At 42.5% G+C, this 72,089-nt stretch overlaps 1 protein-coding gene and 3 non-coding genes across 5 annotated transcripts; 2 read left to right on the top strand and 2 right to left on the bottom strand.

The window, feature by feature from the left end:
• The first annotated feature begins 26,947 nt into the window (after positions 1-26,947).
• On the top strand, positions 26,948-67,216 carry LOC124777577. 2 transcript variants are annotated; one of them, XM_047253032.1, is made up of 3 exons: positions 26,948-27,066; positions 52,489-53,362; positions 65,935-67,216. In XM_047253032.1, the coding sequence occupies exons 2-3, from the start codon at positions 52,514-52,516 to the stop codon at positions 66,346-66,348; spliced, it is 1,263 nt and encodes a 420-aa protein (XP_047108988.1). In that variant the 5' UTR covers positions 26,948-27,066; positions 52,489-52,513; the 3' UTR covers positions 66,349-67,216. The 2 variants fall into 2 exon arrangements, with proteins under 2 accessions (XP_047108988.1, XP_047108989.1); XM_047253033.1 differs by having other exon boundaries at positions 26,954-27,016.
• On the top strand, positions 43,170-43,241 carry Trnap-agg. Its single transcript has one exon. It is a non-coding gene; the product is annotated as a tRNA-Pro (tRNA).
• Positions 43,436-43,508, bottom strand: Trnav-aac. The gene has a single exon. It is a non-coding gene; the product is annotated as a tRNA-Val (tRNA).
• Trnav-cac lies at positions 43,667-43,739 on the bottom strand. Its single transcript has one exon. It is a non-coding gene; the product is annotated as a tRNA-Val (tRNA).
• Positions 67,217-72,089: the final 4,873 nt, after the last annotated feature.

Genomic DNA, 72,089 nt, shown 5'->3' with positions numbered 1-72,089 from the left:
AAAAACGTTATACTTCTCGTGTTGGGGCAATGTTTTTAATGTTTACTAGGTAACAGAGACGCGAAAAAGTCTCACGCTAAAACTTGCAGCTGGTGTGCCCCTTTTAGTGTTATCGTAAGATCTATACTGTTCTTCTGCAGGGCTCTATCTTTTAATATGGACTGGGGGTGGTCTTGACGGTCGGCTGGCAATGAGTGTGTCCGTCCCTTATCGTAGGGCCTTCTAGCTTAACACGGTTCTGCTCTCGGCTTCTGTTCTCGTTTCTCCCCTCGGAACTGCGTCTGTTTCACGGTGGGAAGGTATGACATGCATTTAGGCGTTCTTGTGTTAGTCTGTGGTATTCCATTTGCTCACTCGTTGATGGTATTACTTTGGTTAATTTAATGTCAGGATTTATTCGGAGCTATGTGACATACTGCCGGATTTGCTATCATGTCAGGGTTTTCATGGAAGGTGTTGGGGCCGGCCGAAGTGGCCGTGCGGTTAAAGGCGCTGCAGTCTGGAACCGCAAGACCGCTACGGTCGCAGGTTCGAATCCTGCCTCGGGCATGGATGTTTGTGATGTCCTTAGGTTAGTTAGGTTTAACTAGTTCTAAGTTCTAGGGGACTAATGACCTCAGCAGTTGAGTCCCATAGTGCTCAGAGCCATTTGAACCATTTTTTTGAAGGTGTTGGATTTGCCTGACACCTTACAATTCTATTGACCTGTTCCGACAGTTTGGCATGGCTCTCTGTCTGTAACCTCTACCCGGATCAAGCTGTCGTTATCCACTGGTAGGAGGCAGTTGAACAATATACGATCTTTTCGTGGTGCTGTCATTTTGGAAGAGGCCGTGCCTACCCTTCTCGCGTTCTCTTCACCACCCGTTCTTCAGGTATTGCACTTTGGTAAACTGAGCGACGTATCGACATGATCATTCCACGTCTCTCATACCAATGATTTTTGAAGTTCAAAAGATAGCAGTAAGCTTCACATAGTAAGGTAGAATTGAATAAAACAATTTATTTTACAAAATACCTTTACAGACTTTCGGAGTAATCTCCATTCTTGCTTATGGCAGCTTCGCAACGTTCTGGCAACTTTTGTGTTCCGGACAGCTGTCTGATTATTCGGGTCACGTCGCTGGAATCTTCATCAACTGTATCAGAACGTTTTCCACGGAGCTGTTCCTGCAATTTGGGAAACAAATCAAAGTAAGTGGGGCTCATATCAGGACCGTACGGTAGGTGGGAAGTATTTCCCACTCATATTTGTCTAGCATTTCTCTCATGTAGGGCAATATGCGGTCTTGGATTAGTGTTGAAAATGAGTGGTTTTTGAGGGTTTTTTGGGACCAAAACATTTTGCAAGAGCAGTTTATAGTTCGCACCTTTTACAGATATCCTTAGGGTACTCTATTTGCAGCTACGTCTCTATTCAAGACATACGCGAAAATCATCATCTTCTTCACCTTTGATTGCCGGCGGCGGAAATTTTCAGGCGTGGAGGATCGGGACTTTTCTATTGTGACGACTGACGGCAGTTCTGGCTCAAAATGTCATATCCAGGTTTCTTCAAGTGGAACAATTCTTTTCAGAAACTGTTCTCCTTCTTTCGAGAACGCTGGAGCAGTTCTTCTGCGCTTCCTTTGCGATCTGTTTTCTGCTCTTCATTCAGATCATATCCAACCCATCTGGCAGCGACTTTTGTCATCTTTAACTTTCCGCTAATGATTCTGTAAACTAATGTGACAGACATTCTGGCCTCATATCCAATTTCCTCACATGTTTTTTCGTTGATCCTCTCTCAAAATGTCACCATCAATAACCTGGAAGTGTAGTCTGTTGCAGTTGATATCCCTTCACTTCTTGGGTTGTCCTCAGTGCTTATCCAACCTTCAAGGATACGAGCAGACCACAGTGATACTGTGCTACGACCCATTACACTATTCTCACACCCCCCTCCCAAAGCGATGTAAATTTCCATTGCGTTCTTTCTATGCAGGGATTCGATTTTGATGCGGGGGGATGGTCACTACGTGTGATCCATCCTGACTCGGTTTAAGCTTCCATTTTAAAACTGAATTACTGAACACACAGCCACGTGAACCAGCAAATACATATACTATCGCCACGCTTAAAATCTCGCGCACAAGTGACATGAATTTCAACTTGATCACGCACCGTGACGGTTGCGCATACGCAGTGTGCAGGACTTTTGAAGTGACCGTCATATTTCGTAACGTTTACCACAGCTGTAATCGTCAGTGAAGTGACAGTGTCTGTTCCTTCAGATGTGTATGCAAGACTGAAGGACATCGTACTGGTGAACACAGAGACATTGTATAAACACAGACAGTGTAACCATAAATGATGTGTTCTTTCAGACATGCATTATAAAATTTAAGGGCTAAGTTGTGCAAACAGTGAAGCTAATTAATAATTCGTGTGAACACTTACTGAAATGAACTTTGTAGTGGAAAATAGTGTGTTTAGTTATTATCTGACCCAACGACATGGCAAATATGAACAATAAGCATCATGTACTCACACTGTTTTTCATTTGTAGGAATGGCTTTTTCTGAGCTACAGTTAAGGTCGCATAAGGATCAATTTTCAATAAATATAACTCACAGGCATATAAATATTGGAGAATCATTTCGAATAAAATAATTTGGGGCATTAGGTCGCGTCATTGCAAAACGCTAAATCGACTAAATCGCGCCGCGCGGGATTAGCCGAGCGGTCTTGGGCGGTGCAGTCATGGACTGTGCAGCTGGTCCCGGCGGAGGTTCGAGTCCTCCCTCGGGCATGGGTGTGTGTGTTTGTCCTTAGGATAATTTAGGTTAAGTAGTGTGTAAGCTTAGGGACTGATGACCTTAGCAGTTAAGTCCCATAAGATTTCACACACATTTGAACATTTTTGACTAAATTGCCGACGTTTTGACCGACTTGCTGCGCTCCTCTTCATGGTAGTTAACTGCCCTGAAGACGACCGCAGCAACTTGGCAGTTAAATTGCCTTAGTGTTTTACTATGGCGCGTCCAAATATCCAAAATTATTTTATTGAAAATGGCACTGACGGTGGAAGCCTACGAACGTATTGGAGAATCAGTTCGGTAGCACCCTGTCAAGGCGTTCATGGTGTAACAGTTAAAATTTGCAATTGCGTATTCCTAGGAACAAAGAATAAAACATATAGAACAATATATAGGAAATGTTGGGCGTAGTATTTATGTAAAGATGCAAAGACTGTCGCAGTATAAGAAGAGGTGAAGGGAAAATTAAAAAGATATCTTACCTTATTAAATTCAGTTTAATTTTCTTTCTTTGAAAATGTGAGCTTTTGCTGATCGCTGTCTTGCTCTATGGACCTTCGTTATGATGGTAGCAGGTTTGTAAGTAGATCTGAAAATCGACGGATCACAGAAGTATCTTTCATTGACCTTATAGTTACAAATTACACAGCGAAGGTTTGCATTCACCAAACTTCCCAGATTCATGTCAATCTTGCCATGGAGTCGCAGATTTTTGTTGATTTTCGGGGTCAAAAAATTAAGCGGAGAATACAGAAAAATGGAATGCCCCAGGGCAGCGCGATATCTCCATTACTATTCTATATTTGCACCAACCACTCCCCAACAACACAAGACTTTTACCTATGGAGAAGACCTTCCACTAGTTACCCAGCACGTAACCTTTGAAGAGGTAAAACTCGTAAGGCATAACTCACCCTTAATAGAGCTCTAAAGAACTTGTCACATACTACAAGGCTAACGATCTCAAGCAAAATTGATCAGAATCCCAACTTCGCGCTATACATCTCAGGAAAACTAGGCTCCAAGAAAATTACAGCTCTCCTTTCATCCCAGAGTATCTCGGAATAACGGTGTACCACTCCCTGAATTTTAGAACACACTACTCGAACATTAGGCATAAAGTCAGAGCCAGAAATAACATCCTGAGGAAGTTATGAGGTACAAATTGAGATGCAAAACTATAAGTTCCCAGAACCACAGCATCGGCTATGTTTTATTCTGCTGGAGAATATGCATCACCTGTGTGGCATACGTGATCCCATGCCAAGATCATGGATCCTGCCTTGAACGAAGCTTGCGACTTAATCAATGGGTGCCTAAAACCCACCCCTGTGTGGAAAGATACACTGTTTTGCTGACACTGCAACTCCAAGTATTCGTCGAGAAGTCGCTGCTAATCAAGAACGATTGAAGGCAGAGAACGTTGAAGCTCACTCACTGTTTGGCCGACAATAATTTCAACTAGGCTGAAATCACTGAAAAGTTTGATCCAGACACCAATGTCTTTGGAAGTACCGCCAGATAAGGCAAGACTCACTGTGAAAATACCAGCACCAAAACTGGATGGAGCAAGGTGAGCATCTTCCGGCTGGTTACAACGAGGACTGGAGAGCCCTTAATAGAATAAGAACTGCTGTCGGTAGTGCTAAGTCATCATTTAAGTCTTGGGGCTTTTGAGGACAGCAAGTTCGAGTGTGGTCAAGAACAAACGGCAATATGTGCCACTGCCCTCTTTGTCTGTTTTCATGTTCGGAACTAAATTCATTGCTTGCCGGTGATATTGCCCTTGATGTGACTCAGTTTTGGAAAAATTTTATGTGTATGCAGATTGGGTCAATTCCTTTGTCTTGTTAATTTAGCTTTTTGTAATCTACGTATATGTCACGGTGATTGTTATGTAATCAAGTATATATTTAATTGTATGTGTGCACGTTCTGATACGAGTAAATAAAAAAGCAAGTAGATTGATAACAGAGCTTATGAAGCTTACACAAAGTATAGTAACAGCAACGTACGTGCTGTGCTGTTACTTGGTGTCACTACTTCGTTGTCTTCGTAGCTTTCATGATATCTGTATCTTATTGATTATTTATTGACATACGGGAACAAGTGTTGACATGAGATGATATCAGACCAAGGAACGGTTTGCTATGAGAATCCAACAGCGCTTGTATTTGGATAACAATATGATTTTTTAGGAAAAAATTGCGATCTTTTTAAAAAATTATTCAAAACGAGTTTAGGAACTATGAGTCAGTGCAAGATCTGTTACTGGTAGAAACTTGATCATAAATAAAACTGACTGTGTTTACTGAATGCGGCATGATGCTTTATCTAGACCGGATATGGTAAGAGCTAGCAGTTGTAGATAAGGAGGTAAATGGCGTTACGTCATTCCCTAATGCGCTTCTGATGAATGAGCGTCCTTGACGAATATATTTGCAACGTTATTTCACTCAGTATATCCTGAGGACGTCTTGCTAACTGTTTTAGTGTCATCCTGTACACCAAGCAACGAGTCCCTACTCATCAGGGACTACAGATGTTTTAGGATGGATCCGCTGGATCCATAATGGGAACTGTGAAGCTGAGTTTCACTGGACATTTGATTCATTTTTTAACGTGGAAAACAGGAATGTACCAGAATGCTCAGGGTCAATAATATTTCAACAAAAGAAAGAAGTGTAGACATACAAGTGAAATTCAGTATTATGGGAAAATCATAATAGAATATAATTATATAAATGAGGTGCACTGAGGGTACAGCTTCCGTGTTAAATATTAACTAATATCAGAAAATTATTCAATGTGGAGGAAGGCTACTGAACAAATGTCTTTCTAGTACTTGCTTACCACAGCACAGAGCACAAATAAATTATCGTTGGAGAATGTGCTCCAGTAGGGTCGTGAAACTAAATAAGCTGTTCTGTGAAACTATTGTGCGATGCTGCGAACAGTGCTGGAATGGGTGACATCACAATACGTGACTTGCAGTTCCAACACACAAAGTTAACAGAATGAAAATGATACATAAAATTACTAATTGAATTTTTAAAAGAATGAATCACCCAAACGTTTCACTAAGATCCCCTGTGAATTCACGTACGTAATCTGACTGAAAAAAACTACAATCCCTGAATAATCCACAGGCAAATGTAACAATGCACTGTGAGGGCAGCTGTCTACATATGAAATGGGATCGGAAACAAACTGATCTGGTAATGAATTTTGAAAAGCATAGCTAAATGAATGATCTAACTGTACTGTAAACTGATACTAAAAAACTTCGTGTGGTTTACCTGTGACAACGAAAACTCGGTACTGCTCGAACTGTACATAACATAAGCAACTGCAGCAGGTAAACTGATAGGAAAGAAAAGCCTTGTGCAGCACAGTGCAAGTACAGGAAACCGTTCCAAGCACCTTGTGCTCCAATCAATGTGTTCCACAAAGAGCAATGCGGCGACACGAACAATTTGAAACATGACATTCTTTCGTGTGGAGACGCTGCTGGAATTTGATCTTGCTAAATGTTTGAACTTTAAAAACTATACTGCAAAAACTTAAACTCATTATCTGACTATTACAGTCATTTTTACAAAAAAAAATTATCATTTATAACTAATTTTGCTCTGCCAAGATTACTTCACGGAAATGGTAAAGAAGTGGTAAAATCTATAACCTCTCGGTGCATGCCAGGTGAACAGGTAACTTTACTTACTCTAGTCTGAACCAATAAAGAAGAAAATTAGAAAAACTTTCCGTCTTTCAAGCACATCACGATTACGTGCAAGTAAGCATCGCAGCAACACCTTACCTCAAAACTCTTCACCTCTCCAATTAATCTTCATCAAATCATTATTCACAATTCATCCTTTTCTATATCTTTATCTCTGTGATCTGTAAGCCATTTCCATCAGCACTGTAGCCTAGCCAACATCCGACGTTTTCACTGTCTGCTCCATAAATCTCAACTGCAACGACAATGCTACCAGCAACCAGAGATCACAGTGCTTGTGCTCAAAACATCTGTGGTGTAACATACCGACTATTAAAAACCAATGTTTGAAAAATGTTTAGCGTAGAATTATGAAATATGAACACGTTATGAAAATATAAAGCTCACATCACTTTCCTTGAATACAAAAAAAAAAGAAAAACTAGAAACCTTAAAAGTGACGAGAATGAAATGCAAAATGCCACCTTTTTCTATATACCTATCGAGCATGCAGACGAGAAAGTATTACTTCAAGTGTTTCAGGAAACTGATCTTGTCAGCAGTTCAGATCTGTTCCAAGAAAGTACGTAGATGTAAGCTCGTAAATAGTCACTGCAGATGAGTAAACGACGTACAGCCTTAACTTCGAATCCATGTCATTTCTTTTTCGGGGGGGGGGGGGGGGAGGGGCGGGGCAACAGTTTGTTGTCTACGAAGCCCGCCATTCCATTATTTGAAATGCTTTTCGATTATGGCAGCTAATATCCCACAGAAAATACGTCAGAATTTTGGCTACAAATTGATGAGATTATGGTGGGGAATGAACTTCTTGGAGTGGAAAAATATTTACTATCTCTATTCGACTCAATTAGTGATAATTATTCACACAGTTTCATACGGAAAATATGGTAAATGTCTGACAGTCTGTCGGGGCGACTTGGGTATGCAAGACAGTCATTTGTCACCTACAGTAGTCAACGACAGTACAAGAGTAAGGTCAGATACCTGCACAACATTGTTTTATGTAAAATCACATTATTCATGCTCCATGCCTCGTCGTAGGCCGGGACACGGTGTAGCGTTCACAATGGCACTGCGTGATAACGAATAAAATCCAGCATGCGTGTGGAAACTGGACTTTGGCGTGAAACAACACCTATCCAGGATAACGAACTTGTCAACACGTCACGGCAAAATCATTTTTTTAAACGCTGTGTGGTTGCAACATATCATTGCATATCCCTCAGCAGTGGTTAGAGTTCGGCGCCGGCTTCGGGAGCCCGGGTTACATAGCAAGCGTCCGGCCATCAAGAAGAGAGTCCGTGATAATTCTGCTCAGCCATTTAGCGTTTGCTGAGGACGATGTCAATTGAGATTGGCAGAACCTGATACTTTCCGACGAATTGGTATTGTCCTCAGAGAATGATGGCCCACTAACAGCATACAGACCACAAGGCACCCCTTTCAAATCCAAATATATCCATCAGTCATCCTGCAGTGGCCTTGTGTCTGTGGCAGTTTGGGCCGGGATGTGTTCCAGTGGACTTCACAGGATGAATGGTCGACTTGATGCTGTCGGCATACCCATTTTATAATGTTATGTGCCCGTCAGTTCGACAACTACATCCTCAGAGACCAATCTCCTGTGAACGTGTCAGCGATAGTGAATGAGTGGTTATCAAGACAGAATGAGATTCCTCTTCTCGACTGTCTTCGTTCCGCACCATACCTATCGCTAAAGGGGTCTAAGGCTTCCATTCAGTCCCTTGTCGACCAGTTTGGTGTGGCAGTTGAAGATAGCAAAACGAAAGCCGAAGTTATAAATTTCACGTTCAAGAAATCGTTCACACAGTACAATCGCACAAACGTACCGTCATTTGGCAATCGGACAGACTCCCGTATCGACAACATAGTAATAAACATACCTGGTCCAGAGGAACAACTGAAAGATTTGAGAGCATCAGTTTCGGATGGAATCCCAGTTAGATTTCACAAATACACTCCTGGAAATTGAAATAAGAACTCCGTGAATTCATTGTCCCAGGAAGGGGAAACTTTATTGACACATTCCTGGGGTCAGATACATCACATGATCACACTGACAGAACCACAGGCACATAGACACAGGCAACAAAGCATGCACAATGTCGGCACTAGTACAGTGTATATCCACCTTTCGCAGCAATGCAGGCTGCTATTCTCCCATGGAGACGATCGTAGAGATGCTGGATGTAGTCCTGAGGAACGGCGTGCCATGCCATTTCCACCTGGCGCCTCAGTTGGACCAGCGTTCGTGCTGGACGTGCAGACCGCGTGAGACGACGCTTCATCCAGTCCCAAACATGCTCAATGGGGGACAGATCCGGAGATCTTGCTGGCCAGGGTAGTTGACTTACACCTTCTAGAGCACGTTGGGTGGCACGGGATACATGCGGACGTGCATTGTCCTGTTGGAACAGCAAGTTCCTTTGCCGGTCTAGGAATGGTAGAACGATGGGTTCGATGACGGTTTGGATGTACCGTGCACTATTAAGTGTCCCCTCGACGATCACCAGTGGTGTACGGCCAGTGTAGGAGATCGCTCCCCACACCATGATGCCGGGTGTTGGCCCTGTGTGCCTCGGTCGTATGCAGTCCTGATTGTGGCGCTCACCTGCACGGCGCCAAACACGCATACGACCATCATTGGCACCAAGGCAGAAGCGACTCTCATCGCTGAAGACGACACGTCTCCATTCGTCCCTCCATTCACGCCTGTCGCGACACCACTGGAGGCGGGCTGCACGATGTTGGGGCGTGAGCGGAAGACGGCCTAACGGTGTGCGGGACCGTAGCCCAGCTTCATGGAGACGGTTGCGAATGGTCCTCGCCGATACCCCAGGAGCAACAGTGTCCCTAATTTGCTGGGAAGTGGCGGTGCGGTCCCCTACGGCACTGCGTAGGATCCTATGGTCTTGGCGTGCATCCGTGCGTCGCTGCGGTCCGGTCCCAGGTCGACGGGCACGTGCACCTTCCGCCGACCACTGGCGACAACATCGATATACTGTGGAGACCTCACGCCCCACGTGTTGAGCAATTCGGCGGTACGTCCACCCGGCCTCCCGCATGCCCACTATACGCCCTCGCTCAAAGTCCGTCAACTGCAGATACAGTTCACGTCCACGCTGTCGCGACATGCTACCAGTGTTAAAGACTGCGATGGAGCTCCGTATGCCACGGCAAACTGGCTGACACTGACGGCGGCGGTGCACAAATGCTGCGCAGCTAGCGCCATTCGACGGCCAACACCGCGGTTCCTGGTGTGTCCGCTGTGCCGTGCGTGTGATCATTGCTTGTACAGCCCTCTTGCAGTGTCCGGAGCAAGTATGGTGGGTCTGACACTCCGGTGTCAATGTGTTCTTTTTTCCATTTCCAGGAGTGTAGTACTAGCTTCTATTTATCGTGAATCTCTCGCCCAGCACAAAGTGCCAAGCGACTGGAAAAAGGCGCAGGGGACTCCAGCATACAGGGTGGTCCATTGATAGCGACTGGGCCAAATATCTCACGAAATAAGCTTCAAACGAAAAAACTACAAAGAACGAAACTCGTCTAGCTTGAAGGGGGAAACCAGATGGCGCTATGGTTGGCTCGCTAGATGGCGTTGCCATTATTACATATTCGTGTAGTACGCAAAGAAATATGAATGTTGTAGTTGGACCACTTTTTTCGCTTTGTGATATTCAAAATGTTCGAATGTGTGTGAGATCTAATGGGACTAAGCTGCTAAGGTCATCATTCCCTAAGCTTACACACTACTTAACCTAAATTATGCTAAGGACAAACACACACACCCATGCCCGAGGGAGGACTCGAACCTCCGCAGGGACCAGATGGCGCTGTAATAGTCAAAAACGTATAAGTACGTGGTATCACGTAACATTCCGCCAGTGCGGACGGTATTTGCTTCGTGATACATTACCCGTCATAAATTGCGGAAAAGGTCGATATCGTGTTGATGTATGGCTATTGTGATCAAAATGTCCAACGGGCGGGAGCTATGTATGCTGCTCGGTATCCTGGACGACATCATTCAAGTGTCCGGACCGTTCGCCAGATAGTTACGTTATTTAAGGAAACAGGAAGTGTTCAGCCACATGTGAAACGTTAACCACGACCTGCAACAAATGATGATGCACAAGTAGGTGTTTTAGATGCTGTCACGGCTAATCCGCACATCAGTAGCAGACAAATTGCGCGAGAATCGGGAATCTCGAAAACGTCGGTGTTGGGAAGGCTACATCAACATCGATTGCACCCGTACCATATTTCTATGCACCAGGAATTTCATGGCGTCGACTTTGAACGTCGTGTACAGTTCTGACACTAGGCACAAGAGAAATTACGGGACAATAACAGACTTTTTGTACGCGTTCTATTTAGCGACAAAGCGCCATTCACCAACAGCGGTAACGTAAACCGGCATAATATGTACTATTGGGCAACGGAAAATCCACGATGTTTGCGACAAGGGAACATCAACGATCTTGGCGGGTTAATTATGGGAGGAAGGATACTTGCCCCCCATTTTATTGGTGGGAATCTAAATGGTGCAATGTATGCTGATTTCCTACATGAAGTTCTACCGATGTTACTATAAGAAGTTTCACTGCATGATAGAATGGCGATGTACTTCCAACATGATGGATATCCGGCACATAGCTCGCGTGCGGTTGAAGCGATACTGAATAGCATATTTCATGACAGGTGGATTGATCGTTGAAGCTCCGTACCATGGCCCGCACGTTCACCGGATCTGACGTCCCCGATTTATTTCTGTGGGGAAAGTTGTATTTGCCATCGTGATCCACCGATAACGCCTGACAACATGCGTCAGCGCATTGTCAATGCATGTGCAAACATTACAGAAGGCGAACTACTCGCTGTTGAGAGGAATGTTGTTAGACATATTGCCAAATGCATTGAGGTTGACAGACATCATTTTGAGCATATATTGCATTAATGTGTAATTTACTGGTAATCACGCTGTAACAGCATGCGTTCTCAGAAATGACAAGTTCACAAAGGTACGTGTATCACATTGGAACAACCGAAATAAAATGTTCAAACGTACCTACGTTTTGTATTTTAATTTAAGAAACCTACCTGTTACCAACTGTTCGTCTAAAATTGTGAGCCATATGTTTGTGACTATTACAGCGCCATCTATCACAAAGCGAAAAAAGTGGTCCAACTAAAACATTCGTATTTCTTTACGTACTACACTAAGTAATAGAAATGGGGATTCCTATTAAAAAAAAACACGGTTTGTATCCGTTTGACCTATGGCAGCGTCATCTAGCGGGCCAACTATAGCGCCATCTGGTTTCCCCCTTCAAGCTAGACAAATTTCGTTCTTTGTCATTTTTTCGTTTGACGCTTATTTCGTGAGATTTTTGGCCCGGTCACGATCAATGGACCACCTGTATAAGAAGGGTAAAAGAACTGTCCCGCAAAATTACAGACCACTATCCTCGAACATATTCTCAGTTCCAATATATTGAATTTTCTTGAGACTGAGAAGCTTATGTCCGCGAATCAGCGTGGTCTCTAAGACCGAAAATCGGCTTGCCCTTTTCTCGCATGATATACTGCGAACTATGGATGAAGGGCAACAAGCAGATTCGATATTTCTAGATTTCTGGAAAGTATTTGACACAGTACCGCACTGCAGGCTGTTAACGAAGATACGGGCATATGGAATAAGTTCACATAAATGAGTGGCTCAAAGACTTCTTAAATAATAGAACTCTGTATGTTGTTCTCGACGACGAATGTTCATCAGTGACAAGGGTATCGTCAGGATTCTCCCACGGAAATGTGATAAGACCGCTGTTGTTCTATATATACATAAACGATTTGGCGTACACTGCGGGCAGCAATCTCCGATTATTTGCTGATGATGCTGTGGTGTACGGTTAGGTGTCGAAGTTGAGTGTCTGTAGGAAGACGACTTAGACAAAATTTCCACTTGGTATGATGAATGGCAGCTAGCCCCAAATGTGGAAAAATGTAAGTCAATGCGGATGAGTAGGAAGATCAAACCTGTAATGTTCGGCAGAGTACTACTAGCGTCCTTCCTGCCACAGTCAGGTTGTTTGGATATCACGTTGCAAAGTGATATGGGATGGAACGAATATGAGAGGACTGTGGTATGGAAGGCGATTGGTCGACTTCGGTTTATTAAGAGAATTTGAGGAAAGAGTGGTTCACCCGTAAAGGAGACTGCATATGGGACACTGGTGCTGGTGTTTGGGATCCGTACAGATCGGACTGAAGAAAGACATCGAAGCAATTCAGAGGCGAGCTGCTAGGTATGTTACCGGTAGGTTCAAAAATGGTTCAAATGGCTCTGAGCACTATGGGACTTAACTTCTGTGGTCATCAGTCCCCTAGAACTTAGAACTACTTAAACCTAACTAACCTAAGGACATCACACACATCCATGCCCGAGGCAGGATTCGAACCTGCGACCGTAGCAGTCGCGCGGTTCCGGACTGAGCGCCTTAACCGCGAGACCACCGCGGCCGGCCCGGTAGGTTCGCACAACACGCGTAAATGTTACGAAGATGCTTCAGGAACTCAATTGGGAATCCCTGCAGGGAAGGTGACGTTCTTTTTCGAGAAACACTATTGAGAAAATTTAGAGAACCGGCATTTGAAGCTGACTGCCCTACGATTCAACTGCCGCCAACACACATTGCGCATAAGGATCACCAAGACAAGATACTAGAAATTAGGGCTCATAACGGGTGCATATATTCAGTCGTTTTTCCCTCTCTCTACATGCGAGTGGAACAGGAAAGAGAGTGATGATGGTCATCAGCGCCCATACAATTTCCAAATATTACCATTTACAGTCTCGCCACTTCCCGAAAGATGATGAATGATGATAAACATTTTATGGAATCATAGTCGTGAGTTGGGTTACATATAAACACATGGAAGACTTATAACGTCCTTACAGACGTATTTGCAAGTCTGAAAAGAACCAAAATAACAGCCATATGATGCTTGAAAATCGTAGAAAGAAATAGGTTACGGCTAGATTGAACCATAACACAGTCTTCCCTGGTCCGAAATTTAGCAATGAAAACACCCGAATTATTCTGCAGGATGCAAAGTGCACTGAAAAACAAATAAAATGATAATCAAAGAGTACTGTAGGATCCCTTCAGCACCCCAAACGTCCCGGACAAGACTGTGCCGTGAATTTTCTAACCAAGCTAGGTGGTTCGCCAATAGTCTTCGAAATAAACATAACTTAAGAAACAACTATCGCAACAGGCAAACAGCAGCTCAGAAGAAACAACTAATTTATAATATTTAAATAAATTTTTGGATGACTTTAGTCAGTAGTTGTGACCTCATGTGGTCCGCAAAGCAAACAGTTGTTTTACCATTAAATAATTAAAGATAAATGTATCACATTGGAAGTTGACATCATACCATCCAACTCATTACATTAACAAACATGAGATATCGTCTTAAACGTCGCTTTAAACAGTTATTAAAAGTGATTATTATAAGTTGAACAGCTCAATGCAAGAGCCAAATTAAAAGCATTTCAAATAAGATTATAAAGAGAAAACGTGAAATGTATGTAACAAAACAGACATCTGTGGGTCATCAAAGTAAACATTTTAAAATAAATCGTTATTCATGTCTAACACTAAATCAAAGTGGCTGTCGCTTCCGAAATCAAAGTGGCTGTCACTTGCGTCATCAAAGTAAGCATTTGAAATTAAATTGTTATTCATATCTAACACTAAAGCAGAGTGGCTGTCACTTGCGTGATCCACTGTTTTGCTCAAAGCAATAGCCAAATTACAAGCATTCTAAATAAAGTTTTAGAGAAAAACATGAAATGTGTGTGACAAAACTGACCTCAGTTGGCCATCAAAGCAAACATTTTAAATTAAATTGGTTAACGATATTCAACACTAAATTATAATTAACACAGACACACACATAAAAGTTACACAAAATATACACAGTTTTTTTTAAAAAAAACCCAATACTACTTGTAGACGTAGTGCAGGGTCCTCACGCTAGATGGTATTAGTAGAGACCTTCATGAAACAGCTGTGCAGACGGCGTCAGTGTAGAGCTGAACGTGCAAGTGTGGTATTGTGTTTCTCTGACTGTTGGCGGGTTACCTCTGCGAAGACGTTATGGCAACTTTAAAAGAACAGAGAGTGTGTGTGAAATTTAGTTTCCTGCTTAAAAAAAACTGCAATAGAGACACACCAAATGCTTCAGGAAGCTTTCCAGGAGGTTGCTATGAGCCACACACAGGTATTCGAGTGGTTTGATCGCTTTAAACGTGGTGAGATGTGTGTTGAAGGCCAAGCTCGTTCTGGACGCCCTTCAACATCGCGAAATGAGGAGAACATTGAAAAGGTCCGCCAAAAGATCAACGAGGATCGTCGCCAAACGATCGGCCAAATTTCAGCAGAGACAGGAATCAGTTGGAGCTCGTGCCAGGTGATTTTGAGTGAGGATTTGCACATGAGACGTGTTGCTGCTAAATTTGTTCCGCGCCTTCTCACACAGGAGCAAAAAACCATCTGCATGAATGTGTGTCAGGACTTGAAAACAGAGACTGCGTGCGATCCAAACTTCTTGAACAAAGTCATTACAGGGGATGAGAGTTGGTGTTACGGGTATGACCCAGAAACCAAGCAAGCGTCAAGCCAGTGGAGGACTCCCAACTCTCCCAGACCAAAAAAAGCAAGGCAAATGAGGTCAAATGTGAAGACGTTGATCATTGTCTTTTTTGATGCTCGTGGATTTGCTTATCGGGAATTCGTACCCCCTGGCCAGACTGTTAACCAGCACTTTTGCTTGGATGTTTTAAGGCGTCTGCGAGAGGATGTGAGGAGGAAATGCCCGGAACTTTGGCGACCAGGTGACTAGTTTCTGTATCACGACAACGTTCCAGCACACACGGCCTTACGAGTGACCCACTATTTGGCATCTCAGAGGTGGTCTGTCGTTCCCCACGCTCCCTATTCGCCGGACCTAGCCCCGTGCGACTTTTTCCTATTTCCACGAATGAAAAAAACGCTAAAAGGGGAGAGTTATGACGATGTGGAGGCGGTAAAAGCAGCTTCGCAAAGGGCAATGGACAATATCAAACTTGAAGAGTTCCAAACATGCTTACAACAGTGGGAAAAGAGACTTGACAAGTGCATAGCATGTAATGGAGAGTATTGTGAAGGTGACTGAAGTAATTTTGTAAAAAGAGTCATCAATAAATTTTTTATGACAACAATCCGGTTTCTTTTGGGTCCCCCCTCGTACTACAAGCTTAAACTCGTGAGTGCACGGCTAGACAAGAATATATTACGTCTGTGGTTTGTAAGTATGACGTCGCAACTTTCGTTGACACTTTGTTTACCATCATAGCTAGTTTCACGCCCTAACACACTAAAGACATACGCGCCTCGACAGATTATCTCAAGACAATCACACATCTATATTATGCGGCGGAAAACACGAAGAACTCTTGCACTTCACTGACAGCGCAGTAACACAAACCCCAAATCCACTAGAGCGCACGCCGTGGTGCCGTAGATTGAAGGACCTCATTGGTGGAACACCTCCTGCCGGCATAGCTGTCAGTACGCATCACTACCCAAGGGTTGTTGGGTTGGGTTGTTTGGGGGAAGAGACCAAACAGCGAGGTCATCGGCCTCATCGGATTAGGGAAGGACGGGGAAGGAAGTCTGCTGTGCCCGGCATTTACCTGGAGCGATTTAGGGAAATCACGAGAAACCTAAACCAGGATGGCTGGACACGGGATTGAACCGTCGTTCTCCCGAATGCTAGTCCAGCGTGCTACACTATCCAAGCGCCACGGCTACTCGCCAGTTTACAATCTCGCAGAAGTACTTCGTCGTGGTCAGTATCAATACTTCAACTAGGACATCTTATCACACCGTGTTTATTTGACGTTTCTGCCCGACGGATGCAAAAAAATGGCTCTTTTGTCAGCACCGCCCTTGGCAAGCAGGGAACGTCGACAACGGATGCGTTTCTTCTGAACATCAGGTTCGTCACTTCAGTCTTCATACCGTCATCATCATCGTTTGTGCACGGCTCGGTTGGTAGAGCCATGCAATGTTCGTCAGGATATTCCCGCACGAGGAAGGCACTAATAAGCTCTTCTTCGTGCCTTCGCTCAGCAAGCAGGGAACGTCCACTTCAGGTGCCGTTTGGTAGCGGTCAGCTGCACACCTCTGTACTTGTCGCATGGAAACCTCCCTCCCTCTCCCCCCCCCCCCCCCCCTCCTCACCGTGCCGTGAAACTCAGCGAAACCATCTTCCTGAGATGGTTGCGTCTCAATAGACCAGGAGCTATGCTGTCGTCGGACTGTATTAATGTTTTTGGGTTGTACCTCGGGCACTGCCCAAGTCCCGCTCGTGTGTGCGCGAGCGACGCTCCTCTGCATCAGCGCCACATGCCTGCGCCTGGCCTGGGTCAGCGACCAGGGCGATTCTCTGCCGCGCCACGCCATCTGCGCTGGCTGCCAGTCTGGGGTTGGGCGAAAACCAGCATCCGCTCCCCTCTGGCGTGGAAACAGCCACGACCGCTCGCCACACCACTACCTTACAGCTGATGGCAAGGCTCCACAAGACCTGCCGTTGCAGCAAGTCCCGTACTCTCCGATGCGCAGGCTCACTAGGCGGCCCGGCGATGTTCTGCCCTTTAATAGCTGCACTTACAGAGACTTTCACATATATGATGCATATATTACAAAAAAGACTACTACTAATTAATACGTGAAGAATTGGCCAAAAATGGTTTTACAAGGTCATTCTTAACAATATAAAAAAAGAAGAAAACTTACATGAGTAATTATGAAGCCTTAGGATTAATTTTAACCGTAAAAGGAAATGAATTTAACTCTTAGGAAATAAAAAAAAAATTACCTAAGCTCCCTTCACAAGAGGGACACTATACCCAAAATTCAAACAAGGATACTTCTTATATAACATGGATACAGCTTTACATACGTAGAGAAATGGGTCAGGACAGGTCTTGTACAAGATTTGGTAAGGAAATGGAGTACATTTGGAGATGTTACTAACTACAAACACAAAACTTTATCTATTACTAACTGCAGTCCCACACACCATCTACAGAATTTGTACTAGTCACCACAAAAATATACAACGACTATGATACCACATATAAAAATATAATTTTTCGATACTTAATACCCATATCACTATTCTTTGACTGCTTTCCATGGTTTGCAGTACACGTTTGCTGAGCTGTGGAAAATTTCTGTGTCATCTTTTCTATGAACGTTTCATAATAAAAGTTACGGTTAATGAACACAGAAGGTACATACAAGTCATACCTGGAATCATAACATGATAATGTTTAGGCATCAGATTGATCTGAAACAAATTAGTGGCCATAAAATTAGAAATCAAAATCACATTATCCTATAAGTAAACACATAAAAGATTGTAAAAAAAATCAAATCATTTGCCCATGACCATAATTTATCATACGATACTCACAACCATTGCACCATTAATCACCATGTGTCGCCAGGCATCCTCACATACATTCACTTTATTTCGCAGTTACAGGTTGTTACCTTGATTATTTACCAAATACAAAATTGCATGTGGTTATAATGTGTTTCGATATTCATCTTCCAAGGCTTCCATATTCTGTCTCCTTAAATGTACCTAGTACTAGGTGGTGGCAAATTACAACTTCTAATCACTTTATAATGTGGCATCACTGAAAATCAAACACTATTAGTCTCACTTCATACACAAATCCATCAACCTACAAGTGGTCAAATCGTCTCACAAACATCGCAGTACAGTTGCAAATCTCACAAAATCATCCTCACTAAGAGGGAATATATATGCCACAACTTAAATTTATCATAAACAACCACCTTACAACCATTTACTCGCCACACCACCACACTCTATGCCTTTTCACTCCTGAGAAAAAATGTGTTACTTTACCGATAGAGAAAGGGTCTCATCTGATCCTCATAACCATTCATACACTGATGTTATAAAATTAAGCAACACGATCCTTTTCTGCTGAAAATGAGGTACAACACTAAACATATTGAGGAGCTCTTCATAATTCATAGGTAATAATACACTTTAATTTCACTTACATAAGAAATGAATCAAAAACATAGGGGAAAAACGTCGTTACGATCTCAGAGGTTCATGATCATCTGCTACTTACACAAGATACGGTTTTACATTGTAGATGTGTGCAGGCCCTTCGACTTGCGAGAGCGGACTGTTTCTACTTTAAGTGCGTTCGGATGTGGAATCCGCTTGATTCTGTATGGTCCATTGAATAAGAAAAAGAACTTCTTTGATAACCCAGCACGTTTATTTGAGAGCTTGTGTGAGTGTACAAGTACTTTCTGACCTATGTGAAAAGCTGCGTTCCACACCTTCCTTTTGCAGCACTCTATATTTTTCAGCTCCACAATTTCAGATCTCCGTAACCTCGGTTCCGTTAGCCACGGAACCACCTCTTTTATCTTACTCGGGGATCCTTGTTTTTCAGGACTAGAATCGGTCGAAGCATCGTCGAGATATTTGGTAATTCATTCAATATATTCTGGAAACTGGATAGTTTCGAGTCCCACATCCGGTGGTCACGGTGGCAGTATAACTGACACAATTTTCCAATTTCCTTCATCCACCTTTCACAGGAATTTGCTGAAGGGCAGAAAAGGGATGTAAAGATCGACCTAACCCGCTTTCTCCGAAGCTTACACTCCCAGTGACGTGATCTAAATTGTGGCCCGTTGTCCGAGATCACATGCTTCACAGCCCCATCCTCCCGTAAGAAGTGGTTAGCGAACACGGCGGTACGGCCTTTCCAGTGGCCCGACACATTGGGGTGAGGCAGACGAATTTTGATGTGAGCTCTACTGCCACGAAAATGTATGTAGACCCGTTCCTGGAGCGCACTAGTGGCCCGAATAGGTCTATTGCCATGAGATCCCTGACTTTACTGGGAAGGATTGGGTGCATTGGTGCGGCAAACGATACAGTGGGCAGCTTGGCTTGCTGACAGGACCTGCAAACCCCAATTACTTTAAGGATATCCCAAAGCATATTATTAAAATAGCAGGTTTCCCTCAGCTTCTCCAACCATTTCCGCGCAGCAAAGTGACCATAGCTCAAATTCATGTACCACATGAGCTTATTCACCAGTTCCTCGGGAATCTTTAACAGCCACTTAGAGTCTTCCAGGGCTCGCCTCTTAAATAGGACACCAATCTGTACAATATAATACTGCCTGATGGCTGCACGAGATTTATCGTGCCATTTCTCCTTGATGTCACGTAAAACTTTGTCATTGTCTTCCTCCCCCCCCCCCCCAATTCCTAGTGATGCAGTGACATAATTTTCAAATACCATGTTCTGTAGATATAAATCACTAAAATTGTTTTCATCTACTGCACTATCCTCAGCATGGGTGAACCCGACAGGCATCTGACACAGAGGATCTGCAATAATGTTCTTGTACCCCAGAATATATTCTACCATGAAATGGTATTCCTGGAGAAACACTGTCCACTGTCCTAGCCTACCATGATTAACATTGGCACTCATTAAGAATTGTAACTCCCTGTGGTCACTGCACACCCTAGTCGTGAGTCTGAACAAATAGTGCTGCAATTTCTTGAATGTCCAGACAATCGCCAGGGTTTCAAGCTCTGTGACAGAGTAGTTCTGTTAACTCCATGAGAGCACACAGCTGGCGAATGAAATAGTTTTCCAGGTAGACGAGTCCTTTCCACCTTCCGTCTGGAACAACACCGCTCCCATCCCAGTCACTGAGCTATCTGTCATCAGACAGAACTCCCGATTCAGATCTGGGTGCGTGAGCAATAGAGCGCTAACCAGTGCATTTTTAAGCCCTTCAAATTCGCTGTATGCTTGCTCGTCCCAGAATCAAACAGTGTTCTTACCCATCAGTGCACACAAATGAGGGGTTGACAAAACAGTGAGATTTAAAAATCTTTTGTAGAAATTGCAGAGTCCCAAATAACCCCAGAGCTGGCACTTTGAAGCAAGCATCACAATGGCTGCAAGTTTGTCGAGGTCTGGATGAATCCCATCTGCTAACACAATATGACCCAGAAACTTCATACTTTCATGTCCAGAGTCACAATCACCCCAACTTTCTTGAATACCTTGAGCCCAGTTGTATTCCTCTCATGACTTCTCTGCAATGGGAATGTCATCCACGTACACTGTTATGCGTGCTTTCAGGTCATCAGGTAGTATGCTATTCAGGCCTCTTATGAAGGTGGCTGAAGAAACATTCAACCCAAAAATGAGGCATTTATACCTGTAGCAACTTCCATTACAGAGGAATGCAGTGTATTGCCTGCATGACAAATCCAGCATTATTTTCCAGTAGCTACCAGAGATCAATAGATGATACAACTTTCACACCGTGAAAGCGTTACAAAAGTTCCTCCACTCTTTCTGGCCTATCCATCTCCAACATAATAATCATATGTATTTGTCACGAGTCCAACACCAAATGCACAGACTTGTCCCGCTTTGGTACTATGAGTAATGGAGAGTTATAGGAGCTCCTTGCTCACTCTATTACACCCTGTTCCAGCATCCTACTTATTTCGGCTTCCACGTTACACTTGTACACCAGTGGAATAGGGTAGGGTTTAACAAGAAATGGTAGATGTTCACACACTGTAAAGTGGTACAGAAATCCACTGATCACCCCAGTGTGTCAGAAAATACTCGGGCGGGGCTTCTCAGAACATGACACAGTACCACTCGATTAGCATCCGTGGCTCTTGCACTGGAAATACACCTGTCCACCATGCCCATGAAAACAGGATTCCTCTCATGCTCACTAGATTGAGAGTCCAGGTCACTAATCATATTTGCAAAAACCTCCTGCCCAGGTCACAACTCTGTTCTAACATGTAATTTCAGACAGCTCACTTCAGACTCCTTGTGCAAAACACATTCCTCAAAAATTATACTGATGGGGTTGCTCCTGGTGATGACAGTCATAGCACCTCCAGCCACATCAATTATGGTATGGTGTGCATTCATAGAGTCAGTTCCCAATATAATGTTCATTAGTGGCATCGCAAAAAAATTGAAGTCATACTCTTGACCTTGACAAAGGAAGTTTACTCGAGCCTGTATTTTAATTTTGATGCTTTTTCTGTATATTGCGCCCCTGACCGTGGTTCCTCTCGTCTGGAAAGTCGGCCAACTACCCGTCTCTTCACACATTCGAAACGCTACCTGTCTGATAAGCGAAAAGGGGCTGGCCTGTGTCGAGGACACACCTAAGGCTGACTTCTCGAATGGAAACAGACATGACTGCGCTTACCGCTGGCACACAAATACTGTGGCCCTCCCCCAACAAATCTTCCCTAATGCCGTCTTCCTCTATCGAACATGCTCCAATATTGACAGTAGCACTGGTCCTCAGTTAGTTGGCGCCTTCTGCGTCAGTCAACTGTCATTGTTGCATTTGATTAGGGGCATTAGGCAGACTGGGTCGGGGGCTTGCCCTGTTCTCAGGTGAACCATGTTTGTGGTATAATTGGTTGTAGTTGATTCCATCTGAAAAGAGGCTCGGCCTCACGGTGGTTTCATGTAAAAGTGAGACTGTGTTGTAAAACGAATTAATTCAAGGAAGTATATGTATAGCCTCTATCCCAATGTATGCTTTGCCTATCAAACACCACTCCTTCTCTGAATTGTGTTTGTCATTTTTGATGTTAGAATTATCAGCCAGTTGCAGTTCCAGAAGGAGTAATAAAACTTGCCGTTATTTTGTAAACTTAAATACACCACTGTTCTCATGCATACTCACTCTAGTATTCACTGTTTTTATTTTATTGTGGTATTACATGGGTAAACCAGCAATTTAAGGTTCAGTCTTATTAAATTCGTGAATTTGATTATTAATTTGAGTTCTGAAAGTGACCACAGGCATTGGCAACAAAAGTTCAATGAGTAAATTCACTAATTGGTATACAAAATTAAGGGTGGAGCTGATGATTTGAGGTTAATATAAGAGTATACTTTTATTTATGTAAAAAATAACATTTAGCATCACTCAGACATATATTTATGCGTAAAGGAAGCGTCTGCTTCCAAATGATGTGCTATCCGACGTCTTTAGACACCATAGCAAGGTATTATTAATGACGCTTTCATTGAGGTCGTTTCAATATAGATAACAATATATCCATGTGATACAACGAATTTCAGTTGGTATTAAATATAAACTGATGGGAAGAAATCGTATCATGAACTATTTGCGCGACGTAAAGATGGCATCTCTTCAAATTTAACGTGAGTTGCATATTAGTGGCACTAGTAGCTGTTAGTAAAAATTGCCTTTAAGCCGACAAAGATGCCATTATCAACACCTCACTGAGTTAGAACGAGGTTGTGTAACACGGCTACGTGAAGCTAGATATTCCTTCTACAATATTGCTGAAAGGCTTGACAGGAATGTAGCCACTGTACATGACTGCTGGCAGCCATCGTCACGAGACAGTATGGGCTCTGGCCGGCAACATGGCACTTCCGAGAGGGAAGATCATCGTCTACATCTACATCTACAAGCATACTCCGCAATCCACCATACGGTGCGTGGCGGAGGGTACCTCGTACCACAACTAGCATCTTTTCTCCCTGTTCCACTCCCAAGCAGAACGAGGGAAAAATGACTGCCTATATGCCTCTGTACGAGCCCTAACCTCTCTTATCTTATCTTTGTGGTCTTTCCGCGAAATGTAAGTTGGCGGCAGTAAAATTGTACTGCAGTCAGCCTCAAATGCTGGTTCTCTAAATTTCCTCAGTAGCGATTCACGAAAAGAACGCCTCCTTTCCTCTAGAGACTCCTACCCGAGTTCCTGAAGCATTTCCGTAACACTTCCGTGATGATCAAACCTAGCAGTAACAAATCTAGCAGCCCTCCTATGAATTGCTTTTATGTCCTCCCTCAACCCGACCTGATGGGGATCCAAAACGCTCGAGCAGTACTCAAGAACAGGTCGTACTAGTGTTTTATAACAGGCCTCCTTTACAGATGAACCACATCTTCCCAAACTTCTACCAATGAACCGAAGACGACTATCCGCCTTCCCCGCAACTGCCATTACATGCTTGTCCCAAATATTTAATCGACGTGACTGTGTCAAGCACTACACTACTAATGAAGTATTAAAACATTACAGGATTCTTTTTCCTATTCATCTGCATTAATTTACAATTATCTATGTTTAGAGCTAGCTGCCATTCTTTACAACCATCACAAATTCTGTCCAAGTCATCTTGTATCCTCCTACAGTCACTCAACGACGACACCTTCCCGTACACCACATCATCATCAGCAAACAGCCGCACTTTTTGCTATCCACCTTACCCAAAAGATCATTTATGTAGATAGAAAACAACAGCGGACCTACCACACTTCCCTGGGGCACTCCACATGATACCCTCACCTCCGATGAACACTTACCATCGAGAACAACGTACTGGGTTCTATTACATAAGAAGTCGTGTTCGGAGCGTGGCTTTGGCGCATCGCACTGTTTCTGCAACAGCAATTTGAGCAGCAGTTGGCACCACAGTGACACAACGAACTGTTACAAATCGCTTACTTCAAGGAGAGGTCCGAGCCAGAGGCTCCGTAGCGTGCATTCCATGTGCCGCAAACCATCGTTATTTGAGACTTCAGTGGTGTCACGCGAGAGCTCATTGGAGGGGAGGGTGAAGGTTTGTTGTTTTCTTCTGAAAACCAGTTCTGCCTCGGTGCCAATGCTGGCTATATGTTGGTTAAAAGGGGACCAGTTGAGGGCCTGCAGCCATCTTCTCTGCGTGCTAAACACGCTGGATGTAAGCCTGGAGCCGGCCGAGGTGGCCGAGCGGTTCTAGGCGCTTCAGTCTGGAACCGCACGACCGCTACGGTCGCAGGTTCGAATCCTGTCTCGGGCGTGGGTGTGTGTGATGTCCTTAGGTTAGTTAGTTTTAAGTAGTTCTAAGTTCTAGGGGAATGATGACCTCAGAAGCTAAGTCCCATAGTGCTCAGAGCCATTTGAACCATTTGTAAGCCTGGAGTTACGGTCTGAGGTGCGATTTCGTATTACAGCAGGATCACTCTCGTGATTACCCCACACACTCTTACTGCAAATGTGTAAGTCAGTCTGGTGACTCGCCTTTTTCCATCCATTCATGAACAGAATTCCAGGGAGTGTTTTCCAGCAGGATAACGTTCGCCGATATACCGCTGTTGTAACCCAACACACTCTACAGAGTGTCAATAAGTTGCCTTGGTCTGCTCCAACACCAGACCTCTCTCCATTCGGCCACGTATGGGACATCATCGGACGACATCTCCAGCGTTATCCTCAAACAGCATTAACCGGACTTGCGTTGACCGACCAATAGCAAAATTCATGGAACTCAATTCCATTAACTGACATTCGGTACCTGTGTAACACAACGCATGCACGTTTTCATGCTTGCAGTCAACATTCTGACGGTTACACCGGCTTTTAACGTACTAGCATTTCAAATTTGGAATGCCTTATTTCGGTCATACGCTAACCTGTTATCATGGAGTGTAAGTACCTACTGCGTTACCTAGAAAAATGTATTCCTGAAATTTCATTGCTCTACATTATCTTTCGGTGTTGCGAAGTTTTTGCATCAGTGTAGATAAAACTGTAGTGCCTATAGCAAAGAGAAAGAACCCAATGTTATCTGATTACAAGATTAGTGGTGATCATCAAGAGCACGTCAGATCATGGAAGATTTCAGGGGGTAATTCTAAGAAATCATTGGAAATGCTTCTCTTAAAATGTAGTACATCTGTAAAGGAAATCGCCGGCCGAGGTGGCCGAGCGGTTCTAGGCGCTTCAGTCTGGTACCGCGCGACCGCTACAGTCGCAGGTTCGAATCCTGCCTCGGGCGTGGGTGTGTGTGATCTCCTTAGGTTAGTTAGGTTTAAGTAGTTCTAAGTTCTAGGTGACTGATGACCTCAGAAGTTAAGTCTCATAGTGCTCAGAGCCATTTGAACCATTTGTAAAGGAAATCAATACAATACGCTAGTGCAACCAGTTCTAGCGTGTTTTTTCTACGTTTAGACCTTATCGAGTAGGCACAGCAACAGACGTCCAACGAATTCAGAGAAACGCTGCTAGGATCGTAACATGTTTTGCAGCCTATACGAAAGTCTAGCAGAAAATCTCTGGGAACGTAAATGGGGATTCCGTGGAAGAAAAACGATGTTGTCCACGCGAAATGCTGTTGTGTGTATTTAAAGAACCCATATTCGAAGTAGACTGAGAGACCAACATCGCTTACACGTGCCGAGATCGTGGCAACAAGATGAGAGACATTAGAGCACTTTACAGGGACATGCGGACACTCGTTTCTCACTTGATCAGGACCAGAACGGAGTAGGAAAGAAAATCAGTACCACTGGTATCTTCCGTGATGCATTGTACAGCGGCTTACAGAAAATATGGATACAGAACAAAATGAGATGCTCACCTCTCTGTTTGCGGGGTTCGGTTTTTACTGAGTTGTTTTTTCAGTTCCGATGGACTGTGAGCGAATGGGAGCGATTGTCTCTGCCTGTGATTGCTCCGCTTCGGACGTCTTCCGTCGTATGGAGTTCGGTCGATAGTTGTAGAGCTAGACTTTGGAGCACTTCAGAGACATTTGCAATCCTCAATGGCTCTCTATGAAACGGACCAAGTAAACGACATTCTGAGCCAGTGCCCGACCTCTAGTCGAATCGGCGTATTCCGACCACAACTCCTGGGTATCTAATACCTAGGAAAAGACTGATACTTATGTCCTAAACATAACTTGCTCACCACGATGTTCAGCCTATCTGTTTTAATCCTCTGACTGCCGGGCTAGTGTGGATTACGGAGGTAATGCTTTCGTCACGCTGTGTTTCTTCATGCTGAAGTAGAGCGTGTTTCACTGGTATTTCGCGCAAGCGGCGGGTAAATAAAAAGCTGTAAAGCATTTCCCTGATCGCCAGTCTCTGCTATTCTCACTCTTATCTGTAGACTGACGAACCGCGCGATATCATTGTTACTTGCTGTGTGTTTCGTTGTACCAGCGGACTTCATACCAATCTGCTGCTGACGTCTCTGCTACACAGGGCATGTTTGCTGTTGTGTAACCCGTGACGGTGAGTGAGCTGTAATTATGGAGCCAGTCGTGGGCTGGGACCCAACCGCATGGGAAAGAGATATCTTTGTACCACCGTTCTCGGAAACGCGCATATTGAATTGTCACCTTCCCTCGCAGTATATAAACAGGGGACATGCTCAACAGCCTGGGGCGCGTGCGCAGTCGATGTCTAGTGCGCGCACAGGGAGCAGCGTGGGAGCCTCACGTTCAGCTGCAGTGTTCCGAAGTACGTACGGACGCCTTGCTAATCTCCGAGGAGAGGAAACAGCAGTAGCCGTAAGCTCTATTCTTACTGCTTTCCGAGTGAAGCTATTTTCAGTAGCTATGGCTGAAACAGAAATCGAGAGATATGTAATATCGTTTTATTGTTAATATCCATCTCTTGCTGAAACATTTCACTGCTAATGTCACTGTGTTCTGTTGCTGTTGCAACATATAATCGGAGTTATAGCACGCGTTCTTAATCAACGCACACAAATTAAAATGCGAGCAAACAAACTGTACTTTTTTTGCCATTTTACCTTTAGACAATGTTCGTAAATGAACACCCCAAACCATACGAGTTATACAGTATGTGTAGTGGGTCTTATCACATCGGAAGATGGAAGCTATTTGCCGTAACCGGTTATGTAATTATTTTATAAGTATTTAAGCGATCGTGACGTAATAGATTAATATGCAAACACAATGATAGCATATTTCCTACTGACAATTTGTCATTATTTAACAAACTTTCATTTACGCCAGGCACTGAGTCGAATTGATTTGTATATTATTCCCTCGCCAGTAATCTTGTTTTGAATTTTTAAATATTAATATCATCAACTACTCCATTACTTACAGTTAGCCTGGCTCTTTCAAACAACCAATTTGTATCTGTGTAATTTTGAACAATATTCGTATAAATTTTATCTGTCTATTCATCCGGACTGTTGACGATCACTACATATTATAAATTAAAGTTCCCCAATTTTGCCACATTTATGTTCAGACGAAGCCCAGTAACTATTGTAGTACTTTATATGATTTTCTATAGTAGACAGATTGATTCACGAGCAAGGATTGTGTATATAATTTATTACCGTTAACCTACGCAAATCATCTGATAGTACATACTTAGAGCTGTAGGGAAGCTTTGGAGGGTCGTCAGTGTGTTTTTAAGTTCAATTTTGCCAATCATACAATCAAATGGGAGAGCACTTCATCAGTTTGTGTTTTTAGGCAAAATATCGCGCTTCATCGCTGGAAAATTCAACTCCCATATTTTGTTGTTGACTAGCGTTCTTCAGTCTGGTCAAAAAGAGGTGACTGCTTCAAACACACATTTATTTCATCTGCTAAAGCTGATTCTGGGATAACTGGAAGCATTTCCCGAAAGTCTCCAGAAAGTATAACTAATGCACTTCACGTTAATTCTGATTTATCTCGAACGTGTGGTAGTGTTCTAATTAATGCTTCGAATAATTTTCAGTGCGGAATTGTACATTTATTACAAATAATTGCTTTTAAAACTTGACCTCGTCCAGATGCTCTGAATATATTGCAAGCTGGAAATCCTTGTTCTGAAACGAGTAAATATTCGTAAAGCAACGAACATACAATTGCAATCAGTGCCAACGTGGACGGCTAGATTCGAGTCTCGCAAATATCACTGAACACACTAAGGCGTGCGTAAAAAGAGCAGGAATTCCTGTGCTACACGAGAACAGGGATATAATAGGCTACTTTTGGGTGAAGTTTCCCTACTAGAGATTCAAAACACTGCAGAAAAGTTACTTTATTTGAAACAGGAAATTCATAAAGAACGAAATGAATGAGGGAGTAGAGTCATTAACAAACTGTGCGACAGGTACTGCGTTGAATAGGTAAACAGTACTTGAAGAATGCTACTCTCCATGTTTGAATAATAACACTTCGTGTAACACGAATCATTACAAACCAGACGAACTCGACTTCTAACGAAATACGACTCTTACAATGTGAATGCGGAGTTCTGAAAATATACTGAGGCAACGATATAGGGAAACAATACCTTGAATTGAAAATTGTTACAACAAATTATAAGCTAGATTAAATATTTCTATCTCTGATGCTTAAGACTAATGAGGAGAGGAGTTCTTTTTTCGGAAGATGAGCTGCAAATTGTGACAAATCAGGATTGGCTCACACCACCCTGCTCTGTCTACGCTCCTAATTTGATGTTAAAGGTAATATTACTATAGTGAGCACATGTTACACAAAATGTCAGTTCTGCATAAACAGAAAACCTCTTCGAAACCTTATTATTCTCGTTATGCTATTTACTGTTCTGATTATACTGTGATAAGTAATGTCATGAGAAACCGTTATGTTGCAATAGAATGTTGCGTATGCAACACCGGGTGAAGTCATCTACAGGTTGTAAGCAGTGTCTGAAGTCGAGTAAAACGCTTTAAGTATATGTGAATTTATTGCCACTGTATGTTATGGGAAGATATTTAATATTTCGTGTACCTTTAATATACTTTAGAACTGCTTAGATGACTGTCAATAAACTGGTATAGGATTTGTAATAATCACTTGTTTAAACACTAGCCGAAAACGACATTTAATGTTCTTTTTCATGATTCGCAAAAGCATGTTTCTCTTACCTGTTAGAAACATTTAAACAGCGTGAGACATGGTTGACATCATAGGAAATTAGTGACTTGAAACTATAAAGCAACTGTTTGACTTTTCATTTAGGGGACGTAGAATCGTGTCACGTAAGTTTTCAGAATGTGAACCATAGCACGTGCGCTGCTACCAAGTGCAGAGCCTTCTACAGGTAGCTGCCGAAATGTGACAGTGTTGTGACCGTGCTTGTGATCTGTGCGTACGTGCAACGAGGCAAGTGACTGTCAGGAGACATATCAGGTATCTTTATCTGTAGCAGTAAAAAAATTCATTTCTGAGCCCTGCCATTGTTAGCAACACCTTGGTCTACTTCAGAGTTGGTAGTATGAGTATATTCTTAGAGAATCTTTTCCTCTCCACCTACAGGAAAAAGACAAGATGGGGTAAACAGGAAATTAGTGTGTCACACTGAAAATTCTCCGACATCGTGAAGGGCAAGCGCGTCACCAAGGTAGTTTTCCCAAGCGATACGCGTGTGGGATGCCAAGTATGTACCAGTTATTTTGCTAAAATCGGGAAGCAAATATTCTGTAAAGGACATGTCTATTGAGCAGGCTGCTGAGGCATTGATGAAACGGGAGTTACTCCCACATTGCATCACCCATTTGCCTCTGCAGAAGAAATGTGTAATTGGAATCTTTGTAACAGAAAGGCAGACAGAAATATTTCTCCGAAAACCTGTCGCAAGCAACGAAAATTAATCATGACAGGTGAAAATAATCTCTCTCTCTAGAATTTCAACAAGAAGATCAATCAGAATTAAAGAAAAGTGTGCAATACTAAATACAACCATTATCACTAAATACAATACAGAAGAAAAATGAAAAGGGGTCAGTTTCATTGTGTGTTATAGTTAGAAGAGGCTGACCATAGTGTTTTCATAGATAACTCACTTCTGCGAAATTTAAACTGACGTATATTCACAATGGTTTTGAGAAAAAAAAACGACAAATTTTGCCCCAGGTCACTGTCGATTCAAATAATCAGTCTGAGACATTCTGAATAATAAGTAGTTCATGAAAATAGCAAATGGTCTTGCACAAATAAATATTTCGAACATGCGTATGGACTACTCAGTTCAGTTTGTGTCGTGTTCCTGTACAAAGTAAGTAAACAACATTAATGATAAATGATAAACAATGATAAAAACTATCTGAAACACTTCAAATATTCCTAAGTCTTACACTGAGACAATGACATACTTAACAGTGATAAAAATTTCAAGTACTCTCCTCACGTTACTTCAGAATTATAATGTAGTGATACCTTGCGAACAAAAAACAAGAAGAAATACTTTAAGTCTCTTTCACTCTTCGTCTTTGTATTGTTTCATAAACGTGGGAGAATTACAGGATGAAAATAGACTTGTGTTTCGAAGTTCGTTAAAAGAAAAGTGATAGAAGAGCAAGAAAGACCTGCTGTCTTCTGTAGGGCAACGGTGTAATGAATCCAGCCCGTAAATAACTAGGGACCCTGTGGAGACTAGCAGCATCACAATATTGCTAATCCAGAACAGATAATTGAATATAATTAATTTTCCTGTGATGTACTACAAATACAAAAAGCGAAAGGTCCTGGATTTGGTAGTAGCTTAAGGCTAATGATCATCGACTGAACTCTCTATAACGCATATGCATTATATCATTAGCCCTTTCGAATGACGTGAGCTACAGGAATACAGTTATTTGTTTCTTTATGTTGGGTTTTTGGGAAATACTAGTTCTCTCTTGGATCTGATAAGCGCTAAGTTTCAAATGGCTCTGAGCACTATGGGACTTAACATCTGTGCCGTCAGTCCCCTAGAACTTAGAACTACTTAAACCTAACTAACCTAAGGACATCACACACATCCATGCCCGAGGCAGGATTCGAACCTGCGACCGTAGCAGTCACGCGGTTCCGGACTGAGCGCCTAGAACCGCGAGACCACCGCGGTCGGCTAAGCGCTAAGGGGGTAAGAGGAAAAGCTGTATTCCGAATGATGGCGAGTGGCCTCGGAAATCACTCCACGTAAGAAAGATCTAAAATAAACAAGGCTTAAAAAACAATAATTTTAAGAAACGGCATGATTGCAATAAATTGACGGAAATGGTGAAAGTATATGTGTTCACTAACCAGGTTAAAGTGCTATGAAACGAAAAAAAACTAACATTGACTAGATTTTTCGGTGAGCAACGATAATATCCTTCCAGTTTAAGCCCACGTGGAGCAATAGATTCGAGACTATATTCCACAGTAAACCAAGACTAGCAAATATTACTGCACACAATATTGCACACGTGAAAGAGGCAGCAAATTTATGGTACGCGAGAACAGGGACAAAGTAACCTAATTACAGGTGAAGTCTACCGATTTGAGATTCCAGATGATTAAAGGAAAGCTATTTTATTTGATCAAATGAAATTGCATGGTTCCTGAGACTTTTCCAATTCTCAAACATCTGTGACGTATACAGGGAGTTTAATTCACACAGGGAAAGTACAAGCCAAAAGTAGCTAAAAAGCTCCAACAAACATGTGTCCACAAATAAACTGTTGTCAGGATACAACACATTTTCCGTTTCGGTTCATCGGTGTCTACGAATACTTGGAATATCGGAACGATAAAACAGGTGTTCTAAATCTAGTTCGTGCGTCCGAATGCCACATTGAACTCGTCTCTTCACTGAGTTGCGACTTCTGTCAGACAGTCCTTGGGAATTCTGTAAATGCTGGAAGTCTGCTTCAATCCGCAAGCGTAATTCCTCAAGAGAGTTGACCTCGGTAGCACAGACCAGACTATTGACATGACCACATATACAGAACTCCTTGGGATTTAAATCCAAAGACGTTGGAGACTATGGCACAGGCCCTCCTCTACCTGTCCCAAGTTGACCATACGTCCGAGCTAGACGCCGGCGCACTCGTAAAAGAGAAAGTGCTGCAGCACCGTCATGCATGAACGACATGTTCAGGGGTCGGTTCAGTGAAACATCGTCATGTACGTCTGGAAGTACAGTGCGCAGAAGCCGAATGTACTGTTGTGCGGTTAGTCTCTGTGGTAGCAAGTATATCCAATTATGTGTTCTCCGAGCAGTCCTGCCCAGAGGTTCAACGAATAACGTTTCTGATGTCGTGATACTTGTATTGCGTTAGGATTGACTTCGGCCCAAATGTGACAGTTATGGTAGTTAAGAGTACTGTCATGGGTAAATCGAGCCTCATCCGTGAACAGAATACTGCTTGTGAACAGGGGATTCTGGGTACACTGTTACTGCATCCATTGGCAGAAATTTTCTCTCGGCGGGAATTCCGCGTTTTTGAGGGCTTGCGCTCGCTGGAGATGATATGGATAGAGCACCGCCACACACTGCTATGACTCAGGAGACGCTCTTGGGTAGAAATCCTCCTTGTTGAAATACTCGGACGTTCGTGTACAATGCGTAACATACTTTCCTCAGCACCGGCTGCTATGGATGGGGGTCGACTTTCTCGTACATGGTGTGCGAAATTCTTGGTTTCTTTAAGGCGCTGATGTAGCCAGCTAAATGTGCGCCTGAAGGGCAGCCGGCGGAGAGGAAAAGCTTCTCCATACAATCATGGAGACTCAAGGGCACTGCTATTCGCTATATCATACAAGAAGTGCATGTCAACATACTCTTCACTGATGTAACCTCTGTCCATGGTGCCTTCACGCTTTGTGATTAATTGTGGCGCCGATACGGCACAGTGCACGTAGGGGGAAAAGGGAAGTAGTTGCGCATGCGTAAACAAACAAATTGTCGATTCAAAATCTTGAGATGCCAACGTGAATACTGCAGAATCCGGGGGCGTTACAGGTAGCTCTCACCTCGAATTAATGCGATTCCACGCTACGGTTGATTTGTGGACCCAGGACCTTTTTAGCTACTTTTGGCCTGTACTTTACATGCGTGAATTTTTGACTGTCACTTCTGAAACAACGTGCATGTGCAGACTAGAAGGGACGAATAAAAATTTGTACCAAGGTCAGGATTCGAAATCCGGTCTACTACTCACTATTAGGCAGGTGCACCAACCGCTACGCCACCCTGGCGCAGTAATGATACCCAACTGCACGTGACCTAGTGGTTAGCGCATCTGCGTAGTGAGCAGAATACCTGGGTTCGAATTCCGGACTTGGTACAAATTTTCATTTCTTCTTTTATTGAGACTTGAAAAGGTCTCTGGAATAAAATAGTTTCATTTGATTAAAAGCACCTATGCCTATGTTCCAGGCAGCATCCCCCCTTTTCGTTCACTGCCGAGGTGCCATTCCAATATATTTGTACTTCTAGTTCAAGGACAATACCAAGTGGGCTGAGGCGTGAATGAGAATTTTGATTGAGGAGGGAGGTGTGCTAAGGTAGTCCGCGCAGTTGTACGAAACCACTGTGCCTGGGTGGCGTAGTGGTTAGTGCACCTACCTGTTGAACAGGAGAACTGTTGCAAATTTCCGTTTGTCGATTCAGTCTGCATGTAAACGTATTTTATTTGAGACGGAAATTCACAAAATGGAGATGAATGAGGGAACAGAAGTTATTAACCAGCTCTACGGCAGGTACTGAATTTAAGGCCGTAGTGAATTAAAGACCGTTTTTTTTTTTTTTGGTCATCAGTCTACTGACTGGTTTGATGCGGCCCGCCACGAATTCCTTTCCTGTGCTAATCTCTTCATCTCAGAGTAGCACTTGCAATCTACGTCCTCAATTATTTGCTTGACGTATTCCAATCTCTGTCTTCCTCTACAGTTTTTGCCCTCTACAGCTCCCTCTAGTACCATGGAAGTCATTCCCTCATGTCTTAGCAGATGTCCTATCATCCCGTCCCTTCTCCTTATCAGTGTTTTCCACATATTCCTTTCCTCTCCGATTCTGCGTAGAACCTCCTCATTCCTTACCTTATCAGTCCACCTAATTTTCAACATTCGTCTATAGCACCACATCTCAAATGCTTCGATTCTCTTCTGTTCCGGTTTTCCCACAGTCCATGTTTCACTACCATACAATGCTGTACTCCAGACGTACATCCTCAGAAATTTCTTCATCAAATTAAGGCCGATATTTGATATTAGTAGACTTCTCTTGGCCAGAAATGCCTTTTTTGCCATAGTGAGTTTGCTTTTGATGTCCTCCTTGCTCCGTCCGTCATTGGTTATTTTACTGCCTAGGTAGCAGAATTCCTTAACTTCATTGACTTCGTGGCCATCAATCCTGATGTTAAGTTCCTCGCTGTTCTCATTTCTACTACTTCTCATTACCTTTGTCTTTCTCCGATTTACTCTCAAACCATACTGTGTACTCATTAGACTGTTCATTCCGTTCACCAGATCATTTAATTCTTCTTCACTTTCACTCAGGATAGCAATGTCATCAGCGAATCGTATCATTGCTATCCTTTCACCTTGTATTTTAATTCCACTCCTGAACCTTTCTTTTATTTCCATCATTGCTGCCTCGATGTACAGATTGAAGAGTAGGGGTGAAAGGCTACAGCCTTGTCTTACACCCTTCTTAATACGAGCACTCCGTTCTTGATCGTCCACTCTTATTATTCCCTCTTGGTTGTTGTACATATTGTATATGACCCGTCTCTCCCTATAGTTTACCCCTACTTTTTTCAGAATCTCGAACAGATTGCACCATTTTATATTGTCGAACGCTTTTTCCAGGTCGACAAATCCTATGAAAGTGTCTTGATTTTTCTTTAGCCTTGCTTCCATTATTAGCCGTAACGTCAGAATTGCCTCTCTCGTCCCTTTACTTTTCCTAAAGCCAAACTGATCGTCACCTAGCGCATTCTCAATTTTCTTTTCCAGTCTTCCGTATATTATTCTTGTAAGCAGCTTCGATGCATGAGCTGTTAAGCTGATTGTGCGATAATTCTCGCACTTGTCAGCTCTTGCCGTCTTCGGAACTGTGTGGATGATGCTTTTCCGAAAATCAGATGGTATATCGCCAGATTCATATATTCTACACACCAACGTGAATAGTCGTTTTGCTGCCACTTCCTCCATTGATTTTAGATATTCTGATGGAATGTTATCTATCACTTCTGCCTTATTTGACCGTAAGTCCTCCAAAGCTCTTTTAATTTCCGATTCTAATACTGGATCCCCTATCTCTTCTAAATCGACTCCTGTTTCTTCTTCTATCACATCAGACAAATCTTCACCCTCATAGAGGCTTTCAATGTATTTTTTCCACCTATCTGCTCTCTCCTCTGCATTTAACAGTGGAATTCCCGTTGCACTCTTAATGTTACCACCGTTGCTTTTAATGTCACCAAAGGTTGTTTTGATTTTCCTGTATGCTGAGTCTGTCCTTCCGACAATCATATCTTTTTCGATGTCTTCACATATTTCCTGCAGCCACTTCGTCTTAGCTTCCCTGCACTTCCTATTTATTTCATTCCTCAGCGACTTGTATTTCTGTATTCCTGATTTTCCCGGAACATGTTTGTACTTCCTCCTTTCATCAATCAACTGAAGTATTTCTTCTCTTACCCATGGTTTCTTCGCAGCTACCTTCTTTGTACCTATGTTTTCCTTCCCAACTTCTGTGATGGCCCTTTTTAGAGATGTCCATTCCTCTTCAACTGTACTGCCTACTGCGCTATTCCTAATTGCTGTATCTATAGCGTTAGAGAACTTCAACGTATCTCGTCATTCCTTATTACTTACGTATCCCACTTCTTTGCGAATTGATTCTTCCTGACTAATGTCTTGAACTTCAGCCTACTCTTCATCACTGCTATATTGTGATCTGAGTCTATATCTGCTCCTGGGTACGCCTTACAATCCAGTACCTGGTTTCGGAATCTCTGTCTGACCATGATGTAATCTAATTGAAATCTTCCCGCATCTCCCGGCCTTTTCCAAGTAAACCTCCTCCTCTTGTGATTCTTGAACAGGGTATTCGCTATTACTAGCTGAAACTTGTTACAGAACTCAATTAGTCTTTCTCCTCTTTCATTCCTTGTCCCAAGCCCATATTCTCCTATAACCTTTTCTTCTACTCCTTCCCCTACAACTGCATTCCAGTCGCCCATGACTATTAGATTTTCGTCCCCCTTTACATACTGCATTACCCTTTCAATATCCTCATACACTTTCTCTATCTGTTCATCTTCAGCTTGCAACGTCGGCATGTATACCTGAACTATCGTTGTCGCTGTTGGTCTGCTGTCGATTCTGATTAGAACAACCCAGTCACTGAACTGTTCACAGTAACACACCCTCTGCCCTACCTTCCTATTCATAACGAATCCTACACCTGTTATACCATTTTCTGCTGCTGTTGATATTACCCGATACTCATCTGACCAGAAATCCTTGTCTTCCTTCCACTTCACTTCACTGACCCCTACTATATCTAGATTGAGCCTTTGCATTTCCCTTTTCAGATTTTCTAGTTTCCCTACCACGTTCAAGCTTCTGACATTCCACGCCCCGACTCGTAGAACGTTATCCTTTCGTTGATTATTCAATCTTTTTCTCATGGTAACCTCCCCCTTGGTAGTCCCCTCCCGGAGATCCGAATGGGGGACTATTCCGGAATCTTTTGCCAATGGAGAGATCATCATGACACTTCTTCAATTACAGGCCACATGTCCTGTGGATACACGTTACGTGTCTTTAATGCAGTGGTTTCCATTGCCTTCTGCATCCTCATGTCGTTGATCATTGCTGATTCTTCCGCCTTTAGGGGCAATTTCCCACCCCTAGGACAAGAGAGTGCCCTGAACCTCTATCCGCTCCTCCGCCCTCTTTGACAAGGCCGTTGGCAGAATGAGGCTGACTTCTTATGTCGGAAGTCTTCGGCCGCCAATGCTGATTATTTATCAAAATTTAGGCAGTGGCGGGGATCGAACCCGGGACCGAAGACGTTTGATTATGAATCAAAGACGCTACCCCTAGACCGTAAATTCAAGTAAATACTTATAAATTACAATGATGAGGAACTTAAATTAGAAGGAACAGATAAAAAATGTTGTGGGGAAGGCTAACGAAAGAATACGTTTTATTGGCAGGACACTTAGAAAATGTAACAGATCTACTAAGGAGACTGCCTACACGACTCTCGTCCTTCCTCTTTTAGAATAATGCTGCGCAGTGTGGGGTCCTCACCAGATAGGACTGACGTAGTACATCGAAAGTTTAAAGAAGGCAGCACGTTTTGAATTACCACGAAATATGGGAGAGAGTGCGTAACCACCCTCTTACTAATCGACCTATCCTGCTTGCGATATAAAATATGACCGTGGATCGCGTGTATGCCTAATGAATTTTTTCTACTTGTATAAGGCTATCTTTCCCGAAGAAGTGACACCGATAAGTAGGAGGAAAGTGTACAACCGACCCTTCTGATGGAAAGTATACTAAAAATGAAAGTAATTAAACCGAAGAGGACCATAATTTTGAAAATGAAAGTTATTTTGTGCATTCAATCGCGAACAACACTGGACAGAATCCAAAAGCTACACTAATGAACGAAATGGCAGTAATTAACAGTCGCCAGCGCACTAGGGCAATTTACATCCAAAATCCTGTACAAGATGATGGGAAAGAGAAATATGTATTATTAAACACTGACGTGGCAACTAACGGTTGCCACGATTCTTTTGTTTTTTTACTAATTTTAAGTGACTATGTAATGATAAAGGAAACTGAGAAGTCACTGTTACGTTATTTTGAAAAAGGCAATTGAGTAATGATTTGAAAATATGCAGTTAAACTATATGTTAGTACTGAACTTCGTTACGTGAACAATGACTTTCGGTGACCTCAGCACAACGTCATCGGAGAAATTTAGAAAAAAAGCAAGCACTTTGTTTCTTTGCCATTACTTATTTTGCCTTTTTTACTGACTTGAACAGAATTAAATACTAGAATACGTACCAAACCAAACAGCCATATGCTCCAAGCTATATGTAAAATAAATAAAACTTCTGCACTCTTAATTTATGCATTTCTTTGGATTTGGATTTTTTCCAGTGATTGATCCTCAAGCTTGAAAAATGAAATAGCTTTACTTTAGTCATATACTGAAGCGTCTGTTGTACAACAGTTAATTGAAATAGACCGGGGCTAAAATTCTTAAAAGAGAAATTATTCATTAATAAACTGGCTGTAAGTTTTCAGTTTGTTTCTTACGTCACTCAGTTAGCATATTAGGAAAAAAAAGGAACAAGGATCCTGCTTGGCAACAATGTCTGGGGGCAATGAGGACACAATCGCCCTGAGTTTAACTGATTGTTATTTAAATAAATAATATCCATCAAATCACATTCAGTTGTGCTGCTGGGTTAGCCGTTAATGCTTCCTACCAATGAACAGTGTGCATACGACGAAACTCGGAGCCGACGACGAAACTGTGTTGCTGGAACTGCTGCTGTCGTTGAAGACGGTAGCATATTGTGGAGCCATGGCTAATTACAGGAATGGGCAATCGTAATTAATACAGCCTCTTCCGCCCGTCCACTGTCCTGCTCTAGACATCTGGCCGACGCGTGTACATGATGCCGCCGAAATGGTACACTCTACTGCGAGAGCGTTAACACCACACTTCCGCATACTACAAGCGCTGGAACCCGTCTGCTCTCTCCGCGCGCTCTGCGGAACAACTCCCTACCCAAAGATTTTACAGCGCACAAGCACTGCTATTATCGTTGCTAGTCGATGCAAATAACAATTCCTTTGGCTTTTCCCAGAACTTATAAGTTTCACAGTAAAACACAGATAAATACAATGAAACGTCAACAGACTTCTACCTAAATGTACACATACAGTGAAGCAATGTCGTTACTTATTAAAAGAAGCATTTAAATTACAGATATTTACATACAATTAAAAAAAATTAAATATCGTCAGCAGGTGCCATGCATCCTGCATTTTCGGTGTTACAAGTGTCACTGAAATGGTACAGGATTTGGGATGGACATCATTGAAACAAAAGCGTATTTCGTTGCGGAGGAATCTTCTCACAAAATTTCAATCACCAACTTTCTCCTCCAAATGCGAAAAAATTTTGTTGACGCCGACTTACATAGGGAGAAACGATCACCAAGATAAAATAAGGGAAATCGGAGATCGTACGGAAAGATATAGGTGTTCGTTCTTTCCGCGCGCTATACGAGATTGGAATAATAGAAATGGTGAAGGTTGTTCGATGAATCCTCTGGCAGGTGCTTAAATGTGATTTGCAGAGTATCCATGTAGATGCAGATGAAGATCTAGAAATGGCTGAACAGTACTCGTGCTTGAAGAATCTTGCTCTGCAAATAACACTGCCGGCACATGGTAGAATACAGATCATTGCGAACTAGAAAGAAAAACGTCTTCTAACGCAATACCACTGTTACTGGTAGATATCCCGAAATGTGAACGTGCAGTTCTGCATAAGTACTGAAACAACAATATAATGCTAATACAAAAATTGTTACAATACACTATAAGTCAAACTAAATACTTCTATTACTGATGCTTAAGCGTAATGGAGAGATAAGGTCTTACCCCAGCAGATGCGGTGCAAGTGTAGCGGGCGCGTTCATGACCTGCGTGTAAGAGCCGTGGGGTGACAGGTCAGGTATCTTAAGCAGGAGTAGTAAAAAATTTCGTTTCTGAGCCCGGCACAACAGTGACCATCGCTGGAAGTACTCTAATATCCAAATTTACGTTATTCTAAATTTTCATATTATTGTTAAGCTATAATTCCATTAATGGGAAAGTAAATTTCATGTAAACTGCTTTGTCGATCTATAAACGTTACACGGCTACAAAGTATCAGTGAATAAATCTTACCCAATGTGCTGAAAAAATTCGTACGAATGGATTGCTTTAACGCTTAAAATAGCTTTGTGTTTGTAGTTCCATCTACAAGATTACGTCTATTACAAAAAAAGGCCAGTTTTCATATTAATACAGCTTTCTTCGTAATGCTTCTCATAGATTACTACGCCAGATGCGGAAAGTGTGACGTTACAGTTGATGTTACATGCCATTTCATGATTATAGAATGTAGACAAATAAGCACGTTCAACACAAGATTTCTCGCTGCGTTTATGTAGTCACTCCCATGGTTCTATCTTCAGAAGGAGAGGCTGTAATTAAGAACTTTTGCTCTCACTGAACCCTTTCCAGCCCACAGGGTCCAACTGGACCCATTTCAGTTTTCGATATTTCTGCAATATCCACGAAAGCCCATTGGTTCCACAAGGCACCATTGCAATCTTATGTGTAAACAAGATAACTAGATGTCAGTACCAACAGGATGAGTACTGAGTCCGTATGGGCCCATTAGTAAAAAAAAAAAAAAGTTTACACTAATTAAAAATATTACAAATCATGTTTAATGTGTTGCTAGAAGAATTTACAAGTCGAAAATAATATTTTAATTTTTTTTTCTACTCCAACATAAAATCTGCGCTGCAAAGGGTTAATCGCAGGTGGATATTCCACAGTAATAATTTTTTCTGCTTTATTATATAGAAATGAAAAACGTCCATTTTTTGCAACTGAATGTTTAATTTGTATGTACCAAACATGTTTCGCCTATTCGTGCTAGGCACCTTCAGTGATCTACGATATGCAACAAAATAGTACATATTTTAATTAGGAATCTTTAGTGATTCTTAACAGCTAATTTAAATTACTTAACTGTTTACAAATATATTGTTGTGTGTTTTTACACTTACATACATTTGCATGTACTTTTCATGTATTCATCTGTTCCTTTGCATGTACTAGAATCATATAGTAGCGATTTTTCCACTCAATAGGCCACATCTAAACATTTCACCGCACATTACCTAAACTGTAGCATACTTGCTTGTGGTCCTTCTGGAATGCTTTAGGGATGACTGAGGGATCATGGAAGCCGTAGAGGGTAAAATGGAATGTTGGGCTGCGGTGGAGGGCGGATGGGTGGTGCGGCTGTGAGTGAGTGTGTGTGTGTTGTGAAATTTTATTATCATTTTTTTATGGAAAACTGTGAATCAATTTGAATACTGTACTACTTTTACTCTTTTGGTCTTGAGGGTATTGTCGTTTCATTTAGGAAATTCTGTAGAGTAAGCATTCCCTTTCTTTTGCTGTTCTGGCATAAGACTACCATATCTGTTTTTATCCCAGTGTGAAGGTGATTTTCTTTTATTAGATGTTGTGTATTAAGTGTCCTTATAAGTTATGTGTACTTGACGTTAAAATTTCTTGCGGTCATCCCGTTATATTTAGAGTGTTGTATTTTAATTCATACACTGCTCGGCCAGAACATTATAACCAACGACCTGTTACCGAATACAAACCCGTCCACGCGTTAGCAGTGTCAACTGGCGTGGATGACTGCTAATCAGACACACACACACTGTGCATGTAGTATCAGTGAGCGTGCTTCAAATGGTTGAAATGGCTCTGAGCACTATGGGACTTGACGTCTAAGGTCATCAGTCCCCTAGAACTTAGAAATACTTAAACCTAGCCAACCTAAGGACATCACACACATCCATGCCTGAGGTAGGATTCGAACCTGCGACCGTAGCGGTCGCGCGGTTCCAGACTGAAGCGCCTAGAACCGCTCGGCCACCGCGGCAGGCAGTGAGCGTGCTATCCGAGAGTAGAATGGTGTTTGAGCCAGGGCAGATTGTGATGACACGGAGACGTGGTATGAGCATTTCGGAGACTGCACGACTTGTCGGGTATTCGAGGAGTGCTGTGATAAGAGTCTTCAACACGTGGAGGAACCAAGGTGAAATCACGTCCAGACGTCGTTGGGCAGGGCAGAAATCCCTTATTGCAGATATTGGACGTCGTAGACTGGGCAGACTGGTAAAACAGAACAGGCGGCGAACTGTGGCGGCACTAACATCAGACCTTAATGCTGGGCAGAGTAAAAGTGTGTCTAACACACAATGGTTCGAACATTCGCAACAAAGGGTCACCGCAGCTGAATACCCATTCATATGCCAATGTTAATACCACGACATCGGCAACTACGACTGAAATGGGTACGTGACCATCGGCACTGGATGTTGGTGCGTGGCAGAGCGTTGCATGGTCTGATGAATCCCGGTGCCTTTTTCATCATGTTGACGGGAGGGAGCGAATCCGTCGTTTTCCAGGGGAACAGCTCCTTAACCCATGTAATGTTGGACGAAGACAAGCTGGCACCGGCTCCATTATGCTCTGGGGAACATTCACGTGAGCATCCATGGTCCAGCGCATCTCTTGCAAGGCACCGTGATGGCCAAGGAGCATCATACATCCCTGCATGACGATCATGTTTTACGACAGCAGTGACATTTTTCAACAACACAGTGGCGCGTTCCAATTGATGTGCTCACTCACCGCCCCCCCCCCCCTCTCCCCCGTCCCCCACAACTCGCCAGATCTGAATCCGATATTCTAACTTACCTGCGATGTTCTTGATGTCTAATTCCATTGGGAACTGCGTGCACCACGACCCTATTATTGTCAATATATTTTGGATAAATGGCAGCATCGGATGTAAATACTGAAAACCTTTATTTCTAAGACCGACTTCGGTCACTGTGTGACAATCCTCAGTGCAAAGGCTATTACATGAAGATGGTGTTTGGTGTTTCGGACATGTCCGAAAGAACAGATAGCATTGGTGATTCGCGCCGCCCCCATCCCGCCAGCCTACACGAGACTTCCAGGGCACCCTGGACGGCATCGAGGGACTGGAATAATTGGCATTCGCCGTGTCAGAGGGCTCCTTGGTCTAGGGGTATGATTCCTGCTTAGGGTGCAGGAGGTCCCGGGTTCAAATCCCGGACGAGTCCTAGCGTTTTGTGCAAACTGATCGCACGTCAGTGGCTGAGTCAGCGCAAAAAGCTCGCCGTCACTATCAAATGAATTTCTTATTTGGTGTGAGCAATTGACACTGTGGTCCGACGCGTGAAGGCGATTACGAATGTTTCGGGTACAGGTGGTAGCAGATGCATGTTAGTAAGTCTTGCTTAAAGTGATGAAAAAGTGTTTCCGCCCGGGATTGAACCGTGGACCTTCTGCGTGTTAGGCAGACGTGATAACCGCTACACCACGGAAACTGCTTGTGTGTGCCTTACTTCACAGACAACTTGTAGTAATGTTGCCATCGTAACTAAAAAATTCAATAAATGTGGTACTTGCAAAACGAAGGGACATGCAGCAGATCCGCACACGACGTGGCTCTTTGGAAGACAATACGACATAGGCAGGAAAATAGTGTTACCGCCCGGGATCGAACCGGGGACCTTCTGCGTGTGAAGCAGACGTGATAACCGCTACACTACGGAAACGACGGAGTAGGAGTCCATCCTTGTTCACTCGAACTTGCCGCAGCCTTTCTCTCGTCCGCGAATGCACACACGACAGTTCTTTTGTCAGCCTGGAACCCATCACAGCCGAGGGCTCTAGAAGTCTTCGGGGTGCTCGAGAGGGTGTCTGCCATGGCACCCCTAACGAGATAGCGGCGTTTCGCGCAGTCGTTATTGCAAGTCATATCAGCAAAAGCAATCACTTTCTCAGCAGCAGGCAGTAAAATGAAATTCAGACCATTAGCTGCTTACAGGGGTTCATAAATATCAACGGGGACAGTTGAAAATGTCTGCCCCGAACGCGACTCGAACCCGGGATCCCCTGCTTACATAGCAGGTACTCCATCCGGCTGAGCCATCGAGGACACAGAAGAAACTGCGGTTGCAGTGACTTATCTCTGGCACGCTCCCCGTGAGACCCACATTTCCAACTTACTGTCCACACACTACATTTCTAGTGCCCCTGCCCACTATACTCATTGCTCGCGGCAGTCACTCTACCGAATGCAGTAAGAGTTTGAGCAATGTGAGTGCATCCGCACTAAGAAAATCATTAGTCGGTAAGCCTTATCTATATAAAGATGGTATCTGTTCTTTCGGACATGTTCGAGTCATAGAGGAATTAGAGAAGAGACAAACAATAGCGTGTTTCGTTACACGTTTATTTGGTAAGCACAGAAGCGCCACGGATATGGGCATCCATCATCAGTGACAGGCGCTGAAAGAGAGGCGTTCTCCATCACAGTGTGAATAATTGTTAAATTTCCGAGAGCGTACGTTCCTAGAAGAGTCAACAAATCTGTTGCTTCTTTTAACATGTGTCTCGGGAAAAGACCATGAAGACAAAAGCAGAGAGCTTCGAGCCCTCACAGAGGCTTACCGGCAATTAATCTTCCCACGAACCATCCGCAGCTAGAACAGGAAAAAGACAAGCGACACTCCGCAACAATGAATTTGCTGCTGTGTAAAAATAACGCGAGCGTTATGTAATAGAGTGCGTTGATTCCGATTTTGCAATCGGATATGTTGCAGCACGTCTGGATTTAAAGTTACAGCTGAAAGTCATATGATATTAAAAGCATGTACATGGGTTAATATGTAGCTGCATCAACGAGTCGTGTTTGACGTACGATTGTGTGAGTGTGTATATATGTGGGTATTCTCAAGGTTACTCTGCTTTATGCGTCTGTGGAAAGATAAGTGTGCACTAGTAAAAATAAAAAGGCAGGCGTGGACAACTTCTAACTAGTCCGCTCAAGTTCCAACTTGTCCATAAGCTACAGAATGCAGGCATGTTTCAACATGTCTTATAAAATTAGTTCCAGTGCAGTTTTTCCTGTTTGTCCACTAGTCTGATTCAGAGGTGTCTGGAGAATAGCTCGTACTAGTGTGGTTCTGTGTTTTAGTAATCAACAGTCGCAGTAACATACGTTTAAGTGATTTCGTATAAGACGATTCGGTAATTTGGTATATGGGGAATCAGTAACCGAAAGATGAATAGGCGAAGTTGTGTGAATTGTCCGGACTGCTTTTGCTACATTTGCGGCCTGTAAACGACGTCCGACCAAGGCAAGAACATGATCAGAAAGCTACATACAGCTTACAAACATTACTTCGGATGTGATATCGTAGATCAAACAAAATCTTGGGTTCATCATGTCTGTTGTATCGTCTATTACCCCGGCATAACCCAGTGCTTAAAGGGTAAGCGAAATCTAACGCCTTTTGTTGTTCCCATGATTTGGCGGGAGCGGAAAGATCACTATTCGGATTGCTGTTTCTGCTTGACCAACATATCCAGGTACAGAACAAGTCAAAAATGGTGTATCCAGATTGAGTCTGCTCTAAGACCTATGGCGAATCGTACGGATTATCCGGTATCAATTCCTCTTTGTACCGATGCAATTAACAACGAAGAAAGTGATGCTGAAGGCAATGACAGTGGCGCCGGAGCTATGGAATGCACGAATGTTTCCGACAATGATATTAAAAAGCCACATTTGATCAGCTAAGTGGAACTGGATGAACTGGTTGGCAATTTGTCCCTGTCGGAAGAAAAGTCTGAACTGTGGTGTTCCACACTGAAGGAGTGGAACTTACTCAAGAGAGGTGATACAATTAAGCATTTTCGAGATCGCCACATGAAATTCGATAGACTCATAAAGGAACTAGATAACAAATACGCAACAGAAGAGTGCAGACTTCTCATTGATTCCAGCTCAAGTAGGCCGGCCGGATTGGCCGAGCGGTTCTAGGCGCTACAGTCTGGAACCACAGGACCGCTACGGTCGCAGGTTCGAATCCTGCCTCGGGCATGGGTATGTGTGATGTCCTTAGGTCAGTTAGGTTTAATTTGTTCTAAGTTCTAGGGGACTGATGACCTCAGAAGTTAAGTCCCATAGTGCTCAGAGCCATTTTTTTTCCAGCTCAAGTGTCTCAGAGCTGCACTATTACACAATGGCAACCAGAAACCGTCAACTCCTATTTCTCATGCCGTGGGAATTCAGGAAACCTACGAAACAATGAACACTCTCTTGATGCTGATTAAGTATTCTGAGCATACTTGGAATATCTTCGGTGATTTGAAGGTTGTTGCCCTTCTGCTAGGAATACAGACTGAGTATACAAAGCATATGTGCTTTCTTTACCTGTGGAGTAATCGCATTGACAAGAGTCACTATATAATCAAAAATTGGCCACCCAGAAATTTACCTGTAACCTGACAACGCAACGTTCAACATGTTCTTCTTGTGGATCGTAAGAAGATTAACTTACCTCAGCTCCATATGAGACTGGGTCTTATGAAACAGTTTGTTGCAGCAATGGCTGAAACAAATAGTGGTTTTCAGTACCTAAAAGACAAGTTTGGAAAGTTGAAAACTGACGCAAAATTCAAAGCAGGAGTTTTCGCTGGACCAGAAACACGGAAGTTGATTCGAGATCCACAAATCAGATTGGAGCTAACGGAACGAGAACTAGGAGTTTGGGACACATTTGTGCTTGTCGTGCACAACCACAGAGTAGACAATTATGCAGAAATTGTGGACAACTTGCTAACAGCCTTCCAGCACCTCGGGCGCTTAATGTCACTAAAGATGCATTCGCATCTCACCTTCTTTACGAGAAATATGGGGGCCTTGAGTGACAAGCACGGTGAAAGATTCCATCGCACTTTTAAACCACATCTTTGTCAATCTTAGTGTAACTAAGGCCCCCTAAATCATTTCAGAGGTAAATAAACATTTTATAATTCACTTCTTAATTATAATATTTAGTGTTTTCATTCCAAAGTACGAACGTTAATTTCCCAAAAAATTTTCACATTCGCAGTTCAATGTAGTTGATAGCATTGTTCTTGATAACTTTTACACGTACATAACATCTTTTCCTCACGTGCCAGAACAAATCTGACAGCAGTTCTGTATTCAGCGCGTATGAATTATTATAAGGAACATATTTTAAACCCAGTAGCAGTGAAAATATTTTATTTTGTTGCATGGTGCAGTCCACTCTTCTCCGCATCTCATAAATTGTCTTGCGGTTTAGAAATGTACTCATAGATGCAGAAAAGCATACTTGCGTCGTAGGAAAAGTCAGTATTCTTGTTTTATGGAAACAAGTGTAGGTCGCATCTTTGTTTAACTGTTGATCGAGACTGTTTTGTTCGTTACAGAACAATAAAATATTATACAGCCTGTGTCCGGTAGAAGTATGACCTTGAGTCAGACTCTATGCTTTGACATACATGAAGTTTGCATGCTATGCAGCATTATTTTGTCTTGTGGTGCAGTATTGAGTCTTTGCACTTACGTACTGAGGTTCAGGCAACCACAGTTGTTACAGGGTTTGGGTGGTAGCCGTCCTATCAGGCGCGAGTGCCGTGCCCTAGAAAGCTTGATTACGATATTTTTGACACAGAGCTTGAATAACATGTTACTTTGTTGAGTTAAATAATAGTATTACAGGAGGGATGGTCACTGCTGAGGGATACGGCAGGGAAGCAAAACATTCTAGTAAACGTGGGCCCGAAAACGCGTACCACAGGAGCTGTAAGTACTTCGGTACTTCGTCATTGGCACTGTAAAACAAAATTCTGCAAGCTCTTTGCTTTCCAGATTTTGAGAAACTGTAGCATGGAGCAAAACAAGAAACAAATGTCCAATAAATATGGGCTCTAAAGTGCATATGTTAAGAGCTGTGAGCACTTGTTCATCTTCGCTACTGTGAAAGGCATTTCTTTCTCTGAACAAGTGCTCGAAGCTTAGAGTCTTTCCTATCTACGAGCCACTGAATAATTTTCCGCTCACATGACTAAAATATACAGATACAGTCTGGGTAAAAACTGGTCAGCTGGTCCCACAATGCAATGATGAAAGCAAAGAATGAGGAAATCAAAGGACATCTTTCCATAGTCATGAGAAAATATGTATGGCAGATGAGTTATCCAATCCTCGGAAACGAACCACCAAAGAAAAATATGGAGCTCCCTCAACTATGTGATAACTGGCGATCCCGTGACCAAAAAATCAATAGACACTTTGGGAATGATGAATAATGGTCAATGTGGCTGCTTAACATCGGAGCAACAATTGGACCACATTATGTACGACTGGCCAAAAAGAAAATTTGTAGGTACTCGGACTTCGCAGGCGCAAAACCTGAAGCAGTCAAGTGACTAGTCTTTGCTTGGATGGAATATAGTTATCTCAACTTTTTATAGTTACTGTCAGTTCTCAAAATTACGCAGGTTGAAGAAAAATTCGCGCACTCGGATTTCGCAGTGCGATTGCTCACCTTCTAGCAACACAAAAATGTCTGTTACAGACTTTCATCTGCGCATATTTCCGGCAGTAAATGGAAGTTTAAGATTGGCAATCTGGCAATCCTGTAATTTCTTATATGGTAACTGCCTGATTCTGTGCCGTTGGTGCAGTGGAAAGCGTTGCAGGTTAGCATGTAGGAGGTCGATGGTTCGGTTCTGGGTCGAGGTGAATTTGTTGCTAAGTGTAGTCAGCGTGGTACAGTATCTCGTGCCTCAGTCGTCATACAGAGATTACAATGGGTCTTCTACGAAATATTTGCACTTACGTACTCGAACACAGAAGTTGAAATCCAATCGTTTTCATTTGTCAGCTTTAAAATAAGCCTTTTGCACATCGTGGACGCGAATTATTTCGCACCACTGCATCTACTAGATTGCAAACAGGTTTTCTGTGTAACCTCCCCCAATGGCCCCATCGGTTAGTACCAATTTTTATTCTTGCTCAGGTCCATTACATTTCGTTCGGGCCTTAAATCACTAGGAGGGCTAGCAATGAGCTTTGCAAATAATTTCCAATCTCGATTACCAATTCTTCGTATTATCACCATGGAACCAGTAACTATGCCCATGGATATTGCGTCTGATAAGCGCATACTGTTTAGTAAATATCTCCATGCGTTAATATTGTTATTATTATTATTATTATTATTATTACTATCAATGGAAATGTGGAAACATCACGTCCATTCCCGTGAGGGAAACAGCGTGATTCGAAAACGAACATTTCAGAATAGCCAGTGTCGGGAAGAATCAAACAGAATAAATGCTGTAAGAGAGGTGAAGTGGAGCAGACCGCTGCGACTAATGATGTGTTTATACTGTTTGCGCTGTTCACCAGACAGTTGCTAGCGGAGTAACGCGTCCGTAATAGACTTCATGTTCGTTCGTAAACATGTTGTATTTTCTTCTTGCGTCATTTTCAAAGATTGTGGCAGATGTATGGCACACACACATTATGAATATGTGGATATGCTTCTGGTCCTTGCTGCATCTGATAACCCGTCTGGCGTTGCCCCTCGCGAATATGCTGCTAGGTCTGCTAGATATCCTGGTTGACGTCATGTAGATAAAAATGTGTTCCGTCGACTGGAGCTTCACCTTCGGGAGAGTGGTTCTCTCCTTCAACTCTCGCGTGACAGACGTTGTCCATGGACTCTCCTACTGCAACTACTGGGGAAGTTATTCTGGAGGTCATGCACCAAGATCCCTGAGAAGTACATGCAGCGTAGGAAAGCAGCTGCTCGTCTCTCGACAGACGGTCGTTGACGAGAGGCAGTTCTATAAATAGTTCCAACGACAAGGGGCAGCCAACAAAGACTTCATAAACACTGTAATTGGGTCGGATGAAGCAGCGTCCACTCGTCAGGGTGTCTTCAGTATGCACAACGTGACGTTAACCCGAACGTCTCCCGCGACCTTGGATATCAGGTTCGCTTTGGCATCAACGTCTGGGCCGGAATTTTGGGAGACAGGAATTTGGGTCTGTACTTGTTGCCTGACTGGTTGACTGCACGAAGGTATCATGTATTCCTCCCAAATTATTTACCTGAAGCCCTGGAAGATGCTCCAGTTCATGTTCGGCGGAGGTTATGGTTCCAACACGGTGGTGCACCTCCACGCTTTGGAATTAATGCGTCACGATATTTACACAGAATATTTCCAGGGAAATGGCTCCATCGATGAGGTCCAGTTGTACAGCCTCCGCGTTCATCTTACCTAAATCCTCCGGGTTTCTACCTGAGGGGACACTTGAAGAAGCATGTGTATTCTACTCTACCAACACCTGTGGTAGAAGTGGTAGGGGGTGTTCATGCTGCCCGTGTATCTGTGGTTGCAGCCATGTTGCGAAGAGTCCAGAGCTGTATGATCCAGCGGGTCTTGCAATCTTTGGACGCGCAGGGATCTGCTCTGAGGACAACGTATTCTTTTGTAAACGTCATGCAGTCATTAATTAGAAAATTATTGTTGTCACTGTTTGCTAAAGTGCTACATCCGAGCGGACGTACTGCATGTAGCACAAATGACTAGTAGAGGCTGAGTTATTTAACTGAGCAGTCATCTTTAGCACCTCATTGTTTTTGTAGTTATTCTGTCCTATGACAGGTCATTTTTTAGTCGTCTGTTTCTGATTTGCTTGACCGCGTTTTTGTTATGTTAACCATTACAGAACACTGTAGGAGGATACAAGATACCTTGGACAGGATTTGTGATTGGTGTAAAGAGGGGCAGCTGACTCTAAATGTAGATAAATGTAAATTAATGCAGATGAATAGGAAAAAGAATCCCGTAATGTTTGAATACTTCATTAGTAGTGTAGCGCTTGATACAGTCACGTCGATTAAATATTTGGGCGTAATATTGCAGAGCGATATGAAGCGGGACAAGCATGCAATGGCAGTTGTGGGGAAAGCGGATAACTAATACGACATATTCTTGAGTACTGCTCGAGCGTTTGGGATCCTTATCAGGTCGGATTGAGGGAGGACATAGAAGTAATTCAGAAGCGGGCTGCTAGATTTGTTACTGGTAGGTTTGATCATCACGCGAGTGTTACGGAAATGCTTAAGGAACTCGTGTGGGAGTCTCTGGAGGAAAGAAGGCGTTCTTTTCGTGAATCGCTACTGAGGACATTTAGAGAACCAGCGTTGGAGGCTGACTGCAGTACAATTTTACTGCCGCCAACTTATATTTCGCGGAAAGACCACAAGGATAAGATAAGAGAGATTAGGGCTCTTACAGAAGCATATAGGCAGTCAATTTTCCCTCGTTCTCATTTGGAATGGAACAGGGAGAGAAGATTCTAGTTGTGGTACGAGGTACCCTCCGCCACGCACCGTATGGTGGATTGTGGAGTATGTATGTAGATGTAGATGTAGATGTACTACATAAAAGTTGGATTCGTGTGGCTTAAGAAGCGATGTGTACTCCAGTATTATATGGCAGAATGAAATTGGCAAATAAAACCAATATGCCTCCACCCAGAATCGAACCCTATAATTCCTACATGCTAACTCAACCGATATCACTGCACCAATTGCACAGCACTAATGTGATACGCCGTCGGAGGTAGTTACGTACATCTGATTACAGTGCTGCCAGAGTGCCAATCTCTAACGTCCATTTACTGCTGGAAATATGCGCAGGACGAAATTTTGTGATAGCCCTTTTTTATTGCTGGTATGTGAGAAATCGCGCTGTGAAGTCCTAGTGCGTGAATTTTTCTTCGCCCTGAGTAATTCTTTGAGCCATACACTAAATAAATAATCTTTCCCCTTAGCAGTCGCCTACTAGAATCTTGTGCCAGTTGAGAGATCATAAAGACACTTTTCCAGTTCTGTGGATACACATTACTTGCCTTTTTCATCTTTATCACGAAGCGAAGCGGCACGTTAATTAGCATGCTGGACTAGTATTCGGGACGACAACGGTTCAAGTCCACATCGTGCTATCCACTTTTAGATTTTCCATGGTTTCGCTAAACCACTTAAGGCAAATGAAGGATGGCTGCATTGGCAGGGCGGGGTCGGTTTCCTTCCGCATCCTTTGCTAATTCGAGCTGGTACTCCGTCTCTAATGAGCCCATTGTCGACAGGGGGTTAAGCCCTAATCTTCCTTCCCCCTTGCAAACGCATGTTGTTGATTACTGCAAATTCTCCCACCTTTGCAAGAGGTTGCCCTTAAACTCTGTCCACTCCTCTGCATCCTCTGACAAGGCTTTTGGCAGAACAAGGGAAGTCTTCAGCCTTTATTGGTTATAAATCCTGTTAAATATTTATACAGTGGCTGGGCCCGAACCCAGGACACACGTTTGAAAGTCAAAGATTCTGCCATTTGACCGTAATGGGTCTTTTGTGTCGCCAGTCCTCAATATAATTATTTGTGCCTATAAAAAGTGTATTCTTTGTGCAGGAAACCCAGACGTATTGCAGCAGTGATGGGAACCGTACCAGATGAGCAAAAGGCCATTCCATCGTGGCTGGACAGAGCATTCATCGTGAGCGCACTTAAGTGTGGCGACCCGACAGTCGACGAATCAAGTGTCCAACTAAAGTCGATGGGCCAGGTTGGTGGTGGACTCCTAAGTGAAACTTACAGAGTAGTCGCTCAATTGCACTCTCTCGGAGAGTCCCATGAGCGGGAAACATCAGTTATCGTGAAGAGCTCGCCAACAGTGGGTGGCTTCATCAAGGAACTGGCGGACAGCGGTGTGTTCACGAAGGAGACGGTCGCCTACGGCAGCTTCCTGCCCGCCATGGACTCTGCGCTCGAGACCATAGAGGGCGAAAGCTGGAGGCCACTGGCTCCCAAGTTCTACCACCACGGGTCGCAGCCCACCAGCTTCTTGGTGGTCGAGGATCTGGACGCCTCAGGATTCCACAAAGTAGCTCAAGGTGTCAGCCTGGACGTGGACCAGTGCAGAGCTGTGCTGCGAAATCTGGCTCGCATGCACGCCGCCTCGGTGACACTACTCGATGACCAGCAGTACAACGAGAAACTCTTTCACCAGTCACTCATCTTCTCCAGAAGACTGGTGGACACTTTCCAAGACAAAAATCAGAGGTATGTGGACTTTACATTCGATTTCCTGGAAGATTACACGTGGTTTCAGAAATACGTACACAAGATGGAAAAACTGTCCACGCGTTTTGTGAGAGAGGTAGTGGATGTGGTGGAGCAGTGCCAGGTGGACTTCAAGGTCATGGTGCATGGAGACCTGCACAAGAATAACGTGATGTTCCGGGAAGATAGCGACGGCTTGCAGGTCCGGTTCTACGATTTCCAGGTGAGGAACAAGTACACGCTACTAATTACATATTTAACTGTCTACAGAGTTGGTAAACTGCAGAAACTCACGGCATTATCATTCACTGCTACGAAAGCTTCTTACTTACTGTAACATCTATAGGTATTCTTCTTCTTGTTCTTGTTCTTCTTCTGCTTCTACACTTCAAGGAGTATAGGCTTGTAGCCTGTTCTGTCTTCAAAAAAGCCAACTTTTCCTTATGTTCCTATACTTCTGATTTCTATAGGGCTATAGTCCATTACGTATCCGACTATTCTTTCCATCCCCATTCTTCCAATGCGCTTCTTCCATTTTCTTATCTCGTTTCCTGTCCTTCCATTGATGCAGAATATATTTAACTCGTTCCTTATTTCATTATGTTCTCTCAGAGTGCGTCCTTTTACTTTCCTTATTTTTTTATTTTTATTTTAGCTGACTGTATCCTTCTTTGGTGTTTCTTAGTTTTTGTCCAGGTCTCACTTTAGTATGTGAGCATAGGCGTTGTCATTATCTTGTAGAGTTTTGTCTTACTGTCTTTCTTGGTTTTATTGGCTTTTGTTCTACGTATACTGCCACATGTAACATATTCAACTTATTGGAGATGTCATTTTCATATTCATAACTTTCATCACATTAGACACTTGTTCAAATGATTTTCAATTTAGCATTATTTTAGAACATGGTATGTAATTTCCTTTAAAAGCCATACATTTGGTTTTATTTTCTGATATTTTCAAGTTACAGAGATTATCCATTGAGTCTAAGCGATGTAGAGCAAATTGTAAATCACCATGTGTGTTCCATAAAATTATTTGATCGTCAGCAAAGAGTATAGTATTTAAATGCGATAACAACTTTTTAATATTACTAGAGAGTACCAGCGATCTTTGGTTGGTTAAAATTCCAATCAGTCTCGATCGCAAGGGTTTATTAAAATTAATAATCGTACGTCCAAATGGTTTCGATTTTATCAAAAATTACCTTGAGACCATGTCTCGTCGGATGGTGAACAGAGTCGACGGCTGGAGCACTGGTCACTGTCAGAGGACACAACTGGTAACTAATCAGTCAGGACTGAATAGTATTTTAATCTAAATGTATATTTCTAGGAACTAAGTTTACCGATTAATCAAAATTTCGTTGTTTAAATACAACTTTTTATGACCTTTAATAAGACTCTTGTTCTGGTCTCTTTTCAGTTATCTGCCGCACTATTCTAATGTTACTGCATGATCACCCTTTTCTAGAACCATTTTGTTCTTCCAATAAGAGGGCGTCAGCTATTCTTTTCAGTCGGTTATTAATTATTGGTGCATGAAATTTATACCTAGTGTTCAACAGTCTTATTCCTCTGTAGTTTTCACAAGCACTTGTAATTCCCTTTTTATAGACTGATGTTTTTTCCGTCACTCTCCAAGGATCAGGTATCATCTTAAAGTTCTAACTTTCATTTAACAGATGCAGCAGCCTCAGTTCTAACATTAAAACACAATATTTAATAAAATCTGCTTTAATATTATCGCGTCCTGCTGCTTTTCTACTTTTCATCTGCTTCAATGACTCTTGGGTCTAAGGCGGTGCAGTCATGGACTGTGCGGCTGGTCCTGGCGGAGGTTCGAGTCCTCCTTCGGGCATGGGTGTGTGTGTTTGTCCTTAGGATAATTTAGGTTAAGTAGTGTGTAAGCTTAAGGACTGATGACCTTAGCAGTTAAGTCCCATAAGAATTCACACACACATTTTGAACATTAATGACTCTTGTATCTTCCCCAAGTTAATATTGTCATCTTGGTATATTTCATCTCTTGTTCTTTATTCTGGTCTACTTTCATTAGTTCTATTTTATCATTGTTTTCTTATTTCATCCTCTTGTTCTTTTTTCTGCTATATTTTCATTAGTTCTACTTTTTCTACCATAATGCCTGATAGCGTTTTATCCATGCTTCTTCGTATATGACGTGTAATCGTCCAGAATATTTCTCTTGTCTGTTAAGATTTTATCAGGAATTTATATTGCATGTCTTGTCTACCATGTAGATCAATTTCAGTGTTTGATATCATTCTAACCCAGGTCCTTGATGAGCTGCTCTCACTATTTTTTCTTTACGGTTTTCTTTATTTCCGTTTCTTCTGTATTGTGCGGTAGAAGTGTACAAGTTAATGAGAGAACTGAATCGGAGTCGCCAGTTAGCGTATTTGGGGGTATTGTTGTAAAATCTGGTTAGGGCTAAGATCACAGGTCCTCAGAAAATTGAAAAAAATTGACTTTTCTGGCTGCTGCACCAAAGATATTGATATTTTCAAGTAAATTCTACACCGATATTGAATTCTTCATCACGCAGAAACTAATAATGAGAAAATAAATTAATAAACAGTACTGAAATAGAAATTTGTTTATAAATGTTGCACGTAGTGTTCTCATTTTTTTTTTTTTTTCACCGAGGCTGGCGGGAAAGGCGCTTATATTCTCTTCTTGTAGAGGCCACTCCTGTCGTGGTGACGTCCTAGTCAGCATGCTGTTGGCTGATGTCGTCTCACAGCCCTCTCTGCTCTTGCGTTGTTTATCTTCGTGCCGGCGTTTGTCGTTAGGCCGGGACATTGTACACTGCTGGAGCGTCTTATTGATGGCTCGCTACCATAGAGCTTCCAAACTATGAGGACATCGACTGCTACGTTTAACCTGTTTCAAAGTAGTCCGAGCCACTTTTTGTGGGATTATGAGCAGAAGATTTAGCAGGGTACTCGATGTGTGACAGGGTGCCTGAGTGTTAGCCAAACACATACCTACACTCCTGCGAACACTCCGATTGTCATCTTGTAAGAGGCAGTGTCCACAGTATAGCTCTAGAAGGAAGTGTGAGACTTGCAAAGATGTTAAAATAACCATCCTCCTGGTTCAAGTTCACGATAACCTGAATGAGTGGGGCTAAGTCATCGCACGAAATACGCCCCCAAAACATGACAGCACTGCTTCCGGCCTGCACGGCACCTTACGGGGTTAAAGCTTCACTGGGCCTCGTAGCATTTGGAAAGAGACGAAATCGCCCTCGACGTCCATACTACAAGCCTCTAGTCAGCTACCGTCCGTTTCCTGTGTTGTCTGGCCAACTGGAGACGTGCACTTACATTTCCCCAGGTGAGAATTTGACTTCTGTAAGGTAGCTGAGTGGAAATGTCCATTACATGCAGCTCCCTTGGCAATATCCGCTCGTGAACTGGAAGAAACGGACGTGCATTCACTGACGGCAGGAGTTCCTGTCGGGACTGACAGTGTTTGTCACTGATGAAGCTTGACACTGTTCTTCGGTCCATGTTCTCACATGTTACGTAACTGGGAGACGAACACCAATTCTTGTAAACACTCTGGACAGTCGCGTTTGTAAATCAGCAAACTAGGAAACTTCATTCACACTGTGGGCACAGGAACGTCCAAAGACGATAACTCCTTTCTGCCATTTTGTCGCATCTCCATATAGACCCATATATTATCTTGAACTGCGGGCAACCGCAGCCAAGTGTCCATATTTTTACATAAAGGCAACAAACACCGCTGTGACTGTAGAAAGTTTATTAAAACCAAAAACGGTTTCATCCCAATTTAGGTGCATCCTGAGGTCACCTAAACAGGGGTTGCAAAAAAAGTATTTTCATTTTTTCTTTTTACATAGGCTTAATGGATATTGTTACATGGTGTAGAGCAGACCAACACATTAGGCACTTACATAATTGTGTCTACAACATTATTTAACCCTTTCTTGAAGCCTCTCTTCGTCGTTCACGTCGTTGCTTAAAACCCGCTAGAAGCGTTTGTGAAATAGACAAAATGCGGTGTCCATAAAACAAAATAAAATCATTATGTGGCGCGGGAGAGTGCAATAAGCCCTTCAAAGCGTATCAAACCGTGTATAAAGAACAATCGAAACATATGATAATATCAGCAGCAGGCGATGCGGGTTCAGCCATAAGGAACACTAAACTATCTGGAAACCAATGCAAGCAGACACCGCGGTATCCGAAAGCCCAGCGATATGGCGCTAGACAAATTAGGGCTACTGGACCGAACAGCGAAACGTGGTAGAGGGGGAGGTGCTGTACATAAAATAATTACAATTTACATCAGCAGTTGATGTAAAACATGGAATATGGTTGGACAAAAAACTAATACTATTAATCTTGTATGATACAGACCACTATTATTTTTAATGGATATTGTGCCTTACATTGTAAGAAACAATGGAGAATTTATAAACAGTAAAAGCTTTTACTCGCAGCAAAATACGTTGTCGAAAATTAGGACAATGGGCTATGTGGATAGGTAGTCCAAATTTCCTACAATATTCCAGTGTCTCAGTTCCGTCTGGATGTTCAAGGTGAGCTGAGGACATTTTTGTAAGGCTCGGAAAGCCGCAATCGCTTCTAAAATACTAAGCTTGGTTCAAAATGGCTCTGAGCACTATGGGACTTAACTTCTGAGGTCATCAGTCCCCTAGAACTTAGAACTACTTAAACCTAACTAACCTAAGGACATCACACACACCCATGCCCGAGGCAGGATTCGAACCTGCGACCGTAGCGGTTGCGCGGTTCCAGACTGTAGCACCTAGAACCGCTTGGCCACCACGGCCAGCTACTAAGGTTGTTACACTTATTTCCCACATATGTGATCTGAATACTCTTGTGTATGTACGTCAGTTATCTGATCTCCTGTGTCCCGTAAATACGCCCTTAATGCTGACCCTGAATTCGTGCAATCGGTATGCTGTTTAAACAGAGTTGAAAAACTTCTGCCGATTTGGCCTATATATCTGGTTCCAAAATGCAGTAGACGTACGATGACTTAAACTTAAACCTCTCACTCACGCTCCTTCCTCTCATTGTTTCCCGTACGTTATTTGCTTCGCCGATTCTGCGGAAATTTCTTGTAACTCCAGTTGATTTTCAACAGTCTTCTGTAGCGCCACGTCCCACTGGCTTAGAGTCTCTTCTCTTCCGGTTTTTTCACTATACATATCTTACTGCCACCCCATGCTGTGCTCCAGACGTATGTTCTCAGAAATTTGTTCCTCAGCTTAAGGCGTATGTTTGATACCAGTGACCGCATCTCGTGGTCGTGTGGTAGCGTTCTCGCTTCCCACGCCCGGGTTTCCGGGTTCGATTCCCGGCGGGGTCAGGGATTTTCTCTGCCTCGTGATGGCTGGGTGTTGTGTGATGTCCTTAGGTTAGTTAGGTTTAAGTAGTTCTAAGTTCTAGGGGACTGATGACCATAGAAGTTAAGTCCCATAGTGCTCAGAGCCATTTGAGCCATTTGATACCAGTAGTCTCCTCTTTACATGAGGCACACTGATTCTTAGGTCCTCTTTGCTTTTTCCGTCCTGGGTAACAGAATTCCTTAACTAAGTCTTCCACGTGACCTCCAGTTTCTAGTTTAAGTTTCTCGCTGTTCACATTTCTGGTACTTCTCATTACTGTTGCGTTTTTCGCATTTACTCCCAATCCATATTTTGTGCCTCCTGAAGCTTATCTACATTCTCACTAAGGGCAGCTATGTCGTCAACGAAACTTATCATTGATATCCTTTTACCATCCTTTGACCATGAACTTTAATCACACTCTTGCACCTTTCTTTTATTCCCATTCTTTCAATGTATAGATTGAACAGTCGGGGAGAAAGACTGCATCTCTGTCTTACACCCTTTTAATCCGAGCATTTCGTTCTTGGTCTTTCAGTCTTATTGTTCCCGCTTGCTCCCTTTCACACTGTCAGTTGCTTTATCTGTATGACAGATCTTTTGAGTGTGACATGATTTTTCTTCAGTCTTGCCACCATTACCAAGTTCAAAGTTAGAACATGTCTGTGGTGCCTTTACCTTCCTAGACCAAATGATCGTCATCTAACAGATTTTCAGTTTTCTTTTCCATTCTTCTGTATATTATTGTTGTCAATAGCTTTGATGCATGAGCTCTTAAGTTAATTGTCCTTTATTTGCCGCACCTACCTGACGTTGCTACCTTCTGAATTGTGTGCACGATATTTTACGGAAGACAGAAAGTACGTCGTCGCTATCATAGATTCTACGCACCAACTTCAATAACCGCTTGGTTTCCATTTCCCACAGTGATTTTACAAACTTCGATGGAATATTGTGCATGCCTTCTGCCTTTTCTGATTCCTAGTCGTCCACAGCTCTTTTAAGGCCCTCCTCTAATTGTGGATCTCCTACGTCTCCCTTATCAACTCCAAATCTTCTTCCATCAAGTCATCAGACAATTCGTCCGCCTCCCAGAGGCCTTCACTGTACTCTTTCTACCTACCAGCCCTTTCTCCTACGTTTAACAGCGGAAATCCCATTGTACTCTTAATCTTGTCACCCTTACATTTAATTTCACCCAAGGTTGTTTTGACTCTTCTATATGCTGAGTCAGTCCTTGTGATGGTCTTGTCTTTTTCGTTTTCCAGCAGTCATTTCACATTGGCTGTCCGGCACTTCCTATTAATTTAATTCCTAAGTGAGTCATATTGCTGTTACTTTCCTTGTATTTATGTTTGAATGTCCAACATATGTAATTACCTTTTTCAGAGAGTTCCAATCGCCAACAGCTAAGCCAGCTACTGTTGTTTTCCTTATTGCAGATCCAGATCCTTAGCGAACTTCAAACACATCTCATAGTCTCGTAATTTCTCCCTACCATAGTATCCCACTTTCTTCGACACCGATTCTTCCGGAAGAACCTTTAGAACTTGAGTCTGCTCTTAGTCATATTTAGTAAATTGTGATAGGAGTCTATGTCTTCTCATGGGTACGCTTTAAAGTCAGTTCATGATTTCGGAATGCCTGTGCGACTATGATGTAATTCAGTTGGAATACCTGTGTCTCCGGGTACTTCCAAATATACGTCCTCCTCTTGAGATTCATGAACCTCATATTCTCCATTACCATCTAAAACTTATTGCTGCACGCCGTTAGTCTTTCTCCTCTCTCATTCGTACTGCTAATCCTATATTCTTCCGTAACCCTTCCTTCTATTTCTTTTCCTATAACCGCATTCCAGTCCTCCACGATTACTGGATTTTCATCTCGATTTATGTACTGAATTGCACGTTCTACATCCACATATACTTTCTCTATGTCTTCATCTGTGCTTGCGGCATCGGTTCGTATACTTAAGCTATTATTGTCGACTTTAGTTTGCTGTCGAATCTGATGACAACAACCTACCACTGAACTGATCACAGCAGCCCTACTTTCCCATTCATAACCATATGCCGAAAAAAAACTGAGATAACAGCGACGGCACTGTAGCGGTTTCTAGCAAATCTCGATTTACTTCTGGAGGATGGATACTGCAACACACAAAAAAATATTAAGTAAATTTATTAAAGTATGAAGTCTGTAATATACTCAACTGGGAAACAATCCACGTCCACAGGAATGTCTATGTATTCGTTACTGCCGCAGAACACTTTATCACTTGATACAATACATAATGAAAGTCTCTTCTCAACGTACGATTGGCTATGAACTTCGATTGGCAGTTTGACTTCTAATGCAGCTCTCGCTGCTGGATCTGACGTCAGATGATGCTGTCGTCGTAAGCGATGATCCAGACCGGGCAGAGCGACCCTGCGCTCCGGCGTAAGTAATCTTCCAGCAGCAGCGGCTTGTGGAACGTCCTCAGGTCGTGTCTTCCCCGACGTCTCCCATTCGTAAATGCGTCAGGCAGCGACTGTTCTTGCTTGTGGTTTCGGGGACCTCGTTCGCCCGATGACACCACAATAACAAATGCTACTTCCATTACACCACTATACGCTGCTGTTGATATTACCCTGCATTCGACTGTCTAGAAATCCTTGTCTTCTTTCCATTTCATTTCACTAACAGCGTCTAAACATTGAACCTTTGCATTACCCTTTTTAAATATTCTAGCCTTCCTACTACGTTTAAACATCTGACATTCCCTGCTCTGACTCATAGAATGTGGTTATTCAATATGTTTCTCACGGTCCCCTCCCCCTTCACAGTTCCCTTTCGGATATCCGAATGGCGGACTTATCCGGAATCTTTTGCCAATGGAGATATCATCTTGACTCTTTGTTAATCTAAGGTCCTGTGGTTACACTTCGTATGTCTTTAATTCTTCTCCATCTTCCTGCCACTGATCATTGCTGATTCTTCCGCCTTTAGAAGCAGCTGTGCACCTCAAAGACTAGACAGTGCTGTGAACTTCTGCCCGCTCTTCCGCCCTCATTGACAAGGTAGCTGGTTTGCTGGTATTCGGCCACCACTGCTGATGATTTTTATTCAGAATTTAACCAGTGGTTAGGTTCTAATGCGGGGCACAGGAGGAGTTGATTACTAGTGAAAGATCCGTCTGCAGCTAGCTGTTGTAATCTGTCTGTGTTGGAGACTAAGATAGTGGTAAAGGGCTTTCCTTTTGAAGAGTGAACGCATTTATCGCGGTACGTGAACTCACAGTCGAGGTTGGCAGCCTCAAAAACCTCATCAGCTATATCTAGAGCCCGTGTGTGTTTTGAAAAGTGGAGTGGAGTGTGCAGTCAGTGCAAATAAAACTACTGGGCTGATCTTTTACCATCAAACCATAACTTCTGACAGACGTATGCTGCAGTCTTTTCCTCAGAGAACTAACAAATAACGAAAAGACCTACGCTTATTTCATACACGACAATGCGAAAGAATACACAGCCAGTGCACCTATGACAGTGCTTTTGATGATAAAGTATACTTAGATCTTTTAGATACTTACTAGTTCTCTGAAATGTTTCAGTACATTGTCCAAATACGTATTAGATGTTATATAATGGTGGAGAAAAGTCGGTCCAGTATCTTAAGTAATACTAATTGCACACCACCCTCCTGTTTTGACATCATGCTGAGGCTTTTGATGAAGATTTTCGAAACTGCAAAGTCTTTTGTTCTCCATGTTCATGTGCCGTACAACGATGAATGTTGACAAGATCCACCAGTACAAGCTCTCCATCACAGACTGCAATTTTCATCTGCAGTACTGGTACTGACAGACTGAACTAATCAATCTGTGCATTGCCATTACTTTGGACAGTTGCACTCTGAATTTGTGTATAGCTGTAAGTTCGTATGGTTCCAAGGCCAGTACCAATTCGAATAAAATGATTTGGGTATTACGCACCGTCATTTTTAAAAGCAGTACAGCAACTAAACTGCCGACATTTCGACCGACTTTTCAGCATTTCTGTTCAGGGCGGTTAACTGAAGAGGACCACTGCGAAGTCGGTCGAAACTTCGGAAATTTAGTTGCTTTAGTGTTTTATGATGACGCGGCGTAATACTCAACATAATTTTATCGTGTACAGCTGAGTGAGCTGATGCTAAAAGGCACACCGATATTTTTGAGTCTCTTTCCGATGCCACTTCTATTTTCAGTTTAAGAAGTTGTGCCATCTGCCACACTGATCGAAGAAAAGGGGTCACAGCGTCTTGAAATTCCTGTGCAACACCGATGACTGATCTTTTATCTTACGTGAAATACCCTAAAATCTTCTTGTTCTTCTTTTTAGGATTACGTTCCTCAGTCGGTCAACCTTTATAGGTTGAAAGGTATGTGCTAAGGTCTGATCAGGGTAGATCCAGAAAATAAAGTCGATAGTTGCCAACCGCAAGGTGGAATGAGTATAATATCTTTGAGTAGGAGGATCTTTGATGTTTAAGAGAGCCAGGTGCGCTCAGTAAAAAACTATGTCGTCGCAGCTAGGTGCTCCAAGGAAGCAGATGTGTTATGACAGCTTTAAGGTAGGATTCGCGCTACGCAGTTTTCAGGTTGTACACTGAGTAAACTTTAGCACATTAATGGGAGAAGCTACAAAATAATTTAAAAATGGTTTTTGTTAGATAATGTTCGAGTTAGGATTTGCATGTCGGAGTTTTGACGCAGTAAACGTTTTGTAAAATTGTTTCTAAGAGTGATTCATGCTACAAATATATATATATATATATATATATATATATATATATATATAGTTAAAAATATAAATCTTATACAAAAATTACCATTTCCAACATCTAACAGCCTGAATCATAATCCACATCCTTTGTTTGTATTGAATATGAAAATGAGTAGTAAAGTAAAGTTACCCACCAAATGAAAGAATGTAAAGAAATGAGGTCTCTACTCAATATATATGTGCAGTTCATGGTTTGAAATCGATTTTGGTATAACTAAAGTTATCAGAGCAAAGTTATTTCAAATAACTTATTTTATGCCATTGCACAACTGGAATTATTCAAGTCAAAATATAATTTCATTAAGTAAACGTCAGGGCAAAAAGTTAATTTTTCAGTACCATCATGCCACTGCCCAAATAGCACTATTCTCCTAAACTTGATTGCTGACTCAAATGCATGTTTCATTACTGGCAAAATGGTGGAGTGCACGAAACAAGTTCACAGATACAGTCAGATGCAGGTTTGCTGAATGATAATTTTGGAACAATTTTACCTTTGATACTTTCACTAATTAAAAAGGAAACAGTTTTGGGTTAGACACTTTCACTTTTAAAGATAATTTTGGACATGATACTTTCAATGTTCACTTTGTTGTCTGTCTGTCTGTCTGACTGTTCAAAACCCTTTTTCCCAGAAACAGGTAGATGTATAAAGTTGAAATTTGAATCACATATAAGGTCTTCGGTTCCTTGTCGATGCAAGAAAACTTTGAAGTCAGTGCAATCAAAATATATAGCCATTTATGTCACACATTTTGAAATTCGCAGAACACACTTATTAAATCTTGGGGATACTTCCTCTTGAGCTAGAGTCATGAAATTGGGCAAGAAATACTTGTACAGTACAAGTGAAGGAAAATAATTAAAAAAATTATGAATTTGTAATTATGTAACCCAAAAAAAGATATTCCTTTTCTCATTTGTTAGCCGATTTCAAACTTGGAATTGAAACATTCTAGAAAGTCTTCCATCTGTGGGACCAATATCTTCCCATTATCATATTTGTTAACAGGCCGAAATCGAAGAGATCCTTGATTTGTGGAATGGGTGAACTGGCTGTGTACATAACTAAGTTTGTATGGAACCCTCAGTGGGCGAATACTACTCGACCTGACCATTTTCTTTCTCCTCACTCCCCTGATTGTTTTGATGCTATCCACCACGAATTCCTGTTCATCTGAAAGTAGCGCTTCCATCCAACACCCTCAATTTTTTGATGGGTGTAGTTCAATCTGTGTCTCCTCCTGCAGCTTTTACCCTCTGTAGCTCCCTCTAGAACCATCGAAGCTATTCCTTGATGTCTTAACACATGACCTGTCATCCTATCATTTCTTCTTGTCAACGCTTTCCACATGTTCCTGTCTCCACCGAATCGCGCAGATCCTCCCCATTTCTGATGCACCACGTCTTTGGGACCCCACATACGGGTGACTCATCCGAACGATCCGTCGTATGGGCGACGGATAAGCTTCGTAGATCGCGCGTGTGTACGCAAATCGCAACGATCGGCCGCTGATCTCTGGTCCCATTGAATTCGCAGGCAATCTGGTTGATTGTATGCGGTTCGTTCAAGCAATATGACTGCCTGGTTGGTAAGCAGCGGTGTGGTGCAATGTGGTTGCGACTCGTTTTTCTCTTTATTAAGAGTGATTGTGCAGTTTTGTTCCGTTTCACTTTGTCCACATTGAGTAAGAAATTTACGATAGAATTTATAGTTATCGATGAACCAGGAACTACCCTGAGAAGTGAAGTGGAAGCCAGAGTTTCCATTTGCATTAAGATGTAATACAAAATACAGCACCCTGTTTTGCAGTGAATAACATTGTGAAGCTTGTGCTGTAAAAGTAGAATTGATGGTAACTTCACAGTAATAGTCGCGATACAGTGGCTCCCTCTTATCATTTTGAGTTATTTATGAAATAATTATAAGCATTATTAAGATTTGTAACTTCTAACCAGAATGACATATGTGCCTATTGTAATGTTAAGAGGACACTTACAATGTTCAGGGCAAATCTGATGTACAGTTACAGTCAAGTTCCTTATCATTTGATATAATCTAACTCTCCTTCATACAGTTTATAACAAGAGTTACAGTAATCAGCAGTGCTGCTGTTAATAACAACTCTATAGATACACCGAGTAAATTATTCAAACACTTGCAGTTAAACTATAATACTAATGCTTAAAAATGGAATTGAGGACTAATAAAAGTAAAACGAATTTTATTGGCACACGGAAAAGAAGCACACAATCCATTTGGGGCCATTGGATAATCTAATACATTCTGTAAAGTAGCCTACAGTTCCCAAGAAAACAATTCAAACCAAGTTTAATAATCTATAATTGCGATTTATTCTAAATTTGTGTTTAACAAGTATTTGTGGATAATACCGACTGAAATTGCTTGGCAAATCGCTCGTGTATAGGATGTCAAGGCAAGCGACATTGTATGTTGACGGATCACTGCTGTCAGTCTCTCGTGTGTGCGTCCCTCTAAACGCTTCGATTCTCTTATTTTCAGCCTAAGGTAATTAAAATTCGACATGTTGTGATACGTTTGGCCTGTGTGCTGCAGGGAATCCACATCGGGTCTCCAGCGGAGGACCTGCAGTACTTCTTTCACACGAGCGCCAGCCTGGAGGTGATGCGCGACCACACGCAGGGCCTGCTGGCCGACTACCACGCCGTGCTGCAGTGCACGCTGCGCACCCTGGGGCTGCAGCGGCAGGCGGACGGCTACCCGCTCGAGCAGCTGCTGCGAGACATGGACCACTTCGGCATGATCGCCGTCTTCGTATCTTTCACTATGCTGCCTTTTATGCTCAATTTCGGCGAAATGGAATTTGCAATAGATACTTCGGACGATCAGTTTGAAGTGAAATCCAAGAAATTCTATGAGAAGAGTTGGCGGAACGACAGATACCTTGCATATCTTCAACATCTTTTGCCTGTCTTCGATTCGAAAGGGCTCCTTGACCAGAAAGTTTGATTCGATAAAAAATATAGGGGTAATCAAGTAGTTATATTGGTTCCCACCTGTTTACACGTTGCGTATACTGAGCGAGGCTGGCCGGGGTGGCCGAGCGGTTCTAGGCGCTTCAGTGTGGAACCGCGCGACCGCTACGGTCGCAGGTTCGAATCCTGCCTCGGGCATGGGTGTGTGTGACGTCCATAGGTTAGTTAGGTTTAAGTAGATCTAAGTCTAGGGGACTGATGACCTCAGATGTTAGAGTCCCATAGTGCTTAGAGCCATTTGAGCCATAAGACTCGTCGTGTATAGAATCTCCTTACGTGGAAGGACGAAAATATTGATAATATTGATTGAGCAATTACACAAACTATTAATAGTTGCTCTGTATATTTCCCGTGATAATGTCGCAATAAAGATAACTTTAGAAAACAGTTAGGAATCTACGTTCAGAATATAGACAACTAGTTTTCACTTGGGGACCTACATCCTCAACGGTGCCCACATACGAAAAATTAGCGTTTTTACGATACGCCCTTACATATTACACAATTTCGTTGATCGTGTAACATTAGTAAGACGAAAGGAGTACAATGACTGGCGTGTATAAATCAGTGAACATCACAGAGATAAAACAATTGTAACATTAGAAAGACGAAAGGAGCACAATGACTGGTGTGTATAAATCAGTGAACATCACAGAGATAAAACAATAAGTGCTCAGTGGTTTGTATGTTAAACTTCTAAAGTGTTCGCAGAAATAGCAGGAGCAACGACTGGAAAAAGCTTCGATGGTATAAATGAGGTTCCAGTCAAGTTAATTCTCAATAATGGAGACAAATTGCCAGAAAAAAAATGAAAAGAATTTCCTAGTATTCACAATAAAAAATCGCGCACGTACATGTCGATTAAATGTATATTGAAAGAATAAATATTTATTTTAACATGCTGTGAAATTGTTCTATTTTAATTGTACTTAGTCCTAAATTATATATACTAGTTATACACTGAAGAGTCAAAAAATAAAAAAACTTGTATAGCCATACGTATTCAAATACAGAGACTAAACAGACAGAATACGGCGCTGCTGTCGGCAGCGCCCATGTAAGACAAGTGTCAGCCGCAATTGGTCGATCGGTTACTGCTGCTACAATGGTAGGTAATCAAGATTTAAGTGAGCTTCAACGTGGTATAATAATCGGTGCACGAGCTATGGGACACAGCACACGGCATGGCATACAGTGGTAGGTCATCAAGATTTAAGTGAGCTTCAACATGGTATTACAGTCAGTGCACGAGCAATGGGACACAGCACACAGCATCTCCGAGGTATCAATGAAGTGGGGGTTTCCCATTCGACCATTTCACAAGCGTACCATGAATATCAGGAATCCGGTGATACATCACATCTCCAACATCACTGCAGCCGGAAAAAGATCCTGCAAGATCGGGACCAATGACGACTGAAGAGAATCATTCAACGTGACAGAAATGCAATCCTTCCGCAAATTGCTGCAGATTTCAATACTGGGGCATCAACAATTATCAGCGTGGGAACCATTCAACGAAACATTATCGATGTGGGCTTTCGGAGCCGACGGCCCACTCCTGTACCCTTGATAACTGCACGACACAAAGCTTTATGCCTTGCCTGGGCCCGTCAACACCGACAATGGACTATTGATGACTAGAAACATGTTGCCTGGTAGAACGAGTCTCGGCCGGCCGAAATGGCCGAGCGGTTAAAGGCGCTGCAGTCTGGAACCGCAAGACCGCTACGGTCGCAGGTTCGAATCCTGCCTCGGGCATGGATGTTTGTGATGTCCTTAGGTTAGTTAGGTTTAACTAGTTCTAAGTTCTAGGGGACTAATGACCGCAGCAGTTGAGTCCCATAGTGCTCAGAGCCATTTGAACGAGTCTCGTTTTAAGTTGTATCGAGCAGACTGACTGACGTGTACGGGTATGGAGACAACCTCATGTATCCATGGACCCTGCATGTCAACAAGGGACTGTTGAATCTGGTGGAGGCTCTGTAATGTTGTGGAGCGTGTGCAGTTGGAGCGACGTGAGACCCCTGATACGTCTAGACACAACTCTGACACGTACTTAAGTATCCTGTCTGATCACCTGCATCCAGTCATGTCCATTGTGCATTCGACGGATTTGGGCATTCCAGCAAGACAATGCAACACCCCACAAATTCAGTATTGCTACAGAGTGGCTCTAGGAGCACTCTTCTGAGTTTAAACACTTACACTGGGCACCAAGTTATAGAGACATGAACATTGTATAACATATTTGCGATGCCTTACAACGTGCTGTTCGGAAAAGATCTTCAGTCCCTCGTACTTTACGGATTTATGGACAGCACTGCAAGATTCATGGTGTCGACCCCCTCCAGCACTACTTCAGACGTTAGCTGAGTCCATACCATGTAGTGTTGCTGCACTTCTGTGTGTTTGTGAGTTCTACACGATCTTAGGCAGGTATACCAGTTTCTTTGGCTCTTCAGTTCCATCTCATTGACATTTTGGGAGCTACTCATACGAACAAGAAGTAACAGCTGCGTGAATCTCCTCATACTTATCGTAGTGACCGTATTAAGACGTGTCTAAAGTGATACGCTATGATTTAAGCGAGAAACATCATTCAACGCGAGCCACTACCAGAACTGATACATGTATGGAAGTGAAATAGGCAACTACTTCGATGATGGAGGAACCTCTGCGTATGAGAGTCACAATATAACTTTGAGTCAGAAAGGTTGCTTCGACAGGCAAAAATTTAAGGCAGATGATCGTGAAATCTAGGAAATTTAGATTCGATTGCTGGTCCAGACGGAAATTTTAAAATATCTCTTTGCATGTCTCTCTGACAGTGTTCACGGACGATATAGTAGAGACTACAGAAAGTAAGTTACAAATGTCGACTCAGTCATTTGCATGACTCGATTAGTGCATTTTCAAGACAGAGTACATGTTTCGGAATTCCTGCAGAAAGTCTTCTGATGGATAGCAACAGGTGCATCGGGGTATGGGAGTGAAATCGCGCGACAGTTGGAAACGTAATCCGAAGTTGAAGTATACTGGGGCAATAGGATTCTTGTGGACAAAATGTCTAAATTTCACACACATCGACAGTAAGTGAGTTTATACACCAGTTCTTCTAATACCACGCTCAGTTGCGTAAATTAAAATTCGTGTACAACGAAATACAGTTCCATGTTCAGACAGCCGAAGTCACAATCATAGGTCTTTGTTCAGAATGTACCACCAGCCGGCACCCCGAATGCGAGAAACACGTCTCTGATCGTCGTAACCAAACATCAACTCTCAGGTTAGAAAAACCAAACCATCGTTCACTGTCGAATGGCCGTAGGATAACTGTCTTAACTCTTCCAGCAGCTCCCAAGAGCACATCTCCCACCACCATGTCCACCGATGTTAGCATACGTTATTAGCCAATGGGATCACAAGCTGCACCCCACCACATAACGCACTTCTTACAACCTTTTGACACACCACATGCAATTAAAATGGAATGAACATTAAATGTACATGTAAATATAAATTGAACACCATTCCTATACTAAACAATTCTACAATTAAGTTACGTAAGTAACATGAAATATTATTTGTTAGTGTGTCCACTGACACTAATTATGATTCATTTAAAGGTAGATGTATGATTTCCATAGACAAGGAAACAGAATTTATAGCTTTACTTACGAATTCTATCAACTAGCCCATTCCTAATTTATGGCTCACTTTCGATAGACAAGTATATACAGTGTCTGATGACTGTACCTTATCAGCAAAATAAAATTATTCACGTTTACCTAAAATTAAAGCAAGGTTAAAAAAGAAGCACTTTACTTTACATCGCTTACAGCACTGAGTGCACGAGTACTACTTTAAAACAATAATTCAGGCCCCAAAATTATGCAAAATTTCAGCAAAACCCTTTGAAAGGAAATTTTTCTTTTTTTCTTTTTTACTGAATGTCACTGTTGGACTCCAACATGAATCTTAACCATCATCCATAGAACCATCCATCTTCATCTTCAGGTGGCATCTCGGCAACAACTTGTGTAGATGATATAGCTGCTGATGCATGGGCATTATCATTTTCGTTGCGATGGGCTCGTGATAGCAAATAACAGTAGTACTGGCAAGTAAAAAAAATCCATTAGGTATTCACTGTGCCCTCCAGGGCAAGGAAATAACATTCACAAATCAGATATATATATATATATATATATATATATATATATATATATATATATACAGGGTGTTACAAAAAGGTACGGCCAAACTTTCAGGAAACATTCCTCACACACAAATAAAGAAAAGATGTTATGTGGACATGTGTCCAGAAACGCTTAATTTCCATGTTAGAGCTCATTTAAGTTTCGTCCACCTACCCTCAATGGAGCACGTTATCATGATTTCATACAGGATACTCCACCTGTGCTGCTAGAACATGTACCTTGACAAGTACCACACAACATGTGGTTAATGCACGATGGAGCTCCTGCACATTTCAGTCGAAGTGTTCGTACGCTTCACAACAACAGGTTAGGTTAGTGGTGTTTAACGTCCCGTCGACAACGAGGTCATTAGAGATGGAGCACAAGCTCGGGTTAGGGAAGGATGAGGAAGGAAATCGGCCATGCCCTTTCAGAAGAACCATCCCGGCAGTTGCCTGAAATGATTTACGGAAATCAGGGAAAACCTAAATCAGGATGGCTGGAGACGGGATTGAACCGTCGTCCTCCCGAATGCGAGCTTCTCAACAACAGATTCGGTGACCGATGGATTGGTAAAGGAGGACCAATTCCATGGCCTCCACGCTCTCCTAACCTCAACCCTCTTGACTTTCATTTATGGGGGCATTTGAAAGCTCTTGTCTACGCAACCCCGGTATCAAATGTAGAGACTCTTCATGCTCGTATTGTGGACGGCTGTGATACAATACGCCATTCTCCAGGACTGGATCAGCGCATCAGGGATTCCATGTAATGGAGGGTGGATGCATATATCCTCGCTAACAGAGGACATTTTGAACATTTCCTGTAACAAAGTGTTTGAAGTCACGCTGGTACGTTCTGTTGCTGTGTGTTTCCATTCCATGATTAATGTGATTTGAAGAGAAGTAATAAAATGAGCTCTAACATGGAAAGTAAGCGTTTCCCGGCACATGTCCACATAACATTTTGTTCCTTTGTGTGAGAGGAATGTTTCCTGAAAGTACCTTTTTGTAATACCCTGTATATATATATATATATATATAATATATATATATATATATATATGTATATATATATATATGGTATCTGAGGACTGAAATTGATTTGACAACCAAAATGAGACATATGTTGGTGGTTTCCTGAACCAGATCCAGCTTCTGCTGCCATCCAGGAAACTGTGGATTGATAGCACCACGTAGCACCACATAGCGATAAATTCTTCAGTCACTCACAAGTGACTCTAGCGACAGAAACTAAGAAATGTTTCCCACCAGTCAGTCTGCTGAAGAGACGGATTTTCGTCAATCTCTCAGCCAAATATTAACCAGTTTTAAAAATTCAAAATGTTGACATAATGTATATGAAAACAGCTACTCAGAAAAATAATAATGAACAAAACTGGTATCACTAGAAACTCAATTTTTCAGTTAAAAATTTTTCAGTAGGTTTTCAGTGTTTTGCATGAAATGTGGATTTCTTCCTTCTATACGTAATTGAGGAGGCGTTTGGGTCC

The sequence above is a fragment of the Schistocerca piceifrons genome, chromosome 2 (genome assembly GCF_021461385.2).
Source record: "Schistocerca piceifrons isolate TAMUIC-IGC-003096 chromosome 2, iqSchPice1.1, whole genome shotgun sequence".
Taxonomy (NCBI): domain Eukaryota; kingdom Metazoa; phylum Arthropoda; class Insecta; order Orthoptera; family Acrididae; genus Schistocerca; species Schistocerca piceifrons.
This window is presented reverse-complemented; position numbering and strand designations above follow the sequence as displayed.

Coding starts and splice junctions, on each gene's coding strand:
- LOC124777577 (XM_047253032.1), top strand. CDS start 52,514: ATGGGAACCGTACCAGATGAGCAAAAGGCCATTCCATCGTGGCTGGAC. Junction 53,363..65,934: donor TCCGGTTCTACGATTTCCAG/GTGAGGAACAAG, acceptor TGTGTGCTGCAG/GGAATCCACATCGGGTCTCC.